At 37.4% G+C, this 72089-nt stretch overlaps 2 protein-coding genes across 2 annotated transcripts; both read left to right on the top strand.

The window, feature by feature from the left end:
• Positions 1 to 42145: 42145 nt before the first annotated feature.
• LOC137740633 (uncharacterized) lies at positions 42146 to 43057 on the top strand. The gene is made up of 3 exons (XM_068480469.1): positions 42146 to 42262; positions 42349 to 42726; positions 42977 to 43057. Exons 1-3 carry the CDS (start codon positions 42146 to 42148, stop codon positions 43055 to 43057), a joined length of 576 nt encoding a protein of 191 aa, XP_068336570.1.
• Positions 43058 to 62074: 19017 nt separating this feature from the next.
• On the top strand, positions 62075 to 66307 carry LOC137739111 (plastidic ATP/ADP-transporter-like). The gene is made up of 5 exons (XM_068478603.1): positions 62075 to 63307; positions 63862 to 64116; positions 64843 to 64986; positions 65073 to 65420; positions 65670 to 66307. The coding sequence occupies exons 1-5, from the start codon at positions 62555 to 62557 to the stop codon at positions 66021 to 66023; spliced, it is 1854 nt and encodes a 617-aa protein (XP_068334704.1). The 5' UTR covers positions 62075 to 62554; the 3' UTR covers positions 66024 to 66307.
• The last annotated feature ends 5782 nt before the right edge of the window (positions 66308 to 72089 follow it).

Below are 72089 nucleotides of genomic sequence, written 5' to 3'. Positions count from 1 at the left end.
CGTCGAGTGTGGTTTGGCTATTTTCCTCGACCATGTTGACTGCTGAAGACTTATGGTGGTCCTTCGTTATTCGGGCTCGTTCTTCATAGGCAATACGGGCGTTCCTCGTGTCTAGATATGCATCCAACCGTGCTATCCGTTTTTCCTCGTCGGCCGTGAGGCCGAAGAGGGATACAGCCGAAAAAACTTCGAAATGATAGCGCAAATGCTGAAGGTCATTAAGCGAAAAAGGTAATTCAGAGGTGTCGATATCTGTATAGGGATCGACTTCAAAACCAAGTACCCGAGCCTCCCGTATATGTTGGAACCTTGCCTTAATCGCTGGGTCAGAGGTTTTCTGAATGATTTGCTCAGCGTCGGGGCAAGTGAGAGCTAGGCTGAGGGCTTCCTGACACGCCTTGGGTAGTCCGTACAAGTCATTGGCGGAGTATTTCTTATGAAACTCTCGCATGTATTCCAAGGATTCACCGAGGAATGGGGGGTGTAAGTTGCGCCGAATTTTAATAAACGGCTCGCGCGGTGGTAACGGGGAAAGTTTTCTTTCGGCCTCTTGCGTGAAGTCTTCTAGCCGAGCTCTAGTTTCCCCAGGCCGGAGAAGGATCTTAATACGTTTCTCAGCCTCCTCAATGGTGGTTTCGAAACCAACATCCGCCACTTTCTTCCCTTCGGCTAACTCGGTCATGATAGTCGGGGTTGGCCGTTCGCTAATATCTTCCACGGCCTTTTTTGGTTGCCACTGGTTGGCCGGGCTGGCCTGCGCTTCTCGTCGCCGAGCCATGCAATCTATCCGTTGGCGGCGACGTTTTTGAGATTTAGATAACGCCGTATATAAGCCAGTCGGAGAATTGTAAATGTACCAGCGTTGATCCGATGTCCTTGGTGGTTTGAAAGTTTTGCGATCGGCTGGTGAGGCCGAACTATTAGCATTGCGCGAGTAATAATCCTCATTGTAGAAAGGTGCGTCGAAATCCAGACGCCGCCTGACCGAGGTTTGGTCTTTCGGCCGTATCTGTGGGCCGAGTCGATCAAACACTTGATGTCGTGGATTTAACCCTGTCGACGATGTTGTAGGGGCCGCGGGTGGTGTTGAAGATGTCTTCCTCCCAGGCTCAACTGGTGTTTTACAATGGTCACATAACACCTTTGATCCATGAGCCTCGTCGGAACTTGACCTTGTCATAGGCTCATCGGCGGGTGACCCCGATTGTTCCGCTGGTGGTGCATTCGAAAAGATATCGAGTTGTAGTCTTGTGCGACCATTCCGTTTATGGACATGTTGCACCGGTACGTATTCGGCCTTCCCTTTGTTTTTAGGAAGGTGAGCATCCACCATACCAATCGTCGTCGAAGGGAAAGGATTAACATCGACCGCCATCTTTTCCGGAAATTTCAATTTTCCTTTTTCGATCCAGCTTTGAATTGTGTCCCGGAACACAACACAATTATTGGTTGCATGCTTATTAGAATTATGATACTTGCAGTATATCTTTCCTTTTAATTCATCGGCCTTAGGGATAGTATGTCCTGGCTGAAGCTTGATGATCTTTGCTGCCAATAACTGATCGAAAATTGCATCAGCTTTGGTGATATCAAAAGTGTATACTTTTGATGACTTGCCCGTTTCCTCGGTGGTCAAACGGGTTTTGGCGTCTTTGGTATTTACTTGCGCCAAAGCCTTGCAAACATAAGGTTTGTCTATTATTATCTCGGCCGCGTCCACACTAACATACTGAGGGTCTTCACTTTCGGCCGATGCATAGCTCACCGTGGGGTTCTTATACAACGTCCCCCGGGATGGTGACTTCGATATCTTTTCTTCTCGGAGCAGATAATCATATTGTTCGACATGTTGAGCAAGTTCGTACATATCCCGAATATTTGCCCCCAGAAACTTCTTTTTGTACTCCACGTCTAATCCGTTAAGGGCGATCCTGACGAACTCCACTTCGGGGAGTGGTACTCGGCACCAATTCCTGGCCGACTTAAACCTTGTTAAGTACTCCATTGGAGACTCGTCGGATGCTTGAGCCATCCTGGCCAAGGATGATACGGATATCTCCATCCCTGGCCGATAGAATTGTTCATGGAATTTTTCGACCAACTCTTCCCAACTCTGCACAGAATTGGGTGGAAGATTAATGTACCAGGCGAAAGCTGAGCCTGTCAGTGAAAAATTAAACAAACGTAGTTTGTAGAAGTCGCTATTGACGTCTCCACACTGCGCTGTGAACCGAGCCACATGTTCTAATGAGGATAAAGACGACTCCCCGGCAAAGAGGCTGAAATCAGGGATCTTAAATCCTCGTGGGTATTCAAACCTTTCTACATAAGCCGGGTATGGATGAATGAATTTTGGAAACTTCGGCCCTTTCTTCAGGGCCGAATCAATCATTCTCTGGACTTCGGTCATGTTTACGGAAGCGGCTTCTTCTCCCTGGCTTGGTCCCTCGGATCTATTTCCTGGTCCACCTCTTCTTTCTAAGGTGATTGGTTGCGGTCGGGCGGGCCCTCTCTCGGCTGGTATTGGCACATTCGTCGAAAGCTGCCGAGGTGGGCCGACCTGGCCATCTTCGAAAGCTTTACTAACCAATAGTTCGAGCATTCTGGTCTGTGTATCGCTGTTACTACGTATTGCTTCTAGCAAATCATTCATCTTCTGACCGATCGACTGCTCGACCTGACGATATTGTTCCTCCAGTCGTCGCCGAAGGAATGTCCTAGTTGGTGGATCGGAACCTTCTCCACCATCGTCGTCACAATCTTCCACAATCCCTTCCATGAACATTCCAGCCGTTTGATTCGGGACTGCTGGGTTGTGAGGTTGCCCGCCGAGACAGATTTCATTCTCTCGGCGTATTACACTTGTGGCCTCGGGCGGCGCAACTGTGATCGGATTTTTTGTAGAGTGCAAATCCTGCCCAAGGCCTTGCACTGGCAAGTCAGTCGTTGACTTTCCCATGGTTGTTTTCTGCTTCGTGGACCGTGTCTCAATGGTCATGAACTCCGAAGGTTTAGCACAAAGGTCCCACTGGGCGTGCCAAAATGTTGACCCTAAAAATTACAAAACCTACGTGGCGCGCAGGCCGAGTAACTAATAAGCTAACTACGTCCTTCGGTTGAATGCGGGGCGTGCCAACTCGTCGGCCGAGCTCGACCGAGGAGTAAAATTTGTTGATGTTGCGTTGAGCGCGTCGGTGACTTCTTTATCTTGCGACTGCGGCCGAGGAAGGAACAAATCTCGGCCTTTGGATTCTCGAGCCTGAAGGCAAGGCTGCTAGTTCTACGAAGTTCAATATCAAATTCGGCTCTCAAGGTGCCGAATGTAGTAACCTGGTAACACCTCACTTCGCCGGGAAGGCTAATGAGATGACCTCTGCCAATAAGGATTTGAAAATCCTTCTCGACCGAGACTTGGATAGATAACCAGTCGGCCTCGACGCAGTACTGTTTATCCAAACTGAAGGTGCTTCGGGAACGGCTGATTCTACGGTAACAGTGCTGTTTATCCAAACTGAAGATGTTCGCCGGTTGCCTTCACAGTGCTGTTTATCCAAACTGAAGATGTGTCGGCGGAAAAAAGAAAATAAAAAATCTCAAGATGTTTGAGAGGTTTTGCGCAGGGCAGTTGGGTGTTGAATTGGAGGTCCTCTGAATGTTGCATGATCTCGTGTATTTATAGTACCCCATTCCTTGAAACCTCCTCTGATTTGGATTGGGAGTCCTTGTCCCATTTCGATTCTGGTTCGAACAAACCTACTCCCACTGGGATTCTGAATCTTCCTCCTTTTGAGGCTTTATTTCTTGCTGGTCGAGAATCCTGGTCGCACCAGGATTTCCTCAATCCTTCCTACTTATCTGGACCTCTTGAGATAGGATTCGGCTGACCCTGCCAGCTGGCCCGGGTTTTCTTATTCGGCCCATAGCATCTGTTATTACCTTGGGCCGATCACTTCTGACTGCTCGGCCTAACCAAAATATTTTGGGCCCAAACAATATTAAAGAAGAAAAAAAGTGCGAAATCATCTTTCTTTCTGAAGCGAACATTTCCCTAATCTTTTTGCCAAAGGGAAAATTATTAGATTCAAATGAACACCTTTTGTATTTGAAGCTAAAACTTTAAAAAGCTAATGTAACTCCACTACATTTCGAGGATAGGAACCCTAAACCATTACAAACACTGAACATTATGAAGCAATCCCTACACCCTAGCATCAATCACTTCCCTATTGGATAAGTGCATTTTGAAGCAAGTTGAATAACTGAATGGTCTAGCAATGGTGTCCAATCCCTACACATGATTTGATTTGATGAAATTTATGAATGTATTATTTGTTTTATTAACGGGTTAATGATGGTCATTTAGATTTAATATGCGGTCGTTTTCTCTTCTCGAAAAGTTGAATCATCCTAGTGGACACAATAGATGCATGGATGATCTATGTGTTCTTCGATTTCGACTTTGTCACCGCTGATGGCTCTTTGTGTTCTTTGTCTCAGATTTGTTATCATTAATCTATTATGGCAATTTTAACCAATGGTTTTGATGCGTTGTGTTATTTGTGGTGGCCATGTAAGTGATTTATTATGTCTGTTTGTCGTGCTTTATTCTATCCAAATCGAAAATTTGGTCACTAGAAAAATGCATCTAGTTTGACACCTTTTTTGTAATCTTTTATTTTTTTATTTTTATTTTTATTTTTTTACTTATAATAAAATATCGTTATCGCTTCGGATAAAAAAATGCATCGATGATAACATGGAAGGGTCTCATTGACATGATTAACTAAAATTGATATTAACACATTAATTAGTCATTAATCTTTTAAAACATTTTAAATAATTACTTAACGTTTTGAAAATGGTAATTCGTTAACTAATTTTGTCAAGTTAAAAGGGATAAATTTAGAGTTCTATAAATAATGTGGGACACAAGCCTCGCTTCAATACTTGTCCAGACCATCACTTAATGCTTGCGACATAATGATTATTCGTTTTTCAAAAATATTATGTAGTTATTTGAAATGCTTTAAAAGATTGAGACTAATATGGAATCACCCTTTGTGTAATTATTCATACTTCACCCTATTTTTTTTTCTTACAAACGGTAAAATAGTTTTCATTAAATTCATTTGAAATATGAAGATAAAGAAAATGTTTAAAATTAAGACGCAATAGATTGAAAATAAGAACTGTATCCACAAAGTCATAAACTTTCTTTTCCCTTGGGTTTTTTTCCCACCCAATTCGCCCACTGGCCATGGAACAAAGAATCTAAATGCAGGCAGCTTACTCCAAAGGAATCTGTGTCTGCATTGTTTGGTGGACCCTTGTATGGATTCTTCCGGTTGCAGGCTTGCAGCCACCAAGCCACCCACTCCCAAAAGAAATCTATAATACAAAGAAAAGTTACAAGTATTCTTTGCCCCATTTAAATTTTTTATTGGCAGTAAAAAATTTTTGGTACTGTTTATTTTAATGAAAAATCATATTTTTACACTAAAAAGTCAATCATGGTACTATTCACTTTACCCTTTATTTTGTCATTATCATTAAAACTCAAAGTTTTCAAGCCATTTTCGTTAGTTTTTCTTTTCTCATTTTCATCGAATTCTAGGAAGAAGGAAAGCCCAACTTTCTACAGTTTGGGAGTTGGAACAATCACAATACACTTAGAAGTGGTTCAGTTGTTGACGATGAATTTCAGGTCCGTATTTCATACAATACTTACTGGGTTCGATTTCTGCCGTTAGTGAATCGCATAATGGTGACCAAGGGACGCTGAAATGCCTCTGTGTGTCTTCCTGGCCCTGGGAATGGTGGACTATCGTGACAAAACTACCAACTAGTTCTTTTTTTAAGACGAACAATACTTCAAATTCATTATATTTTATAATTCTGAATACGTTTTTTTATTTATTCGATACGAAAATGAAAAGAAATTAGTATAAGTTGTTCCAGCATTGCATACGATAAATTTCCTCTTCTTACTTTTGTTTTCAATTTTTTGTCTTTTTTGTTTTTCTTAATCTAATCAAGCACTGTGAACAAACCTGTCCCTTATAATAATTTCCTTCTTACTTTTGTTTTCAATTTTTTGTCTTTTTGTTTTTTCTTAATCTAATCGAGCACTGCGAACAAACCTATCCCTTATATAATTAATTATTGTCGATTTGGTTTGATTCCTTTAGCCAAAAATTTGAAAAAGGAAGAACGGTTGTCGATTTCGTCAGCAGACATTTTGTGACAATGTATGTTTAGCTTTACTGTAAAGCGATAATTCGCCCTACTTACACCACATCCAATAGATCATTACATTCGTTTAGTATTATGCTCAACTGTTAATTGAGACATATATGATGCCGGAATAAATTAAATTTTTGGTAATAAACTACCTTCCATTTTATTTTTTTATTTTTTTATTTTTTTATTTTTTTATTTTTTCCAGTGACAGAGTATAGATTTGGAAGCATCTGTACACCCTTCTACTTTTTGTTACGATTGAGGGTGTGTTTGGAAGTTTAAAATGACTAAAAGATCTTTACATTTTTTTATGCCGGAATAAATCATTACATTCGTTAAGTATTATGCTCAACTGTTAATTGAGACATATATGATGCCGGAATAAATTAATTTTTGGTAATAAACTACCTTTTTTTTCTTTTTTTTTTCAGTGACAGAGTGTAGATTTGGAAGCATCGGTACACCCTTCTACTTTTTGTTACAATTGAGGGTGTGTTTGGAAGTACATTTAAAATGACTAAAAGCGTTTTTTATAAATGTTTTTGGAACCTCTAAGAAAAGTGCTTTTAGAATTAATCCTTAGTAAAAATGTAAATAAAAATGTTTTTTTCAACCCAAAACACTTTTTTTCTAAAACCACTTTTAGTCATTTTAAAGGTAATTTAAAAAAAAACCATGAATAAGCAATAAATGTCATACTACACATACAAGTAATAAGTTTAGTTTAAATGAGAGAAATTAAGTTTTTACTAAATCATCTGAAATGATTAGTTAAAGATATAAAGTTAGAATTGCTTCACGTCTAATACGAACTCAAAATGACATGACATGACACGATCTTTTCGTAAATCTCTATTAATTAATAAAACACTTATTGTTAACCAAAATCTTATGAAATTACCAGTTTAATCCTCTAATTAAAACATAACATGAATAAGGAATATGGGGCATAAATGTAATTTCACACAACCAAAATTTGCTTTTATTTTCAAAGCCTCATCTACATGTAATCATAACGTATCTCTAATTTAAAATTTAAAAAAAAAAAAAAAATTCTCACTCCCACATTCTCTATCACTCTCTTCCTCTCTCCTTCTATTTCAAAAACAAAAATAAAATTTTCTTACACACTTTGTGTGTGCTCATATGCTAGTAGCAAATAGAGATAAGTAGGTGTAAAATTGCACCTCCAAAGAAACAATCCCTCATCAAGAGAACAATTTTTATCTAGCTCTAAAGCTTGATGAAGGACATTTATGGTGTCCAATTTTTTTAGAGAAGTGTTATTGACATTCCAAAAATCTCATTCTACACTCCTCACAAGTGTATTTTTCATTCATAATATAGAAAGTTTGGAGTATAGAATGAGATTTTTGGAGTGCTAATAACAATTCTCTTTTTTTATAACACAATATTCTACTTTAGTGAAGAGAATATACTACCATAAGGGATGGGAGATTGGATTATATCACATATAGAGTCACATGAGAATTCTCACTTACAAGTAATAATGAATATCACTAAACCATAATAAGTTGATATGAATCGAGTTAACAAGTTCTATTTTTCCTGTCACTTTAAAATCTTTGCTTTGTTGTTGTCATTTTCTTGCCAAATCTTGGCCAGAAAGTAAAAGCAAGCTAGGGTTTCCAAAGAATTTGCTTGAAGTAACCGGAATTCAAGAGAGGACAAGTACATAAATGTATTGGTTTGAAAGTGTTGCCAAAGATTGTGTATGTCAGTTTATAAGGATAGCTTAGGTAGGGCTGTTGGAGGGTTCATTTGTGTTACTATTTGCCACTTGTGCCTTTGGTGTTGATACAACTACAAGTCCAAACCACCTGAAAAAAATATTCCAATTTAGAATGCTCCAAGGAAATTGGAGGTTCTAGATGATGGATATGTTCGCTTCATTGGTGGGAATTACACACCGATGAACAGCCCCCTAATAGACATTAAAATCTACTTCATTAGATTTCAACAATTTTCAGCTACCCTGCGAAAACTTGCATCGTGTAAAGATTTTGGGTAGACCCTAAATGTTTACTAGTTTTAACTGACCAACTACAAAATTCGTGGGTAAAACATCATTACCCGACGAAATGTGGTTTGTTAGGCAAAATTTTGTAGGGCAAGACGAATTTTTTGATAGTGACTATTCTTCTAATAGATTGCCATTTCTTATGAGTCTTATTTAATAGATTGTTGTAGGTTTGGGAGTTATAACATTTTAAACCTTTGGCCAACGTAAGGGTTCGTCTGGCAAAACTTTTTAAAATTTTATGTAAGGGTTCGCCTGACAAAACTTTGGAGTATTTCGTTAGGCCACCTATTTTTTGGGGGAAATTTTTATTGTGTTGTGACCCGACAAATCATTGTTAGTTGACTCGACGAATACATAGAATTCATCTGGAAAATTGAAAAAAAAAATGTCTCAAAATTTTAACATTAGATTCAAATGGTTAAAATATCATCGGATTTGATGATCAGGTCACTTTAGTATGTGATTTTAATCTCAATTTGGGGCCTTATAAAAAAATCATCAAAATCAGAGCTAAAACGACTGTTAAGTTGTGATTTTTCATTTTTAACTGTCGAATGATTTCGTCTCGTTACCTTATATACGAATGTTTTTCTTGGGTAATTTTTAGTGTATGAGATCTCAAAGTATATGCATGCATGTTTGATGGTTGGATCATGAAAACTAATTTGATAGAATGTGTGTCCCGTCAAAACAATAAATTCTAAAACCTTTAAAGTTTATTATGTACTTCCATTAAGTAGAACGTAAGCTTTTGTTGTATCCGCTAGGGTAATATATGTTAAATTAATGATCGGGTTCATTCATTGTATTCTTTTAGGGTCTAGGAGTGTATTTGTAAAAAATCATCAAAGTTGGAATTAAAACAACCGTTAAATTGTGATTTTTTGTTTCTAATCGTCGAATTATCATCTCGTCACTTGATCTCCGAATGTTTTTTTTTTCGCTGATTTTTTTCAAGTATATAAAAACAAGTTTGATGGTTGGATCATGGAAATTAATTTCATATAATGTGTGTCCCATCAAAATAATAGATTCCAAGACACTTGGAGTTTATTCTATACTTCCATAGAACGTAAGCTTTCGTTGTATTCACTAACGTAAATATTTTAAAAGGAAAACTAATGAAAAAGGTTTGAAAACTTTGAGTTTTAATGATAAGGACAAAATAAAGGGTAAAGTGAATAGTACCAGGATTGACTTTTTAGTGTAAAAATATGGTTTTTCGTTAAAGTGAACAGTACCGTGGGTTTTTCGTTAAAACTTCATATTTTAAATTCATCATAATCAAAGCTAAATTAAATAGTGAATTTTCATTTCTAACCGTCGAATGATTTCGTCCCGTTACCCAATCTCCAAATGTCTGTTTTTGGTTATTTTGACGTATGAGATGTCGAAGTACATACAAATAATTTTACGGTTGGATCGTAAATCTAGTTTCGTAGAATGCGAAAATAATCTATGAATGTTTTTACAGGTCATTGTGGGCCTTTGCCCAACGACATGAAAACTTGTTTCAATGAACATGGTAGTCAGGCATAGGACATCAAGCCGGCGAAGCTCCGTTTCGTTAGACAAGCCTTCACAATTATGTGCCATTTATTTCCTTTTGGCGCCAAATATTTGCATGATTTTCACCTTGCCCTACGAAAACTTTTTGTCGTGTAAAGATTTTGGGTAAACCCTAAATGTTGACCAGTTTTACCCGACCAACTAAAAATTCGTCTAGTAAAACACCTTTACCCGATGAAATGTGGTTTGTTGGGCAAAATTTTGTAGGGCAAGACCAAATTTTTGGTAGTGACCTTTATTCTAATAGATTGCCATGTGTTATGAGACTTAACTATGGTTAACAAATTTAATAGATTGTCATGGATCTGGGAGTTATAACATTTTAAACCTTTGCTCAACAGAAGGGTTCATCGGGCAAACCTTTTGGAATTTTGACACGTGTAAAAAACCTAAATTTTCGTCAGGCAAGCTCTAAGGGCTCGTCATGTAAAGGTTGCCTGAAATATTTAACTTTGATGCGAAAAGTGGGAAATAACCTTTGGTCGATGAAACTTTCGAGTCTTTCATTGGGCCACCTATTTTTTGGGGAGAAAATTTTAGGCTTTGCATGACTGAGGTTGTGTTGTGACCCAACAAATCGTTGTTAGTTCTTGGCGAATACAAAGAATACGTTGGGCAAATTGAAAAAAAAAAAAAATTTCTAAAATTTTAACATTAAGTTGAAATGGTTAAAAGATCATCGAATTTGATGATTAGGTCACTTTAGTATGTGATTTTAATCTCAATTTGGGGCCTTGTAAAAAATCATTGAAATCAGAGCTAAAACGACCGTTAAACTGTGATTTTTCGTTTTTAACCGTCGAATAATTTCGTCTCATTACCTTATATACAAAAGTTTTTCTTGGGTAATTTTTGATGTATGAGATCTCGAGGTATATACAGGCATGTTTGACGGGTGGATCGTGAAAACTAATTTGGTAGATTTAGAATGCGTGTCTCGTCAAAACAATAAATTCCAAAAACACATAGAGTTTATTTTGTACTTTTATTAAACAGAACGTAAGCTTTTGTTGTATCCATTAGAGTAAATATTTTAAATTGATGATCGGGTTCATTCATATTCATTGTATTCTTTTAGGGTCTAAGAGTGTGTTTGGAAAAAACCAACAAAATTAGATTTAAAATGACTATTAAATCGTGATTTTTCGTTTCTAACCATTGGATGATTTTCCCTTGTTACTTGATCTCCTAACTTTTGTTTTTGCTGATTTTTGACGTATGAGATCTCGAAGTATACAGTAGCAATTTTGATGGTTAAATTAAGTTGTCAATTAGTACTATGGTCTTGTGGTATTCCTCTGCATTTGTAAGTAAGAGGTCTTAGGTTCGACTCTCACCAAAGACGAATTCAAATCATATTATTGTTGGCCCATTATGAGGCTTAGCTAAACTTTTAAAAAAAAATGGTTATGAAAAAAAGTTGGAGCATTTTTAGTGTTTGGTAAACACTTTAAATCAACTTTTTTTTTTTTCTTTAAAGTTATGGATGAAAAAATGTTGAAAACTAGAAGCTGGAAATAGCAACTTCAACAAAAAAAGTTATTTTGGTAAAACATGGGTGAACAGTAAAACCTTCAGTCGCCCAAGAAGCTCCTGCAAAATCTTGTCCAGTATTGATCCTATGCCTGTGTGTTCGTCAAAATCCCAAGGTAATATTTCGTCCAATGACTCCATATTTATTTGGGTTAACCTGAAAATCTGGGCATTTTTGGGCACCCATAGTAGTCACTTGGGGTGGAATCTCTTCGAATTTTCCTTGACCCATTTGCAGAAACTCAGATTAGCATATGTTCACAAATGAGTTTCTTTGAATTGTTGCGAAAACTGTGTTAGATCATCACCAATCCCATTTTAGCCAATTGGGTATTTCTGCAATGCCCTAACCTTTAGAATGTACAGTACCAATGAAGCTTCTGCAAATGAGAATTCCGAAAATTCGGATAAAACTTTGAGTGGTAAGGGAGGAAATGTTGTTCGAATTTCTTATTCCATTCGAAAAGAAGCGGAAGCTGCATTGTTGGATTATTTGCATGCTACTAGAGGGTTGCAGTTCACGGATGCAGAGAATATGAGTAAAAACTCACCTCGTTACATAATTTTTTTTTTAAAAAAATTAATTAAAAAAAGCTTAAATTCATTCTTTAATAATCTGGTGCTATAATTTTAACCCATAAGAGTTAGAGCAGAAAAACTGTTTCTGAGTTAAAACCTAAATTTTCTGAGTTAAAATTTTTAGTTTTAAACCCAAATGTTGGAAATGGTCTTAAAAGACAATCAATTATACATTATAGATAATTACATTAATGTTTATGTCATTATTTTAATTTTCTCAGATATATCAAGAAGATACTCGCTATCCAAGTCTTTTGCGTGAATTCATATTGAAATTAAACAAAAACGACAGCAAAATTAGTAAAACATTTCGATCTGTGAAAGAATAAGGTGGATGCAGACTGTTGGAACTTGTGTTTTATGCGGGAGGAGTCCCATATCGCCCAAACCTTTAGTGAACATCACCTTTATAAGTGAGTGAACTCACTTATAGTTTGAAATGAATTGGGCCAAAGCCATGAACCTTGGGCCTTAGACTTGGAGGGTTTGGGTGTATATATTAAATGTCAAAGATGGGCCTTGGGCCTTGGGGCTCGGATGGACGAAAAACACAAGTTACGTTTTTTATTTTTTGGATTCAGTTTTTTCCGAAAGGATAAAACTAATTGAACAGTTACGTTCAGTTACATTTGGTTTTTTAAAAACTGATAAGCATGAACGGTTGTATTTGTTCAAATTATGCCATTATATATGGCAATAAAATCAGAAACTGTATCATCACTTTCATTTTCCTTCCTCCATATTTCACAGAGAAATGCTCAATCAATTCGCCAAGAATCCAAGTTCGTGTGCAAGAACTTGGATTAGATAGTTGTATCCTGCAAGATAGACGTCCATTTGAACTATTGCACTGGTGTAGGGGCGTATTTTTATCTTAGGAGATTGCTACTGCAAGCCTCTATTTTTCTAACCAAGTCAGTGTTTTGTGGTTTATTAATTCAGTTTTATTAATTGTTTATATTGTAAGATATATATATATATATATTGTATCCTTATGAAATTTCTATTCGAAATAAACTGTGTAATTGTTGTATAATATATACTTAACATTTGATTGGTTCTAACATAGACTTGCAGTCAAAGAACGGTAAAGAAAAATCTGGGGAATAAAAAAGAAGGAAAAAAAAAAACAGATTGGTCAAGGGATAAATCATATGGTGTATATTTTTCTTGTTCTTTTGTTGGTGAAAATCAAATGGATATCATATACTGTGCCACACTAACTTAATTTAACATGGGACGTCAAAAGTAGGTTTTTGTATACTTAAATGTATTTAATATAATCATCATTTTGATGGTGTCGGATGATAATTGCACTTGAATACATGTAAGTATCGTAATCAATCTTCTTAATTTATAGTTTCTTCAAAATTGTAAGAATTGCCACTTAGTACTACGGTCTAGTAGTATTCCTCATCACTTGTATAAGTGAGAGGTCTTAGGTTCGATTCTCGTCAAAGGTAAATTTGAACCATATTATTGCTAGCTCATTGTGAGGCTTAGCCTACTCTCCTGTCCTTTACTGTTGATAAATAAAAAATAAAAAATAAAAAACTTCTAAGAAATTGCCACTTAGGTCTAGTGAGATTCCTCTTCACTTGTAAGTAAGATGTCATAGGTTTGATTCTCGTCAAATGCGAATTTGAACCGCATTATTATGGCTTGCACATTGTGAGGTTTAGCCCGCTCCCTCACCCTTAGTATAGATAACATCATTTGTCAAAAAAAAAACATATGTAAAAAATTATCCATTCAGATGTTTTAAAAAAAAAAAAATGTAAAAAAAATAATCCAGAAAACACAAAAAAAAAAAAAAAATATATATATATATATATATATATATGTATCTTAGTTCGAAAGCAGTTAATTACTTCCCCACCCATAGTGCCTTAATGTAAATATATCATTGTAAAAAAACAATTAAAAGTTAAAAATAAATAGCATAACGGTCTAAAACAAAAGGAAAAACAATTATACAACAAATAAATATAAGATAAAGTTGCAAGTGGTCCTTTATCACAATGGTAGAAATGTGTTAGTATTTGCATGACGGCGTGGATTCAAACCTCATTGGTAACTAATCTAACATCTAATATATCATCATCTATCGTTGGCAAAAAAAAAAAAAAAAAAAAAAAAAGATAAAAGACAAAAACCACCACAACAAAATGAAATGTTTAGGGTTTTTGAATGGTTACAGTTCACGAAGCAACTGACTTCTTTGCTACCCTCTTTCGCCTAATTTCCCTATTTGGAAAACAAGGAGAAATTTAAATAAATATCAACAGGAAGAATAAGAGATTTGATTGAGACATTAAAATTTTCACGGAAGCAGATTAATAAATTCCTTGTAAGGCTTTATAATGAAGGATACTGAAGTACATTAATATATTTTACATGTTCATCGTACATCGTGCGACCAGTTTTCGTTAGGTAATGTTATTTTTGACCGCACGATATGCGATGAACGGATATGATATGAGGATACCAAGGATCCTTACAAAGTGGGTTTGGATGGGATCCAAATCGGATATTGAAAACAAGGATAATTACCTGCATCTTTTTATTTCATCCAATTCTTTGTTAAGCCATCTCAACCGTCGCAGATTTTCTTTACGAACTTTATACCCAATCATGGCCACCACAAGCAAACATATACCAGCACATGAATTGTTATTCAGGACTAACATGGCTGCTGGAAGTCTGCAACAGCCAAGTAAAAGGAATAAACAAAAACCCACGCACGAGTTGTTGGATATATGTTAACAATCTGTGATAAAATTATATATGCTAATAAATAATAAATACTAATAAATATTGAAAGAGTATGAACAATGAAATAATATTAAACAGAAAAATTGAAGATCGAGGCTTGCGTACCGCAATGTCCTTGAAACAAAAATTTTGTCCATACTCAGTGCTTGTAGTTCTACGGACGTCTGCTTCACCAGGATTCAACGATCTAAGTCAGGAATTCTAGCACTTGAAAAATTGACTTCTGGCGAATTTCTGTGTAATTCTCTCAGAAATGATGTTTATGATTGTAGAAGAAGAAAGTTGATTTTCTGCATTCTAAATGCCATGCAGATGGATGTATATATAATAGATTATGCTTGTTTGCAATAGGTATGAGAATGGGGTGTGACTGTTGGGAGACATCTCTTCAGAAGGGTGCTTTGCACTGCGTTTTTTTTTTTTGAACTCTTCAAACTTCATCTGAAAGGATGAGTCTGTTGGTAATAATAAAAAAATAAATAATTAATTAAATTTGAAATTAATTAAATCCGAAAATAATTAATTAAATAATTTAATTATTAGAGCCCAAGCCCCAAGATCCATCTTTTGATAATTAATTATATATTAATTATTACACCCCAAAACCCAACCCCAAGGGTGATCCCAATTTTAGTCTCCAAGACCTATCACTCCAATCACTTTTTATAAGAGACAAAGCCTTATGAAGTGAGGAATTCTTTTGAGAATGACTAATGTCGGACAATGAAATTTCTACTCAAATTTTCCAACAATACTCCACATTTGAGTTAAAATTTCATTCAAACTCCAACACGAGTTAGTTAGTTCGTGGGGTAATTATATTATATAGAGGGTTTAATATTAAACAGAAAAATTGAAGATCGAGGCTTGCGTACCGCAATATCCTTGAAACAAAAATTTTGTCTATACTCAGTGCTTGTAGTTCTACGGACGTCTGCTTCACCAGGATTCAACGATCTAAGTCAAGAATTCTAGCACTTGAAAAATTGACTTCTGGCGAATTTCTATGTAGTTCTCTCAGAAATGATGTTTATGATTGTAGAAAAAGAATGTTGATTTTCTGCATTCTAAATACCATGCAGATGGATGTATATATAATGGGATTATACTTGTTTGCAATAGGTATGAGAATGAGGTGTGACTGTTGGGAGACATCTCTTCAGAAGGGTGCTTTGCACTACGTTTTTTTTTTTGAACTCTTCAAACTTCATCTGAAAGGATGAGTCTGTTGGTAATAATAAAAAAAAAAAAATTAATTAAATTTGAAATTAATTAAATCCGAAAATAATTAATTAAATAATTTAATTATTAGAGCCCAAGCCCTAAGGCCCAAGATCCATCTTTTGATAATTAATTATATATTAATTATTACACCCCAAAGCCCAACCCCAAGGGTGAGCCCAATTTTAGTCTCCAAGATCTATCACTCCAATCACTTTTTATAAGGGACAAAACCTTATAAAGTGAGGAATCCTTTTGAGAATGACCAATGTGGGACAATGAAATTTCCACTCAAAATTTCCAACAATACTCCACATTTGAGTTGAAATTTCATTCAAACTCCAACACGAGTTAGTTAGTTCGTGGGGTAATGATATTATACAGAGGGTTTAACTTACATGGTTTTGAATTATAATAAGTTACAAATTTCTTTTCTTGCAAGTCATGTAAACGTGCCTCAAGTGAAAAAAGGAACGGAGTAGCACTATTAGTATTTACTTTTCTTGAAGCGAAAGAAAGGTTAACTATTTCTTGAAGAGTAAGCTACTCCAAACCCTAACTGTATGTTATATATAGTGTGCGCTGTGTGTGTATGTATATAAGTAGAGAGAGAGAGAGAGAGAGAGAGAGAATAAACCCTAACAAAAGTGTATTATTATCTTCCTTAATCTTATCCTAATTAATCCTAATGGCAATAGAACCTCTTGTGTATGTACTGCTTGGGGCGGCACTTTTAAGGTACATAGACTCCCATGTCGCTATGCATAGAGAGACAAAGTTAGTACAGAAAGAGATCGATGATAAGATAGAAGAGATTAGGTGTTTGGGTTAATATTTAAACTTTGGGCTTCAAAGGGAAGGAAGCCCAATTAAGCTCAATAAAGAAGGTTTGGTCGAAGCCTAGAGTCAAGCCCAGGTCATCCATCTCACGGTCCCCATTAAATGCAAAGACTAGGTGCTTACAAGAGAAGTGACAACCGATGAAAATCCACCTACTTCCGGCCCAAAAGTACTTTTGGATGGTAGAACATGTAAAAATGCTGATGATTCATTACTCTTCAGTTACTTTCAGGCAAGAACAGAAGCAGCACAATTGGGTTAATTCATCTATAAAAGGAGGAAGAAGGCCCAAAGACAAGGAGACTCAATCAAATAAACAAACATACAAACTCTGCTCTCAAGCCAGATTTGCATCTAAAAACTGTAATCAACCCAGATCTCAATCCTTTTTAGGATCATTCCCCACAAAAGCCATCTTTTGTCTATGTAAAAGCTTTGCTACTTTCCCCAAATATTGTAGTATCAATTCTCTTGTGTAAACTCGTTTACCCTTCATCCCTCTTTATTACTCAACCCTTTGTAACAACAAAGAAAATAGATTGCAAGACGCTTTAACCTTGCCCGACAAGGTGAAATCTTGCCCGATTCTCTTTGTTTTTGCCTTTTCATTAATAGATCTGGTGTTATAATGTATCCCTCAGTATATATGCAAGTCATTTTCGGTCTCCTGATGTTTCAAAGTTCTATTAACTCTCAGATCTGGTTCACTTAGTACTTTTACTATCATAAAAGTAAATGAAACTAATGTCTTAATCAGATCTGAATCCATACTCTTTAAAAGCATACAAGATAAACAAAAGTCCTTGATCTCAAGGCATAGAAAAGAACTTAATGTTGACTTAACCCATCCACGACAACCTTTTGATGATGAGAAGTTAGAATAACTTGGGGCGCAAGTAATCGATTGAACTACACTCATTCTACATCTGCCATGTAGAGATGGCAGTGACACACCTCAGCACTTAGCTAATTTTGATTGCAATCCTCCCGGCCTACATCTAAGGCCCGATAAAGGCATCTTTCAGAACTAACTCTGTCATCTTCTTGTAGCCTAACAAGCGAGCGAGAGCCCGACAATCAACCAAAGTGTCAACTCCTTGGAGAGCTGTGTGCTCGAGCCAGGGACCCTCCCCAACGAAATTCCTGCCCGAACATTAGGGATACATGGAGGTAAGTAATTGCATATTTTTAATTTTATTTTTTGCGACTATTTATTATATTTTCTATACCTTCATCTTGCTTTATTAATTTAATACCTAATACTCTCTTGCATGTCGACTATTGTATTTTGGCATACAATAGCTCTGAAGAATTTTACGAACTTCAACACGAAGACAAAGACGACTTCTTCAAGAAATATTACTACTGGAAGAACATTTGGAGGTGCGAATTCCAGAACTTCTTCTGACGTACTCCAATATTTGCTTTGCAGATAAAGTCGTGTTTTGGTCATGGTTGTACTATTATTTAATTGGGATTATTGAACTTTGAAAGAATTATTCTTGTTTAATCAACTTCTTTTTATATTTTTTTATTCTTTTTTTCATATATCATTTTATTTTGACAAACGTAAGATAATGTACATACTTAAAGGTGTTTATGATCCTGACTTAGATCGATGTCTTCTTATTAGGTGGTGACTGCATATCTAAACTACGAGTAAGGGACAATGTTTGAACCCAAAACGTAGAATTCAAGAAAACAATCATATCATTTCCTAATAGTAAATCAAATTTACTCATGCATATCGATCATAGATCACCTTAATATAATATCGACTCTTTGGGTCTTATTCGGCAGGATGAGAACTTCATTTCCTCCAGAAAAAAAGATAGTGTACTTTGTTTTTGCTCTAGGTATTTTTTTTTTTTTAAACGTTAGAAGAACACCATCACCTTTTATGGGCATTTAAGTAGTTTCTGCCATGGAGATACTAATCCACATTGCTAGTTTCTGTTAAGAAATCCCTTCGTCTATACTAATGTAATAGTAACTGTAATTCTCCATTTTTTTTTCACGAAAATAAGCTTCGTTCAATGCAAAAATAAATTCAAGTTTCACAATTTTTTATTACAACATATTACTACTTTGAGTTACACTAAGGGCATGTTTACCAAACGGGAATGGAATGGAAAGAAACGGAATCGTATTCCTCCCGAAGCATTCTCACGTTTACTAACATGTAGGGAATGAAAAAGTAAGTGGGACCCGCTTAAAATCCGAAATCGAATTCCTTAATCTTCCGGAATTCAATTACCTACATGGAGGTAGTAATTGAATTTCCGGAGGAAGCCTCCTTTTGGAATCAAATACTTCTACCCAAAATACCCTTGTACCTTCCACCAGTAGCGCACCCTCTCCTTCGTTTCTCCTCCGCTGACTCCTTACACCTTGACCACCACCATGACACCGAACTCACACATACCAGCAAGAACGCTTTTGTTTGTCCACAACCATCCACCACTGACCCATCTTGACCCACACAGTGTCAACCCATTGTAGCACTTTCCCAGCACAACCCACCTTATATATGACAATAAGATCTGGTAACAATTCTATCTTGTATTTTTTGTATGATTAGGTGAAGACAAGGGTCAAATTTGGTGGAATAGGGATTAGGCGTCAGGACTGCAGAGTGAATTAGGAAGTACGATGCAAGTTGGTATTGGCGGAGGAGGTGCTTCGGTGGAAGAGCTAGTGAGATGCAGACGAAACAGAGGGTTGGTATCGATAGACACAGTTTGTGTGTGGTGGTGGCGGCAGCAGAACGAGGGCTGATATCGACACAGAGAGAAACTAATGTGCCTTTTGTTCTGGCTGGCCTTGTTTTGGGGTGTTTCAATCCAAAATATATATATATATATATATTACCTGACACAAGGATATTTTAGTAATCACATTAATTTTCATTCCAATTCATGTGAATTAGTAAACAGTTTATATCATTCATATTTCGATTTAATAAAGTTTTAGTAAACAACTTTAATAAGAATCTGATTCTGATTCCACCTCATTCCAATTCCTCATTAATTCAATTCCCTACCTTTTGATTACAAATTAGTAAACGCATCCTAAAAGAATAGGAAGGGACATAGATATGTATATTGTTCAATTGAAAATAATATTAACTCCCGACTCCGAAAGACAATCGACCTGAAAATAACGACATTCCAGTTTTTGGATAAACTACCTTGCATCTCAAATTATTATTAATATTGTTTTGGTTTCAGCCCTTTATGTTCTAAACAAAGGCTTGGTGTGATTACATCACATTATGTTGAAGTCCTCTAATGATTAAAACTTTTCACATCATCTATATTTACACCTTTTAGATGTTACAAAATCTGAAGCATAAAAAAATTGTAAAAGTATCGATTGTTAGAAACTTAAAATAATCTCATTGACAAAAGATAAAAATTGCTGAAACATCACTTCTTGATAACAACGCATATATTTAAATGAAATGTTGAAGGCCACCTCAAAATATGACAGCTAGCTAGGTTTGAACAATATCTCGACAGATCCAAAACGATGTAGTCCGATCAGTTTAGAAGAGCGGATGCAACATGATTCTCGGTGGGAGACGCATCGTCTTGAAGAAGCTTCCGCCTTTACACACATGAAAAAATGGGAAAACAAAATTAGCAAATTTTGTAAGAATCCCACTGTAAGTTTGGTGGAAAGAAAATTTTCCAACTTTCAAGAAAAGATTAGATAAATGTTATGTTAAAAATACATTGAAATAGAAAAAGAAAAGAATAAATGCAAAGCTCTTTGAAATATTTATATCAAAACAATAGAATTTTTATAAGAAACAACAGAGATCTTTAGATATACAAATTAATAGAAGATAAACTAAATTAAAGAAAAAGAAGGTATGCACAGGATGAACTTATATACCTCCAACGCCTCGACTTGTCCAGACTGGAACTGATATCTACAAGTAAACTCTTTCTTTCTACATGCATAAGGCATGTAAAAACTGGAGCAATAATAAAGAAAACTGCTGCAGAATCAAACAAAATAATTGTTGCAAAAGGTCCGTCTACCTCAATACACATTTTCGTTTTGGTTATTATAATAATGCGGCGTTCCGCCTCCGCAGTAATAGAAGTTTAAGAAAACAAGTGCAGAGTAGGGTTTCCACCCCCCACAAACACACACACACACATATTAACAGGTAATGCTAGAGAGATCAAATTTAAAGACTAAATAATTTGCAAACTAAATGATGTGTCATCAATAAAAATAAGTACGTTTATCAACGTGTAAGTAATAAACTAATCAACTTCTATGTCTTTTAGTTTTCAAAATTTAGTCTCCATAGCATTACTCATATATATATATATATAGTTGACATGTACGTTGCTTGACTTGCAAGAAAGGAAAATTGATTTCTTAATTTATAAAAGAAAATAATATATATATATATATATATATATATATGTATGTATGTATATATGAAACCCTTTTTATTTTTATTTTTATTTTTTTATGAACAAACAATATTATCTACACCAAGAGGGAAGGAGGTGGGCTTAGCCTCAGTGGACTAGCAATAATGTGGGTTCAAATTCGTCTTTGGCAATTGAACTTAAGACTTCTCACTTACATGTGAAGAGAAATACTACTAGACCGTAATACTAAGTGACATATGAAACTTATTTTTTGTATCTAAAGATATTTGAAACTAACATAAAAAAAAAATTGTACAAAATACCCGTTCTCCTAGACCTCATAGTTCACTGTTCAATCTTAATTCAACTGTAAATGATCATTTAACTTTTTAATTGTACTGAATTAAGCTCGCAAAGTGGTGACCACAATTTTCTTCGACAAGAAAGTCAATGAGAACGAGACTCGTTTGAAATAAAACCCTCCTTGTGCGCATATAATGTACCACATAAATTTGATGCTTGCAGCCAAATTGTTATTCCCGAATGACAAGTTATTAAGCCTATACTAAGGTTAAGAGGAGTGATTAAAAAAAATACAATTAAACTTAAATGGTGTTTTTGCTTGTACGTCCGGCACTGAATCTCAATATTTTGTTAGAGAATTTCATTGCACACTAACCCTTTTTTAATCTTGTATGGGTCTTCAATATATCCAATACTTTAATCAAATCAAATTGACATGCTTATTTATCAAGAATTGATAATGGGAGGAAATAGAACTATTTCAACTTTTGACTTCTTTCTATATTTACTAGCACATAAGAAACTAAAAAAAAATAGGTGGGTTCATCTTAAAATTTGGAAATCGAATACCTTCAAAATCGAATACTTGAGTGGTTAACCAATTCCTAATTTCCCTGATTCTTGGTGATTGAGAAAAAAAACGTTCTCCTTCCTTATTCTTATTCTGGGTAATTAAACTTGTCATGATATTTCAAATCTAATATGATATTATGATGCAAGTGCCCTTTGGCACAGCGGTGAAGATAAGTGTTGTCCTTACATCACTGCGTAGGTTTGAACCCTAACATCTAATCTAACAAATCTATCGTTTGACAAAAAAAAAAAAATAATATAATATATTTATAGAATCATTATTGGCATTTCAAAAATTTAATTATCCAATCCTCATAAAAGTATTATTTTTCTTATGAATAAGAAAGTTCGGATATGCGTAGTTAGATTTTTGTTGCCAATAACAATTCTATATGTATATGTATATAATAAATGTTATTCAAATTTTTATAATGATTGTTATACTGTCATGTGGTGTTATAGTTGTGTATATATATTATGACATGTGTATTTATATAGGGAAATTGATAGAAATAGGCTATTTTCTTAATGTTTGGATCAAAATAGGACAGACCGGCCATGCACACTCCATGCACACCATGCACAAAAGTGAAATGACAAAAATACCCACATATAAATTGTAAAACTCGCAGCTCATTGTGTCATTTATCTAATTTCGAAGTTGGGGATGTTAAGAGAAAGAGTTATGAGCTGTGGGTTTTTGGCTTGAGCTCATATATGTGAGCTTTGATTTTGAAAAGAGGGAAGTCAAGAGAGAGGTTAGAAGAGTGAGCTGGATTTTGGGTTGAGATCATACCTCTTATTTTGAACATAGGGATGTCGAGAGAGAGGTGAGAAAAGTGAAGTCGGGGCTTTCGAGTTTGAGCTCAGATTTGTAAGTTATGTGTGTTATTCTTTTATAACCAAACACAAGCAATTCTTCCATCCTTAAAGATAGGACGTTTTTACCATATTTTTTGTTTTGGCAGGAAAGTTTCATTTTTTTCCAGCAACTGAAGCTTAGGCATGCGTAGTAAGGTAGGGTGTTTAGTCCCAAGTTTCTATATCAATGATGTATGGAATAAATGAGTTGTTTGTAAGTTAAACTAAGGTTTGTGTTTCATGTTGGGGCCTATGGGTTGTGGAAAAAACTTTACTTTTTGACGTGCTAGGATACTAGGTATGTTCCAATTTCCGTTTTAAGTGTCCAATTGCATAAATTTGTGAAAATTTTCCGTTATGTGCATATGGTGTGCATGGTAAGCATGGTATGCATGGTGTAAATGGCTATAACTTAATATGAGAGGCGGGAATGTTCACTAGTTATAATGCATGTATGTTGTGCCCCAGTCTCCGGGAAAAAAAAAAAAAATTAAGAAAAAGCTTAGAGAACGTTAAGGGTCATGCGTGTCCATAAAATAAGCAACAACGAGTTTCATGTTTTCCACGTACACGGTTAAGCGGTGGTTGATATATATAACAAGACTTGCAAACTGTCACTATGACCTTATATATGTGATCGTTGTTGATTATGTTTTAATTGTATCCACTATACCAATAGCTTGCTTTAAAGTGTCTTATAAATGCGAAAAGCAGTTTGTTGTTCGATCTCCATTTCTGTGCATAACATGTACATGTACTGTACATATTATGTGCAAGTCATGTGCATATAGTGTATATAGTGCATATTTACATATTTGATACTCTTTGCATTAAGGTAGTTTAGGACAAAGAAGGCACTGAAGGTAACAAGGATACATAGTCCTCATGTTTATTATCATACAATAGTTATCAAATACATTGCACAACTATATTACATTGCTTAACATCTAAGCCTTCAAATTTATTCTACTATTGCTATTAAGCATAACCCTCACCGAACAATCACTGATACCAAATTTTATTAAATGATTCAATTCCTTCACTGTCAAAAAATCCCATTGTGGTTGATGCGTTCATTTCCCTTCGTTACCTGACGAAAATCCTCAAACCCCTTGTTGCGTTCCTCATCCATTTCGGCATTTCCCTCTTGGGAACGCTCGTATGACTCAATATGGCCGCGATGCTTCTTCGACAATTCAAAATTTAGGAATGGGGATCATTTCTTGAGATGTGTCAACCTTTATTTTCTGCTTACTTGCACGGCAGAGCACTTCGTTGGTTTTACAATTGAGGTCCACAAGCTATTTTTCTGCCTTCATTAGCTTGTGTTTCCAATACTCAGTGACGCTCGTCTCATAATCAAGCCTCCCACGGACCTAATATATATTTTCCAGTAGCGTCTCCTAATCGACAGAGCTAAATGGCCTTAGGTGACCCTAAAAGTGGAGTAGGTTCCATGATGTACCACTCGTGGAACTTGGAGTTAAAACCCCAGTTTCATGTTTGAACTTGGACATGTTAGTGTTGTGAATTATTTTGACTATCTGAGAAGGCAAATAAGTGTGAGAAGCCTATTTATACAAGTGTAGCATTGATGTGGATGAAAACTTGTTGGGTAAAAAAGGGATTATGTTGAAGGTGTTTGTGTGGTGAGGATTTGATGCATGTGACCTACAAAATTTGGAGGAATTCCCACCACTCCTTTTTTGTCCCTCCTGCCACTTCATTTCCAACATATAGGTTAGTGTGTTGTCAAATCTCACACCCCCTACTTTATTTCCAACATATAGCTCATCAACTCCTGCTACTTCATTTCCAACATATAATTTAGGTTTGGGCAATTGATTAGTGGCAAAGCCACATGGATGCCATGGTTGGTCTAGTAACACACCCCGGTCGAGACCATGACGTGCTGGCCATCACGTGGAAGTGACGTAGCCATGTGCACAATGCGGAAGCTAATAAAATAATAGTGGAAATAGTAATACGAGTAAATAAAAACTGATTTTACAATAAGTAATAATAAGTACGACGCCTAGTTCAGAGCATAATCCTAAAGCAGTCCAAATAAAAATGATGCGACAACAGAACACCCGAAGGTGGCCCTACGCTGGTGAGGGTCTGTCAGAAATGCCGGGAAGCCCTCTGGGAAACCACCGAACCTGCTACTCAACTAGAACCTGGAGGGGCGCAAAACAAAAGCGTGAGTGGGCAAAAACAAAGCTTTTCGAAAACCATTTAATAAATACGTTCTAACTCCTCACCGTAAAACCTGTATACTTCCCAGAAAATAGATATATGTATATATACCAATCATGCTCAAGAATATGCCATGCCAAACCTCATAATGAAATGCAAGTGCTCAGGTATAAATCATATCGATAACATAAAATCTGGCAGCCGGAGTCACCTAACGTGACCTGTACGGCTGCATCTAGAGCTTAAATCTCAATCTCACTAGCTGGACCTGCACACGAGTCGGAACCACCTAAAGTGGTTTGTACGACAGGCCTGGGTGTAATACATATATACGCTCTAGTGCTACGATCACGTGAAGGCTGGGCGAATAATCGCGGGTCACCTACGAGTCGGAACCACCTAAAGTGGTCTGTACGACAGGACTGTGCACCTAACTTGGATCCAAGCTGAGCGTGTGGTGCGGGAGGTGAACATCACGTGAAGGACTGTGCCCTACTCTGGGCGGGAGCACTAACACCGGAGGTGCAGGTTATGAGCTCTATAAACATCTCGAATCACTACTGAATGTAAACATGAATAACACTTACCTGGCACTTACCTGTGCGTCCACAACACCAATACGTACACATATAAATGAAACTAACCATGCATAACCAACGGTAATATAAAATGAATGGCATATAAACTAATAAATATTTCAATCAATTTCTGGGAAAATATATGTATATAGGTATATATGGAAAACCAAAAGCCCACTCACTGATATGTGGAAGGGTCGTAGCCCCCCTGCCTCGAGTGACCACGCTCGTCCTCGGGATAGGTATCACCTATATGGGAAACAACTACAAAAACGTCAATTTTAAAGTACATAACCAACCTTTAGAAATAACTTCTCATACAATGCTCAAATGGGGTATGAATATACCAACGTGATCTACTCAACCTCAGGAACAACCCCATATTTTTAAAATAATTTTTCAACGTCACACGCGCCCCCACGCGCCGGCCACGCGCAGGCACGTGCCTGGCACGCTGACGGCGTCAGTTGACGCCGTTAGGAATATTCCGTCAATTTTAACAGATTCCGTTAACGGCGTCAGGAATATTCCGTCAGACTTCACGGAATATTCCGTCGTCTTCTCCGGCGAGCCTCCGGCGCCGTCGTCGACGCCGGAAAATTGGGAAATTTTCAAACTTCGATATCTTCTTCGTTTTTCATCCAAATTTCACAAAATTGGTACCAAAATGAAGCTTAGAACTAGAGGAACACAATCATACTACTTTCAAGGACCAAAAACCACGAAATCTCACCTGCAAAAACACCCCAATTCCGGCCAACCTCGAAACTCGTGATCCCGACATCCAAAACCTTCAAACGAACCACCCCGAACCTCACCAAGCTTCCTACAAGCTTGAAATTCCCTAAAACGTGAGAAATCACGTGTGCATGAACAGTACTCGAAATCGGACATCGTGCATTCGACGTGAAAATGAAGGTGTTCTTACCTGAAAATGGTATGGTTGGACTCCTACAAGCCTCACGAGCTCGAATATGTGCTTGGATTCTTCGATCTGTGAAGGTTTAATGGGATTTGGGTGTGGTCCGTACGTTTCAAAGGGAATGAGAAGGGAAAGGGAACACGGGATAGTGCAGGGAAACAAGAGGAAATGTTAGGGGTGTGTGGGAAGGTGTGTGTGGCTCCAAACATGCCAACCAAACGCACAACAACCATTAAACGTAAAGAAATCGAACTAGGGGCAATTTCGTTATTTCACGCGTACATTTTTAAAATTTCCCGGGACAGGCTGTCACAACCTACCCACCTTACAAGAATTTCATCCCGAAATTCAAAACAACCAAATAATAACCCTTAGTGATCAAAGAACAACCGAGGATACAAATCCCTCATCCGATCTTCTGTCTCCCACGTAGCTTCCTCGACTGAATGATTCCTCCACAAAACTTTCACTAAGTTCACCGTCTTGTTCCTCAGAACCTTCTTTTTCCAATCTAGTATCGTCACTGGCTCCTCATCATAAGTCAAATCTGGATTAATTTCCAAGGGTTGAGGAGGTATCACATGAGACGGATCAGCAACATAATGTCGAAGCATAGACACGTGGAAAACGTTATGCACTCTAGCCAACTCCGGAGGCAACTCCAACCTGTAAGCTACCTCACCAACTCGCTCTGTGACCATGTATGGTCCAATGTACGTGTGACTCAGTTTACCCTTCTTTCCGAACCGCACAACTCCTCTCCACGGTGAAAGCTTCAGAAATACCCAATCTCCAACCTTATACACTCTGTCCGTAGCATGCCGATCTGCTAAACTCTTCTGCCTATTCTGGGCTGCCTTCAGATTAGACTTATTCACCTGAACATTCTGAGTAGTCTCCTCAACAATCTCTGGACCCACTAAAATTCTTTCTCTGACCTCTGACCAACACAACGGCGTACGACAAGATCTACCATACAATGCCTCAAATGACGCCATGCCGATACTCGAATGAAAACTGTTGTTGTAAGCAAATTCCATTAAATCCAACCGCTTGTGCCAAGCATCACTAAACTGTAGCACTGAAGCTCGCAACATATCCTCTAAAGTCTGAATAGTTCTCTCTGACTGTCCGTCCGTCTGAGGATGATACGCCGTACTATAAAGTAGTCTTGTACCCAAAGCTTCCTGAAAAGCCATCCAAAACTTGGATGTAAATCGTGGATCACGATCTGAGACAATACTCACAGGAACACCATGGTATTTCACAATCTTCGAGATAAACAATTCCGCTAAACGGCCCAAAGAATACTTCTCCCTCATTGGAATAAAATATGCTGACTTAATAAGCCGATCAACGATCACCCAAATGCCATCAAAACCATTATGTGTACGCGGAAGCTTGTACATGAAATCCATAGTGATATTTTCCCATTTCCACTCTGGAACGGGAAGCGGCTGCAACAACCCAACCGGCTTCTTCCTTTCCGCCTTAACTTGCTGACAAACAGCATACCTACTTACATACTCAGCTATCTCCCTCTTCATAATGGCCGAATGATATGATACATTTTAGTAGCTCCTGGATGCATAGCGTAAGTCGAGATATGTGCTTCATCGAGAATTTCCTTCTTCAAATCCAAATTATTAGGCACGAACATTCTACCCTCCTGCATTAACATGCCATCCGATTCACGAACTCTGAGGTCTCTCCTCCTTCCTCGGTCTCGAGCTTGGATTAGTTCTTGAGTCTCCCTATCAGATACCTGAGCTTCAAGCACACGATCAACCAAAATTGGCCTAACTTGAAAATTAGCAAGTAAAGCCACATCTCGGTCTTCTACTTCCAACCTCACTCCCGTAGAACGTAAATCTGCCAGAAGAGGAATACGACTTGCATACAACGCATTAATGCGGCCCTGAGACTTCCTGCTAAGTGCATCAGCAACTACATTTGCACGACCAGGATGATAATCAATCGTGCAATCAAAATCACTGAGCAACTCCAGCCACCTCCGTTGACGAAGATTAAGATCTTTTTGCGTAAAAAGATATTGAAGACTCTTGTGATTTGTAAAGATCCTACATTTCTCTCCGTAAAGATAATGTCTCTATATCTTTAACGCAAAAATGATAGCTGCCAACTCCAAATCATGCATAGGGTAATTCAACTCATGAGGTTTCAACTGCCGTGAAGCATAAGCAATCATCCTACCATGCTGCATCAACACACATCCCAGACCATTCAAGGAAGCATCACTATAAACCTCGAAATCACCACTATCGTCCGGGAGTGCCAAAACAGGTGCATGAGTGAGGCAATACTTCAACTGCTGGAAACTCTGCTCACACTTGTCATCCCACTCAAATTTAACGTCTTTCCTCGTTAATCTCATCAGTGGTAAAGCAATCACAGAAAAATCCTTAACAAATCGCCGATAATACCCTGCTAAACCAAGGAAACTCCTCACCTCTGTAACGGTTCGCGGTTGCTCCTAATTCTCCACTGCTGCAACCTTCTGAGGGTCCACCAAAATACCTTGAGCTGAAATGATGTGCCCCAAAAACGCAACTTGGTCAAGCCAAAACTGGCACTTGCTAAACTTAGCATACAGTTGGTGTTCCCTCAACCTTTTCAACACCAAAGTAAGATGTCGAACATGCTCCGCCTTCGATTTAGAATACACCAGAATGTCGTCGATGAAAACAATAACAAACCTATCCAAATAGGGCTGGAACACCCGATTCATCAAATCCATAAATGCAGCTGGTGCATTCGTCAACCCAAATGGCATAACCAGAAACTCGTAATGACCATAACGAGTCCTGAATGCCGTCTTAGGAACGTCATCCCTACTAATCTTCAGCTGATAATACCCAGACCTCAAGTCAATCTTGGAGAATACACAAGCACCTTGAAGCTGATCAAACAAATCATCTATACGCGGCAACGGATAACGGTTTTTAATCGTCACTCGATTCAATTGCTTGTAATCAATACATAGCCTCAAAGTACCGTCTTTCTTCCTTACAAACAATACTGGAGCACCCCAAGGTGAAGTACTAGGCTGAATGAAACCCTTATCCACTAATTCCTGCAACTGAACTTTCAATTCCCTTAACTCAGCGGGAGCCATACAATAAGGAGTCAAGGAAATAGGATTAGTACCTGGAAGCAACTCAATAGTGAACTCCATGTCTCGGTCCGGTGGTAAACCAGGTAAATCCTCGGGGAAAACATCAGGAAAGTGCCTGACTACTCTCACATCCTCAACTCTACTAGGAGCGGCTTTATCCAACACCACATGAGCTAAGTACCCTTGGCAACCTTTAGACAACAACCTTTTCGCTCGCAAAGCCGAAATAACACCATGTCTCACCCCACTCTGTTCGCCCACAAAAGTAACCACAGGTAGTCCAGGACGATGAAACGTAACTATTTTCCCGTAACAATCAATATTGGTACGATTGAAATGCAACCAATATGTGCCCAAAATCACATCAAAGTCAACAATATCTAACGGGATAAGATCAGCTGGCATAACCACATCCTCTACAATCACTGGACATCCTGGGTACACACAATCTACTACACATCTCTCTCCTCTAGGCATAGCGAACTCTAAATCATACCCTAGAGGTGTGGGGCGAGGTTGCGTCACTTGAGCAAATGTATGAGAAATCACAGAATGTGTAGCACCACAATCAATTAATACTCTAGCAAAATAACCAAGGATATTTAACGTACCCATGATCAAATCCGGATTGTTCTGAGCATCCTGCAGAGAAATATTATGAATACGCCCCTGGGTCTGCGATCGTCCACCTCGACCTCTACTCGCCTGGCCACCACGACTCTGAGTGCCTCGCCCCTGACTGGGCTGACCAGACTGCCTCGAAGACCCCGCACTACTCGTAGCAATCTCTCCCTGCTGGAACTGTCCTCCCTGATACCACTGAGAACCACCTACTGACGCTGGAGGATACGACATATAGCCGCTAGAATACGGAGGATAACCACCCTGGGAATACGGGTCCTGGGGATACTGATACTGTCCCGGGGCATAAGGAACAGCATCACCCTGATGGTGGTAGGCACCACCTCGACCTGCCTGTCCATAACTACCCGAACCTTGAATCTGCTGAATTGGCACAGGTGGCGGCAAGAAGACCTGCTGCGGTTTTTGCTGCTGACTCTGGGGACAAATTGCAGCCCGATGTCCCATCTGCCCACAAGTGAAGCAACCACTGCTACCACGCCTACATTCACCAAAATGCCGATTATTACACCTACGGCAAACTAGGGCCCTGCCTCGACCACCATCACCCTGTCTCTGCCCTCTGGCACCACCAGCAAACCTACCTCCTCGTCCCTGACCAGTGGCACTAAAACCACTGCTAGAAGAGCTAGAACTAGTGCCACCCCTCTTGAAGTTTTGCGTCCTACGAGGTCCGAGCGGCGCCTGACCTTTACCCTTATCATCTTTCTTCTGATTGCCATCCTTCTCTTCCTCCTCACTCTCGCTCGGCATGTTCTCTGAATCCTCAATCCTCAACAATATCTCATAGAAATCCTAGTAGGTATCACAGTGGGTAGTGGTCGCCATTGAACGCCACTTCTTCTTAGTACCTAGGCGGAAACGACGAAGCATCTCCGCCGGATTACTTGCAACATCTGGATGGTAGCGGGATAGATCAGTGAACCTCCGATAGTATTCATTCGCCGTCATCTTCCCCTGTTTCAGCTCAGTGAACTCCTGCTTCTTACGATCAATGTACTCAGGAGGCACAAACCTTCTCCTGAACAACTCCTGGAAAACATCCCAATCAGTCCTCTCAGCTGGAGTCAAACGATGAGATTCCTACTCCCACCAAGCTGCAGACTCCTTACCCAGAAACCATGATGTCGTCTCAACCCACCTCTCAACAGGAAGGTTCCCCTAATTGTGCAACACACGAAAAGTCTTCTCAATATGCTCCAACCATCTTTCTGCACCTTCATGACCCTCACTACCTTCAAACTTATCCAATTTCAAATTGTACATAGTCTCCAGAGGAGTCCTCTGGGGAGGGCGCATCACCGACTGAATGGTTGTAGCAATAACTTCCCCCAGTTGAGCAACATCGGGGAAGCTAGGCTCAGTAGAGCGACGTGGTTCCCGATGAGGCGGCATAATTCTGTTAGAAGACACCAAAACCATTAAAATACTCACAAAAACACAGGACTGCCAAACTTACGCTCTGATACCAAACTGACACACCCCGGTCGAGACCAGGACGTACTGGCCGTCACGTGGAAGTGACGTAGCCATGTGCATAGTGCGGAAGCTAATAAAATAATAGTGGAAATAGTAATACGAGTAAATAAAAACTGATTTTACAATAAGTAATAATAAGTACGATGCCTAGTTCAGAGCATAATCCTAAAGCAGTCCAAATAAAAATGATACGACAACAGAACACCCGAAGGTGGCCCTACGCTGGTGAGGGTCTGTCAGAAATGCCGGGAAGCCCTCTAGGAAACCACCGAACCTGCTACTCAACTAGAACCTAGAGGGGCGCAAAACAAAAGCGTGAGTGGGCAAAAACAAAGCTTTCCGAAAACCATTTAATAAATACGTTCTAACCCCTCGCCGTAAAACCTGTATACTTCCCAGAAAATAAATATACGTATATATACCAATCATGCTCAAGAATATGCCATGCCAAAACCTCATAATGAAATGCAAGTGCTCAGGTATAAATCATATCGATAACATAAAATCTGGCAGCCGGAGTCACCTAACGTGACCTGTACGGCTGCATCTAGAGCTCAAATCTCAATCTTACTAGCTGGACCTGCACACGAGTCGGAACCACCTAAAGTGGTTTGTACGACATGCCTGGGTGTAATACATATATACGCTCTAGTGCTACGATCACGTGAAGGCTGGGCGAATAATCGCGGGTCACCTACGAGTCGGAACCACCTAAAGTGGTCTGTACGACAGGACTGTGCACCTAACTTGGATCCAAGCTGAGCGTGTGGTGCGGGAGGTGAACATCATGTGAAGGATTATGCCCTACTCTGGGCGGGAGCACTAACACCGGGGGTGCAGGTTATGAGCTCTATAAATATCTCGAATCACTACTGAATGTAAACATGAATAACACTTACCTGGCACTTACCTGTGCGTCCACATCACCAATACGTACACAAATAAATGCAACTAACCATGCATAACCAACGACAATATAAAATGCATGGCATATAAACTAATAAATATTTCAATCAATTTCTGGGAAAATATATGTATATAGGTATATACGGAAAACCAAAAGTCCACTCACTGATATGTGGAAGGGTCGTAGCCCCCCTGCCTCGAGTGACCACGCTCGTCCTCGGGATAGGTATCACCTATATGCAAAACAACTACAAAAACGTCAATTTTAAAGTACATAACCAACCTTTAGAAATAACTTCTCATACAATGCTCAAATGGGGTATATGAATATACCAACGTGATCTACTCAACCTCAGGAACAACCCCATATTTTTAAAATAATTTTTCACCGTCGCACGTGCCCCTACGCGCCGGCCAAGGCACGGCCACACGCGTCGGCCACGCGCAGGCACGCGCCTGGCACGCTGACGACGTCAGTTGACACCGTTAGGAATATTCCGTCAGTTTTAACAGATTCCGTTAACAGCGTCAGGAATATTTCGTCATACTTGACGGAATATTCCGTCGTCTTCTCCGGCGAGCCTCCGGCGCCGTCGCCGGCGCCAAAAAATCGGGAAATTTTCAAACTTCGATATCTTCTTCGTTTTTCATCCAAATTTCACAAAATTGGTACCAAAATGAAGCTTAGAACTAGAGGAACACAATCATACTACTTTCAAGGACCAAAAACCACGAAATCTCACATGCAAAAACACCCCAATTCCGGCCAACCTCGAAACTCGTGATCTCGACGTCCATAACCTTCAAACGAACCACCCCGAGTCTCCTAGGGACCTCACCAAGCTTCCTACAAGCTTGAAATTCCCTAAAACGTGAGAAATCACGTGTGCATGAACAGTACTCGAAATCGGACATCGTGGATTCGACGTGAAAACGAAGGTGTTCTTACCTGAAAATGGTATGGTTGGACTCCTACAAGCCTCACGAGCTCGAATATGTGCTTGGATTCTTCGATCTGTGAAGGTTTAATGGGATTTGGGTGTGGTCCGTACGTTTCAAAGGGAATGAGAAGGGAAAGGGAACACGGGACAGTGCAGGGAATGAGAAGGGAAAGGGAACACGGGACAGTGCAGGGAAACAGGAGGAAAGGTGTGTGTGGCTCCAAACATGCCAACCAAACTCACGACAACCATTAAACGTAAAGAAATCGAACTAGGGGCAATTTCGTCATTTCACGCGTACGTTTTTAAAATTTCCCGGGAAGGGCTGTCACATCTAGGCCCATCCTAGAATTTTTCTACTATATATCAATTGTGTGTAAGTTTAAACAATAATCAACTTCAGGTCAGTTGGTGAGTATAGTTTGATAGTTTTAGCAAGACATGGGTTTGAAACTTGAAGGTTTTTACATTTTTTTTTTCTTTCTAAACCCTGCCTTATGTTTTATCATATAAAATTCAATTCCTTTTTTGTTGTATACAATTTAAAGGAAGATCTAATTATGTTGAAAAAAAATGTCATAATAATATAGTTTTGAGTCATGACCTTAATTTTTATTCGAATTTAATGTAGTAATTTTTTTTATTTATTAAAGCTCGTAAACAAGTTTTGTTCTTATGATATAATCGACCCAATACTAATTTTTTATATATACTTTAAAACTCCATCTCTCACGTATGATTAAAATTTACCATGCTAATGTTTCTTAAAAATCCCATAAGCAGCTCTCTGGCGAAAGAGTTTTTTAACATATCATATGCATATAGTGTGCATACCATGTGCATATAGTGTACATATCATGTATTTGTACATAGACTTTTATATATAACTAACAATTGGCCATTATTCTAGAATTAGAGACCTTATAATTCATGTATTTGTGTTGAAATATGATTATGATAATATGGTTTTCACAATATGTGTATTCATATGTGAAGGTATACCTTATCATTGGTGTCCAAATATACAAATGATTGTAGTGAAATAGATTAATAAATAAATAAATAAATAAATAAATAATACAACTGTTTAATTAATTAATTCTAAAGGATATGACTGTTGGATATAGCTGAACAGTTATATTCAACGGGAAAAGTTGTAACTGGATAGTTGTATTCAAAGGTATTTCATCTCTATATATATTCACCAAATCCCTTTATTGTCAAAACCATTCAATTCCACTTTATAATTGTTCTCACTCTCTATCATATCTCTTCCCCTTCTTGTCCAAGATATAAACCATATATTTAAGTTGTTTTCTTAAGGGTTTGTATTTTATTTCAAAACCACAAGTTCGAAAAGATGAAGAAAGCTAGAACCACCTCATCACCCATACAATCTCTTCCGAACAAACTTCTTGTCCAAAAAATAACGAAGATTGCTTCCTCGTCTTTTAATGACCTATTTTTAGCAAAGATGATGTGCAAGAAGTTCAACCAAATCAGCGAAGATGACCGCCTATTCAAACACATCAACATTAGGAAATTTGAAGACTTCAACCTGCTTAGTTTATGGAGCAATAATGAAGATGTCTCCAAATTCTTGAAATGCTGCACAAACTGCAGCAATTCCAACACCCTGTACATGTTAGGGATGACATAGTTCTTCCAAGATAATAAGAAAGAAGTCGGAAATGAGGCTCTAAAGATGGCGATCTTTGGGTCATGAAGTAGCGACATAAGTCTACTCTATCATCTTGTTGTCATACTGAGGGATTTGAAGCATGAAGACCTCAAGCTTTTGTATTCTCTCAACTGTCACAAATCGGGACGGTTGAGCGTAATTGAATGTAGAGAGATGGTTTAGCGGTGTTTGTCAGGTCTTTGGGTGGATAGGGAAGTAATAGTTGAAATGATAAAATTTCACGATAACAATGCTACCATTAAGGCATGCAACGACTATGAAAAGTCCACAGGGTCTTTTCACAGTGCAATTGCATTGGGATTTCTTTTGCCATGAAAAATTCAGTAACTGTAATTTCTGCATATGACATCAAAAAGTAAATATATTTTGTGAAAAATTTTGTGGTAAAGATAAGTAAACTAAATTTGTTTATTTTCGTTTAATTTTCTTGTAATAGTAGTGTTCAAATTCCAACACAGCCTTTTTTCCTTTACTTTTCTCATGTACCTTTTTCTTCCTAATTATATGCCCTTTCTATTTTTTATTTGTGCAATAAAAGCCATCATGGATCCTAAAAGTAGTCACAATTGCAAAAAGTCATCAATTTATGGTAGTAATGGACGACACCTAAGTTGTCATCATTACCATGCAAGTGTGCAAATCAAATTATTAATAGCCTATATCTACCTTGTTTTATCACTGAATCATATATCTATATTGCCTTAACATTAAGTCTTATGGAGTCATTTTGGTGGCAAGTGTTTAAGACAATTCCTAGGCCCATACATAACACATAGCCCCACTCATGTCCTTTTTGCCGTCATTTTTCTCATTCATGCTTTAGCTTACCTATTAAAAGTACACATTTGATGGTACTCACTCCACAGATGCATGATCAAACACCGACCGTATGCTTTCAGTTATGCTTAAAATAACATAACAAAATATCAAAACTTTAGTTACTCTAATTTAAAAGCTCTGTATTACGAAAAGAGGTATGATTGTTGTTGTTATTTGTTAACCTAAAGAAAAAATAAACTCGAACAATCCGGCATAAAAAAACAGAGGTATTTTGAAATACCTCATTTTGTTGAAAGATTATGCATGCATGTTTCCTTGGTGGATCATCATCGTCACGTCCACCATCTTCATGGACACCAACCTTCGAACCCAGATCCCAGAGGAACCATGTTTGCACACATATCCACTAGGTTAGGAAGAAGGCCGGTGCAACTCTGTGTAAAAGAAAAATATTTAACATGTCCTACTTTCAACCATTTAGATTCAAGATCAAGTCATCAATATTTTCTTTTGTGTTCTACAAATTACTGTTCAACAAAAGACACATTACTTGGAGTCGCTCAGCGAGAATGTTCATTTACCCTACCGTGGCAACAGTGGAGTTATGGTGGAGTAAAAACATCACTCACGATCGCGGCGGTCATGAATCGGCGCTCACGGTGCCCCAAAATCGACTCTGGCAGTGATCGTGATGGAAGAAAGAGAGAGTGGGAGAGTTGATTTTTCTGTGATTGCAGGTTGTTGAAAGCCGACCCTTCTTTGTTTAGTGTTTAAAAACTCTAAAAACATATTTATTGTGTTTTTATCAAATTGGGCTTTGATTTTAAGTTGTTTTAATTTTAATTTTTAGAACCTACCAAATAAGAATTTTAGTTTTGGAACTCAAAACTTGTTTTTGAGTTATAAAAATATATGTGGATCGACTAATAAACAGGCCATTAGCTTTTCAGATAAGAGAATTTGAGATTCTTATTTTCTTTGGAAGATGCATGTAATTTGAGTAGTTAAAAGTATTTATCCATGCATACGAGATTCTATGTAATGCTACACTTATCATATATTTATATCACCTCTCAGTAAAAGTAGGGTCCACAAATATACGTTAGTCTTATCTCTATTAGAAAAATAGTACAAATAATGACACAAATATGTGATAAGAGTAACATTTTTGTTAATTTCCTCTCCCAGTTTTCGGTCTTTAACTAAAGACGAAATTCAGTGACTTAAAAGAATTTTTCGCCCATACCATGGAGAGAATAAACTGGAGGGGCAGAAAACAATATGGCATAAAAACAGAGGTACTTTGAAGTACCTCATTTTGTTGAAAGGTTATGTATATATATGCATGCATGTTTGCTTTCAGTTTCACCTTCCTAACCATTACCAACCTTCGAACCCGGAACCTAGCGGAATAATGCTTGGCACCTATCCACAAGGTTAGGAAGAAGATCGGTACGTTGACATGTAAAAGAAATATATTTAGCACAGTTCCATCATTTGGGTTCAAAATTTTTACAAAATAAGACACAATGCTTGGAGTAGTTCAACAAGAATAGTAATTTCATTTCATTTCCAATATTCCATTTGCTTTTTACTTATTCGATCTAGCTTTTCGAATAAGAGATTTTGAAATCCTTCATTTTTAGCAAAGGGTTTGTGTGGTAACAAGAATCTTCCGTCTTCAGTTTTGACAAATTTGTACCTACAAAAAAAAATTAATATCTTTGATCAAAGACTAAAGCCTCACGAACCCCCGAGCTGGTGGGGGTGGAGGTGTGGGGAGGGGTGGGGGGAGGTTGGCCAATAGTTCTTCGATGCCAAAGTCATAATCTCTGAAGAGAGTGAGTGTTTAGGGCTTATATGCGTAGCAAAAAGCTTATCGAAATTTGGTGGAGATTGAGGTATTTATAGGAGGAGGTGGCCAGTCATGGTGATTGGATTTTGCCCTACACGTGGTGGCATCCTATTGGCCAAGGTTTGTGATTTGTAGGATGCGCGAGGAAATAATATTTCCAAGATACTAATTAGGAGATAATATCTCAGGATAATGGTGGGAGTATTCTAATTGATTATGAGAAGCATTCCTTACTTGATGGAGTTGATTTTCAATTGAGATTGTATTAAAGATAGGATTTAGTAATTAATCCTATTTTTAATGCCTTTGCCTTTTCCATGCCACAAGCTGGGGAGCTTGGAGCAATCGTAGTTCGCTGCTTGAACTTCCAAGGATGTTGAGCTGCGTATGAGAATATTTGTGTGACATGCCCATTTAATGAGGGAACTCTTGTCTTTCTTGCGAAAAAGTCTATGAGGCCTCCATGATTTTTGGGATTATTTTTTGCTCCACAACTTGTAATTCGAGTAAATAAAAATATTTATCCATGCACACGAGATTTTGAGTTCGATTCCCTTTTACCCAAGTTTTGATTTTATCAAAAGTTATTTTTGCTTAAAGCCTAAAAAATAAACATTGCATTCTCTTCACTTGTAAACTAAAGGTCTTAAGTTCGAATATTGTAAATGGTGAGTTTGAATCGTATCACACATGCATAAAGACTGAAGACTAAAACGGTACATATTCCAGCTTACTCCGAAAGGCGTCGACTTTGGGTAACAATCCATCTTCAAGGGAAATAGGTTGCCTCTTAGATGGATAGTTAGGGGTAAGACCATGATTTTCCAGGCCAGAGTAAGGCTGATTTGAATACAGTTACCTCATAAGTTCAGTCATGGACTCACCAGCTTCAAGCGAAGCTGTATCAGACGAAGCAGCGGTGCCACATCACCTTGTTTTAGACCATTAGGCGGAATAACCATGCTTGTTCCGTAAGACACGCGATTTGATCCGGATATGGACATAATCATATCCTATAAGTGTTGAAGTTCCTACAATCTAGGAATTGGTGTGCACTGCAAGTAATCACAACTCCTAAGAGGGTGCGATATCTACTTCTAGATATCTTCTAGGATTCTCTCGGCTTAGAACAAGGATACTATCCTAAAAAAGTCTCCCTCCCACGGTATAAATGCACCTATCTAGGATTCATGTCTAGTAATGCAATCTAAACACTTGAATTATCTTGCCCACTACTTGAGTCTAAAGTCGTTCACTAACTTGACTGTCGGATAGCCTTTGGGCGGCACACTCCTGGCCTTAGGCTTGCTCACGGTTATTAACTGTTTGGCAGGCTGCTTGAGTTTGTGCACAACCATCACTCACGATGGTGCAAAAATTTTGTTCCAACAAAAGAGAAACGATGGTGATGGCAATGGAGAGGAGAGCATAAGTAATACAAGCAGAAGGAACCATGATCAAGAGGATGAACTAAAGGATATTGCAGGTTCACCCTACAAATAAAGAAGAAAGCCCTCTTTTGCGAACCCAATGAATGGAAAACTTAGCGGAAAAAATCAAGATACAAAGAAAAGATGAAGAGATTTTAAGGTGTGCAAGAAAGACGACGCTGGTCTGATTAGTCTAAGAGGAGTAGTGGCACCTGAAGCCCAAAATGTTGTCCTCAAAGATTACGAGGAAATGATTCGGGGAGGGGGTGCAATACAAGTCTCGTGACAATGTAAAATTCGGGGAGATTGATTTGAATGTAACAATTGGAGATTGATTTGAATGTAACATTGCAATTGATGGAGGAATCGAAGAGCAACGAGCAGAACAGTCATAGTAACAATTTCCATAAGAAAGAATTAAAAAATCAAGAGAATTTCTACTGTAAGATAATTTTCCGTTGACAATGTAAAAGTCGAGCTTGAAATCCAAAAGATGCGCTTCAAGTACATGTCAAATACGTTGCAATATACAATGGCTTTGTAGATTTGGCCACTTGAACTTTGTTTTTAAATTTCAGAAACTAACAAATTAATCCAGTTTGTGTCAAAAGTATAGTCAATTTATTATTTTTATTCCTTCCCTTCCTCTTATCACTGTTCTTAGTTTCTTTTTCCTTCCTCTATATATATATATATATATATATATATATATATATATTTATTTATTTATTTATTTATTTTATTTTTTTTCTTTTCTTTTCTTTTTTTCATATCTCAAGCACAAATAGTGACAACTAACAACAATATAGTTACCAAACCAACCTTACTTAATTGTTAATACATTATGTCGTGTTATGCTTCCACATGTCGTATGAAGTTATTTTATCCCCTATATGCATCAATGTTGGGACTCAACCATACGTATGTGTTGATAGTATCAATTCCACATCATGAAATGAGAGACCTTGTTTGTGCTTATAAGTAATTGAGCTACTCCATATGTTGCCAATTGGTTTTATGGTGGAACCTCAACTTTTTCATGGTATCAGAGTAGGTTGTTCTGTGTGTAAAGCTCAATGGTCATACGTGCTTCATGTCACTCGATTTGTTTTATCCATATACTAGGCTTGAACATTCATCACCTGGAGGGGGCTTTTTGAGATGATCAATCCCACATTGGCACAATGAGAGACCTTGCTTGTGCTTTTAAGTAGTTGAGCTACTCTCCATATTGCCAATTGATTTTATGATGAAACCTTAACTTGTCACTACTGTTGGACATTAGACTCTAATCCAATGGTAATAGATCAATATAATTATAAGGATTGATGTGGAATGTAAGTGTGATTAAGGTTTAGTTATAAGCTATAACTTGGACTCCAAGTAAAGGTATATAACCTGGTTATGATTGGAGAATAAGGGCTCTTGATACTATCCTATTTGGATTGAGATTTGGTAGATTATGCCCTTGTACAGTAAGGAATCCTAGCGTATGATTATGGGAATGTATGCTAGGGTTGTAGTAGTATAAATACCAAGGGAAGGTCCCTGCATACACCACTGATACACATACTTGGAGAACTCCCCATAGGTTTGAGTAATTCAGTGGTGGTGAGTGTGCAGAAGACTAACCTTTAAAGTCTAGGGTGTTCGAGGAAAGCTTGCTGCAATTGCAGTCCTTGCCGTGCTAGGAAGATGACTTCTCAAGGTTAGTTTAATGGTGTTTTAATGGTACATAAATATATCAGGTTTAATAGTTTGTATCAGAGCCAACGTTTATGTAATTAAAATCCATAAAGAACTGACATACTTGAAATCATGCATGCAACATGAATGTACTGATGTTTCTTTAAATTTCGATTCTGGTTTCTTTTCCGCTGCTATGATTAATACTTGCATGTATGAAGTCTTGAGATATTTTCCTTGCATATCTATAATAATATCGACTAAATATAAGACTAAGTAATATGCATAAAGAACTGCAAACAAGAGCCATGAATGTTGTGCTTACATCCACAAAAACCCTAAACTGTCTACCATACATGATTGATGTAAAGAACTGTCTTTGGCCTGTTAAAACTAAGAGATTGTTTGTTTTAGAAGTCTTGATTGTTAAACATGTTTAATAATCGAAGGTTTTAAGGTTCATAACATGCTGAAGGTTATATCATGATCAATGTTTTTAAGATGTAATTGAATGATTGAAACACAACAAATTCGTTCCAATCATTCAAGAACTGCTAAAAATTCAAGGTTTAAATTGATCAGTTTGTATTAGTAGCCATAATAATGAGGTTATATCCCCAAATCAAGGTGTGACTAATCGACATTAGTTAGGTTACTGATAGCTCAGTGAGAACATATAAGATGCATGAGCTGTGAAAGTTAATTGCCAAACAAAGGTGGATGGCTTTCATGTTGTACCATTACTTATGCAACTTATATGTTTTGCACTGATACTGTTTAAACTTGAAAAACCAAACAAAGGTTGAGTTGTTTCAGTTATACAGAATTTAGAGTCTTGAATGCTTATTTTCATTTGAAAATCTTTCAGTAATTAGCTCCCTGAATTTAATTCAAACACTCAATGGAACCAACTATAAGAAGTGGAGGCAAGATATTGAAATAACTCTGGGGCTCATGGATTTCGATCTAGCTTTAAGAGATAATGAACCAGCCAAGCCTACTGAAGATACAACTACAGAAAAGAAAAATGAGTATGAGAAGTGGATTAAGGTTAATAGAATGGCGTTGTTGGTAATCAAAAGATCAACGTCTGATCTAGTTCGAGGAACATTGAATCAGATAATGCTAAGGCATAACTTGACTCCATTGAAGCAAAGTTCAAGGAATCTGAGAAGGCAGAAATTGGAACACTCATGAACACTCTTATAACCACTAAATACCTTGGTGGTGGTGTGAGAGAGCACATTCTCTTAATGGTTGATGCAGCTGCAAAGCTCAATGCACTTAACATCAAAATAGATGACGTGCATCTTGCTCTCAATTCCTTACCTCCCGAGTACTCTCAGTTGAAGAGTACTTATATAGCTCAGAAAGAAAAATGGGACCTGAACGAGTGTATTGCTATCTGTGTGCATGAAGAGCAAAATATTCGACAAGATAAGGGAAAGAAACAAGTCAATGTAGTGGAAAGTGTCAATCCTCCCAATGGGAAAAATAACCTTCCACAGAAAAACAACAAAAGGTCTGCAGGAAGGGTTAATAAGGGCAATAACCATTTGAGAATTCATAAGGGTGTTGGAATGAAATGTTTCTTCTGCAAGAAGATAGGACATCAGAAAAATGAGTGCTAGGTATAAACACTGGAAGGAAAACAAAGAGAGTAAGAAAAACAAAGGTACGGTGTATAAAATTTTAGTTTGTTTTGAATCGAACTTGGTTGAGATATCTTATGATACTTGGTGGCTTGATACTGGTGCTACAATTCATGTGACAAACTCATTACAGGGGTACATTAGTAATAAGGTGCTAAACAAGGATGAGGTGTCAGTGTTTGTGGGCAATGAAGCTAGAGTTGTTGTGGAGTAGTTAGGCTTGAATTATTTTTTTGGTTTTTTGCTAGATTTAGTTGATGTTGTTTATATACCTTCCATGAGAAGGAACGTAGTCTCAGTTAGTAGGCTTGTTAAATCAAAGTTTAAGTTTGATATTAATGAGGATGGTTTTTCAATATTCCAACTTAATTGGTGATGGAGTATTGGTTGGTGACATGTTCAAGCCTACTGCAATATACCAACAAGTATGGTTAACACAATAGGGCACAAACGAGCACTGACAAACGACACTTTATCCAAGTTATGGCACAAAAGATTAGGGCATATTTCAAAAGAAAGAATGCAAAGATTAACTAGGAACATATTCTTCCATCACTAAACTATGGTGATTTCGAAATTTGTACTAACTGCATTAAGGGAAAATTGATAAACAAGAAGAAGAAGGGTTCAACTAGAAGTACAAAGTTGCTAGAACTGATCCACACAGACATCTGTGGACATTTTCCAACACAAACACACGATGGATACAAGTATTTCATTACATTCATAAATGAATTTTCTAGGTTTGGGAATTTATACTTGTTGGCTGAGAAGTCTAGTGCCTTTGCTACTTTCAAAACTTATAAAGTAGAAGTGGAGAATCAATTAGACTGTAAAATCAAGGTAGTAAGGTCTGATAGGGGTGGAGAATATTATGGAAAGTTCAGTGAATCTGGAAGACAGCCTGGTCATTTTGCATTGTTTCTGCAAGAACATGGAATTGTTGCTCAATACACTAATCCATACACCCCTGAGCAAAATGGAGTTAGTGAAAGAAGAAATACAACCTTGATCGAGATGGTGAGAAGTATGATGAGTAATTCAAAACTACCTACCTTTCTTTGGGGAGAAGCAATCAAAACTGCAAACTACTTATTAAATAGGGTTCCTAGCAAGTTTGTCCCCAAGACACCATTCGAGTTGTGGACTAATAGAAAATCAGTGCTAAATCATTTGAGAATTTGGGGATGCACTACAGAAGCAAGAACATACAATCTCATGGAGAAGAAGCTGTACCCTAGAACAATCACATGTTTTTTTGTAGGGTATCCAGAAAGAACCAAGGATTACAGGTTTTATCGTCCTAATCATACTTCAAGATTCATTAAAACTGGGAGAGCCACATTCATTGAAGAAGCTAATGATGATGAATGAGAGGAGAATCTTGACTGGAATGAAGAGACCATATCAACACAAGAAGAAAACCTAGGTGATGCTGTGACAGATGAAGTTGTTGTACCAATTCCAGTGCAAAGTGACCAAGTTGTAGAACCAACACAAGTTGTTCAACAAGAAGAGATGATTGCAGTAGAACTTGTGCAGTTGATCAATGCATTAACCATTCAAGAAGAGCACATTGAGCTTATGCACATGGAAACCAGAATATCCACTCATACTAGAAAGCCTACAATTTCATATGATTTCCTTGTGTATTTGCAAGAGGCTGAGTTCAGTAGCCAAGAAGAAGATCCATTAAACTTCAGGAAGGCAATTGAGAGTCTCAATAATGAACATTGGCAAAAAGCTATGCAATCAGAATTAGACTCCATGAATAAAAACAAAGTATGGGAGTTGGTTGAGTTACCACAAGGATGCAAACCAATAGGTTGTAAGTGGATTTATAAGACTAAAAGAGACTCTAAGGGTGATATTGAGAGATACAAAGCTAGACTTGTAGCTAAGGGATATACTCAGCAAGAAGAAGTTGATTACAATGAAACCTTCTCCCCAGTCTCTACAAAAGACTCTTTTAGAGTAATCATGGCACTAGTGGCTCACTTCGATCTAATCCTGCATCAAATGGATGTTAAGACTACATTCTTGAATGGAAACCTTGAGGAAGAGATCTACATGAAGTAACCAGAGGGTTTCATTCAAGAAAGGAGAGAGAATTTGGTCTGTAAACTTAACCAATCCATTTATGGATTGAAATTGGCCTTGAGACAATGGTATTTGAAGTTTGATGAGGTTGTTTCATCACTTGGTTTCGAAGAGAGCCCTAGTGATGAGTGTGTGTACATGAAAAGGAATGAAAACTATTTTATTTTCTCATCCTTTACGTGGATGACATATTGTTAGCATGCAATAATGCATCACTGCTAAGAGACACCAAGAGAATTCTGTCTAAACGTTTTGAGATGAAGGATGTAGGAGAGGCAACATTTGTTCTTGGTATTCAAATCATAAAGGATCGAACTAGAGGACTACTTGGTTTATCACATAAAGCATACATTGAAAAGGTCCTCAAAAGGTTCAACATGGAAGACTCGAATGGCTGTGATGTTCCCATGACAAAGGGAGAAAAGCTCAGTAAGGATCAGTGCCCTAAAACTGATTTTAAGAAGAAAGAAATGGCTAGTAAGTCTTATGCTTCTCTCATTAGGAGTCTCATGTATGCACATGTATGTACTAGACCTGATATTGCATATGCTATTAGCATATTGGGAATGTTTCAGTCTAATCATAGCAATGCACACTAGATAGCTGCCACGAAAGTTTTGAGATGCTTGCAGAGAACAAAAGAATATCAACTAGTATACAAGAGGGATTCAAAACTCGAACTAGTAGGCTATAGTGACTCAGACTTTGCAGGCTGCATTGATTCACTAAAGTCAACTTCAAGTTATATATTCACATTGGCAAATGGGGGAGTGTCATGGAAGAGTGTGAAACATGATACTGTGGCCACTTCCACCATGCAAGCTGAGTTTGTAGCTTGTTATGAAGCTATATCACAAGCTATATGGCTGAGAAATTTCATCAGCAGTCTCGAGATCATGAATTCAATTACAAAGCCTATTCAAATTTGGTGTGATAATAAAGCTGTTGTTTTTTATTCCAAGAATAATAAAAGGTATTCTGGAACTAAGCACTTGAACACAAAATATCCATTGACAAGGAAGAAAGTGAATTCTGGAGAGATCAAGGTTGATTACATTGACACTCATGCAATGCTTGCTGATCCACTCACTAAGGTATTACCAAATGCAGTTTTTTCATAAGCATGCAGTCAGTATGAGAGTAACTGTAACCCTAGATTTGTTGAACTAGTGGGAGTAGTGAGTGTATAACATAGTTATGCATATTGGTTATTATTGTGATAGTTAGTTGTAATTTTGGTTTTGTGTTTAGCCAGTCGCTGCACTTGGTTGAATTGAATGTTTAATAAAGGGATGCTACTTCAATGATTCATACATTGTTTCAATATAGTTCTAATTCTTATTTTCTGTTGGAAATAAAGGTTGTTGAAAGTTCATAAGCAATTGATATGTATTACAGTGAGACAATGTACCAGAAAAAGGTTATTAGCTGCAATTAGTAGTGCTGAGAGATTGATTGGCATATGTACTGAATTTTGTCACAAAAAATATATGTGAGCTATTCTTATAGCTTGAAAGCTTCATAGGAAGCATGAAGCAGTCATAAATAAGACTGATTAAGTGGACCTGGAAGTGATGGAGTTGATGCTTTTGACTCATGGTTATGTGGCTCACTTCTGTACCAAGTTTGTGATTGATTATTTCATCTAAGTAAGGATCTTATTCAGTGATTATAAGAGCTCATGAACACTCATGTAAGTTCATAGTCTCAGATAGTTTTGAAAGAGTAATCTTTACTTGACAAAAGTATGCAAGAAGCTTATTAGCTTAAGTGAATCTATTAGCCAATAAAAAATCATGCTTAAATATTCATTAAAGTTCTTTCTTGAATTAACTAATTGACCTAGTGGGAGAATGTTGGATGTTAGACTCTAATCCAACGGCTAATAGGTCAATATAGTTAATAAGGATTGATGTGGAATGTAAGTGTGATTAGGGTTTAGTTATATGCTATAACTTGGACTCCAAGTAAAGGTATATAACCTGGTTATGATTGGAGAACAAGGATTCTTGATACTATCCTATTTGGATTGAGATTTGGTAGATTATATCCTTGTACAAAAAGGAATCCTAGCGTATGATTATGGGAATGTATGCTAGGGTTGTAGTAGTAAAAATACCAAGGGAAGGTCCCTGCATACACCACCGATACACATGATTGGAGAACTCCCCATAGATTCGAGTAATTCAGTGGTGGTGAGTGTGCAGAAGACTAACCTTTAAAGTCTAGGGTGATTGAGGAAAGCTTGCTGCAATTGCAGTCCTTGCCGTGCTAGGTAGATCACTTCTCAAGATTAGTTCAATGGTGTTTTAATGGTACATTAACATATCAGGTTTAACAACTACGTGTATGACTGTCAAAATGAAAGATTTAAAACGTTCTTAGTGAGTATATATAATGCTTTTGGCATTAATTTATCACTCCTTTTGAACCAGGAGAGCAAATTGGTTCAAATTATGGTTTACAATGATTGTTTAGGTGTTTAAAAGTGGCTTACGATATATATGTCTTTTGGGGGTAGGTATTCTTGTATTGTTGTTGCAAACGTGCAACAACCGAATAACTTGATTGTCTTCATGTGTAACCATTATATATTTTGGCGTGAGAAAAATAGATGGAATCTTTGGGTTCTGTTTTCATTGTTTTCTGATTACACTCTTACTTGATTTCCTATTTTCCTATCAGATTCCTCATCTAAAATTCAATTTTTACGATTAAGAAGTGAATCAGACCACAATGCCACTTTGTCAAATGACATATTCAACTTGCAAATATAAGTTCTATTCAAGTCTATACCAAATTCATATAAACATTTCCAAGTAAATTCATACATAATTAATTTAAAAATAAACAAAATATTTAGCATATTAGGCTTAAACACTTACTCTGCCAAAAAAATACTTTGAATACTGATTTCAAGTAATCCAATAGCTGATGCTTAACTCAGAAAAAGACTTAGACTTTTGCAATTAGATTCTAACATAATTTAAACCCTACAAATTTCATTAATTAGGTTAATCCACAAATTAGATTTTCACATTGTAACATCCCACATTGCCCAGGGGAGTGGATCCTGTAATCTTTAATATGTATATTCCCATCTCTACCTAGCACGAGGCCTTTTGGGAGCTCATTGGCTTCGGGTTCCATCAGAACTCCGAAGTTAAGCGAGTAGCGCGTGAGAACACTCCCATGATGGGTGACCCACTGGAAAGTTCTTGTGTGAGTTCCTGGAAATAAAACCGTGAGGGCATGGTTGGGGCCCAAAGTGGACAATATTGTGCTACGGTGGAGTCGAGCCCAGGATGTGGTGGGGGCCCGGGTCGGGATGTGACAATTTGGTATCAGAGCCTAACCCTGGCCGTGGTGTGTCGACGAGGACGTCGGGCCCCTAAGGGGGGTGGATTATAACATCCCACATCACCCAGGGGAATGGATACTGTAAGCCTTATATGTATATTCCCATCTCTATTTAGCACGAGGCTTTTTGGGAACTCACTAGCTTCGGGTTCCATCGGAACTCCGAAGTTAAGCGAGTTCACGTGAGAGCAACCCAGGATGGGTGACCCACTGGGAAGTTGTCATATAAGTTCTCAAAAACAAAACCGTGAGGGTATGATCGGGGCCTAAAGCGGACAATATTGTGCTACGGTAGAGTCGAGCCCGGGATGTGGTGGGGGCCCAGCTTGGGATCCACCATATCCTGAGCCCACTCCACCACTGTTGCACGATATTGTCTGCTTTGGGCCTCGACCACGCCCTCACGGTTTTGTTTATGGGAACTCACACGAGAACTTCCCGATGGGTCACCCATTATGGGAGTGCTCTTGCGCGCTACTCGCTTAACTTCGGAGTTCCCATGGAATCCGAAGCCAGTGAGCTCCCAAAAAGCCTCGTGTTAGGTAGAGATAGGAATATATATATATATATATATATATATATATATATATATATATATATATATATAAGGCTTACATAATCCACATCCTTGGGCGATGTGGGATCTTGCACACGTAATCTCAAAAGAGTTTCTTTTAATCATAATTTGAAGAAACAGAACAACCAATGCATGCCAAGGTTCTAAAAGACGCTAGGCGCTAGTCGGGCGGCGAGCTGGGGCCTAGCGCCTAGGCGGCTAGGTAGAGCCTAAGCGGGGGCTTAGGTGAACTAGGTGGATTTAGTTAAATTTATTACATATCATATAAAGTTAATTAAATTTACTCTATAATATATAAATAAACTTTGAATAAAATGTTATTTAAAAAAAATATATCTATATGTAAAATTTTAAACAATTTATGTTAGATTTATATATTTTTAAGCCCATAAGTTTTGTTGGGCCTTTTATTCTCATTAACAAAATGAAAGGCTGGGCTTTAATCCTTGTTTTTGTTGGTTTGCACATGCTCAATAAAAACCCTAACTAAAGTCTAAAGCATGCTAAAGGTGCTAAAAGTCTTAACCATTGCCGCCGTCAGACATTCCCATTTCTGCTTTGTAGATCTAGTTCCGTCCCTTTTCTTCCTCTGCAGATTTTTCCAACCAATCCCACAGCTCTTCCCCCTCGTTTTTTCTTCCTCTTTAGATTTCTCCGACCATTGTCGACATATTTGTTCACAATTGCAGATCGATTTTGTTTGGACATCGAGAGGGAGATGGCGAGACTCGGGGAGACAAATCAGGTCTCACGACATATGTTCTTTCTCAGGCTGACAAACCACCTAGCATATGCCCAGGTTACCCAGATGGCTGTCTTATGCCGACTAATAACCTTGCTGATTTTAGAAACGATTTCGTGTTAATCGCGGCGGAGCACCGCCGCCCAGCGCCTAGGCGTCGCCTAGACCATTTTTTAGAAAATTGATACATACACAATCACAAAGCTTAATCAGAACATATGAACTTAAACAGAATAGAAGTTTCACACTATTATCTCACCCAAAATAACTTCCCATAATCTAGAAAGGGTTTCTATAAATCCTGATTTTAAGGCAACCCAAAAGTTGAATTATTTGCTTACCAAAATATGCAAACTTTTGCTTTAGAATTGGAAATGCCATCACTTGAAAGCTTAGGCAAAACCCATGAATCCAACCATAAGAAAGATGCAAACTTTTGCATTGGCAAACCATCCATAATCCAAAAATATAGCTTAAGCAAAAACCATGAATCCAACTCAAAAAGACCCAAATCTAAACAAATCAAGACAAATAAAACATCAAACATGGTTCATCGTCTCTATTTGCATTTGTTAAAGCTCAAAATTTATGAGGCTAACACAAGGTTGAACGGATCAAGTATTGATCTTTGATCGATTTGTTAATGCTCAAAACTGGTGAGGCTAACAAAAGGTTGAACTAATCAAGTTTAGACCCTAGATGGATTTGGGCTTTGCAACTACTAAAAATGGACACAAGGCTTAAGTGCTTCACCCCTTAAAATTGTACTACATCCATTGAGTTTCTTTTGATTGACAAAGGATCGTGTTATAAATAGCGGTTAGCTAGAACATTATATGTCTTTCTCTTTGAAATCGTCAGAGCCTCGTTAAGTGGTTTCTAGCCTCTTTATATATAGGCTTTATTGTGAATTCCTTGTTTTTTCCTCTGAACCTGCCATTTCCCTTGCATTTAATGCGTTGAATGCACATACTTGACTTACAAGCTGCCTACATCTTCTTTGGCTGACACGTGGCAACGAGGTAGCTTCAGGATAGATCCACTTGTGTCTCTTCTTGGGACGAGACAACTAAGCGCCTTGCTTGACTTAATTGTTGGTTGACATCCGTACCTTAAGACCTCACTTGTCAGCTTTTATGTCCCTTCATAGGCCTTTTGTCTCCTGTTTAACTATCATGTGGCCCATAGTAGACATCTAGGTAGGCCTGTCTCTTTGGTTCCTAGGCCTTGAAAATGTAAATTATTAACTTGTTAGAGCAGTATTGAGCAACACTATTTCTGTTTCTCTCCTAATCCACATGACTCGGGCGGACCGCACATGCATAGATTCAACAAATCAAACACACATCTATCCCACATTACAACAAATTCAAACATGTCAAAAAAATTCATGTCATTCAAGGGTTTAGGGTTTAGGGTTTAGCCAACATACATTTGTACATCCATACTCCTTTCCATTTTGCACGAAGGTTGAAAATTGATGTCCTTGTGATTTGTTCGGTCAGCTAAATCATATGTTGTATATATAAGATACAATGAATTTTTTGCTACAAAATATGGTCCATATTAGTAAAAAATGCCTCATGTTCCTTATTTATTAAAAGCCAAGAAATTAATGTTGATTATTTTTTAAAACAATAAACTTGTTCAAATATTATTGGACAAAATTAAAAAGTGAATACTTACTAGTGAGCACTCAAATGTATTATTCGTCATATTAATAGAAAAAATGGTCAATAAAAAGCCAAAACACTATTAATGTCTAATGTACACCAATGAATGACACATTCCACAAATTTATAATCCCTTACATGTAACTTTCATGTGCCATGAGGCTTAAGGCCCTCAACTCTGAGAAGTTTTCTAGTGCGCCAGAAACACTGTCTGGAACACCAAGTGTCATAATACAATTGGTTGAAATTGTTTTCTTCAAGTTTCCAGTCAATTATATTAGTACACTTTGTGGTACCGGGCCCTGTTCTCGGCACACTGAAAAATCTCTCCTCAACTCCAAGTAACAAAAAAGGAGTGAGCACGGTTTGGTTCGGTTTTAAGGTGAAACCGAAATCAAATTTTATTTTGGTTCGATTGGGTTCGGTGCTATTCAATTTCAAATGATTTTGGTTTTGATTTGTGCCTCACTTATAAGCCCGTTAGAAAATTGGCATTATTACAACTATCAACATTCAAACAAATTCAAAAGTTCAAAACTTAGTCATTTGCAAACTAAATGCTTTATGCCATTAATACAACCCAATTGAAAAAGAAATTTATGACGATCGCCATACTAAAATTCAACTTGAAACAAAGTTCAACATCAAAAAACCTTATCATAGTATTTTAGACAAACCAATTGAAAGAGTTAAGTTTACAATACTAAGATTAAAGTCCTAACAAAGTTCAACGTCAAAATGCCTTATTATATCGATAAACCGTTTCTCACTCCCTTTCCTTTTGGATACTTACTCTTCGAAGGTTTAGGAGGCCTTTGAGCATGAGAATGTGATACTTGGGAAGACCTTAGACCTTGTGAAAGTAAAGCTGATGGAGAAGTCATTGAATCTTGTGAACTAGAAGCTTGATATTGCCTTGGAGCTTCTTGTTTTGGTTGTAGATTAAGAGTAAGAGCAATGATGCATGAATTCAAATCAGACAACTTTACACAATACAAAAACATAAACGATATAAAGCAACAAAACACACTGAAAAAATAAAACAAACAAAGTTGTTAAATACTAGTTTTATTGTTTGGCTTCACTTGTCAAACCTTGTATTTGGTACCACACATGCTCATAGTTTAGAACTAGGATGCAATGCAAATATGGAATTACTATTGGGGATTGAACTTGTCAAAGCACCAGCCATCTTCACTACAAGAGGTTTGAATCATACATTTGCATACGCATGTCAGGCTTATTTTTCCAGAATTCCTTTTGTCTAATGTAGTTGTACAGTCAGAAGTTTCGCCTATTTTCTAGCTGTCTAGGCATGCAAAATAAGATAGCCCACATGGGCCATTTGACACATTTTCCTGTGCATGGATATCTCACCCTTAAACTGAGAAGGTCTTTTTGGCTCGTGACATGTGTCTCTTTGTTCTCTTTGTTTGAAACATCCATCTCTTTGATTATAAGAGTTTTTAAGGTCACATTTGTTTCTTGGTTAAGTTTTTCAGATTTTCAGAAAAAACAGTGTATTTAGCCTAGAGCTAGCTCCAAAGTTTCTAAACTGAAACCCTAGCCACAAAACCATCTCATGCACAAATACCCAATCACTGCATATTTGGGTTGCATTGCTTTAATGGTTTTGCATTAAGCTTTTGGTCTAAACCTAAGTTTTCATATCATTCATAGACCAATCTCTTAGATTCATGTTAGGTTTTTCTTCATCTGTTTGACTGGAAAACCTGACTGGTCAGTTAAATCTAAATCTCATGTGCATATCATAAAATCATATCACATCATTGATCGTGTTGATCTCGATGTCACAAGGTGATGAGCTCAGGAGAAGCTACCACTTCATGAAGACCGAAGGAGTTTGTCTTGTGTAATACAAGCTTGCACAAAGGTAAAGCTGCTCCTTAGATATGGTTCTAGGAATTGAGCTTTGTGTGGATCTTTGTATGAGCCTTTGTTTACACTAGTGAATTGGACTCAGTGGAGAGTCCCCGGTTTTTTAACCCAGAGGTGAATTTTTCCGGCCAAAAACTTCATTGGGTTCAATAATTTACAAAACCTTATATATAACCTTGTTGGAACTAAACATTATAGGGTTTGCTAGTATTGACACTTTATTAATCAAGTGAACTTAACTCAAGTACTAAGACTAAAACTTAACTGAAGTTCACATTGTTAAGTTTTAACCTTTTAAGTTTGATTTATATGCTTGTGGGATTCTAACAATCTGTACTCAGTTGACTAGGTATTCCATCTGGTACCAATTTCAATTGGTTTCAGAGCCTTACTCTAGACATACATAGCATAATCTCTGGGATTCTACTGGTATTGAGTGGTCTCACATCATGGATCATGATCGTGTTGTTGAATCGTGTAACTCTCCTCCATTATTTGATGGCTTGAATTATGTAGCATGGAGTAAGAAGTTTCAAATATTCCTTGAGGCTTATGATTTTCTTATTGTTGATTATCTTACTCTTGAGTGGAGGGCTCCCTTTAGAGCTATTGATGGGGAGTTGGTGATCAAACCTAAAAGTGAATGGACTGCTGGTGAAGTGACATCTGCCATGGCAAACAGGAAGGCAATAAATGCCATTGTATCTGCCATATCGCCAACTCAGTTTGCTCATATTCATTACTGTACAATTTCCAAGCAAGCTTGGGATAAACTTCGAATCCATCACGAAGGTGACAAACAAGTGAGGGATTTGAAGCTTTAAATGACCCTATCAAAGTTTGAAGATCTAAGAATGCTTGAGTTCGAAACCTTTTTTGCCTTCTATGAAAAGGTAGAAATGTTGACGAATGAAGCCTTGGGATTAGGGAAACCAATATGTGAAACAACAATTGTCCAAATGATCTTGAGATCTTTGCCCAAAAGATTCTAAGCAAAAAAGGTTGTCATCCAAGAGTTTCAAGATTTAAATAAGATTAAACTCGGGAAGTTAGTTGGGAAACTTATTACTTATGACATGGAGCTTGGCATGGATGATGATGTCACTAAAAAAGGAAAAGATGTCGCTCTTCAAAGTGTTGATAACAGCAACATTGCAAGTGACTCTTGTGATTTGCTCTCAGATGATAATCTTGCCTTATTTGTCAAGCAATTCAGACAATGCCTAAAAAAATAAAGGAATAGAGGTCAAGTGGTCTGAAAGGTCATCAAACAATCGTGGAAAACTATTCTCTGGTGAGAAATATAGTGATTATTCATAAAAGAAATACAAAAGTATATCCAAAGTGTTTGGCCCTTGTTTTGCATGTGGTGGAAGTGGGCACCATGTAGCTGAATTTGCCAACACCAGACTTCTTAGTAAAAAACGTGAAAAAGCTATGATGGGTACTTGGAGTGACAGTGATGAGCAAGATTCTGTGTCATTAGACAAATCATTAGATGATGAAGATGAGAATGTTGCGCTTGTTGCATTTGTTGATGAAACATCCTTTAGAGGAAAAGACAAAGTATTAGATGATACTGTTACGTCATCATCTCAGGAGCTGTCCAACTCGTATGAATCTCCATTTGATGAGATGTGTGTTGCAACATTGGACAATGGTGTCAAAAAGATATTTGTGTTACAAGAAGAGGTTAAGTCTCTCCGTCTAGTCAAAACAAAACTGAGTGACAAGGTCATATAGTTAGAGACTAAACTTCACACGTTAAATGAAAAAGGTTCATTCTGTGGTGATCATGATGAAAGGGATGACCTAATCGCCTCTCTTGAAGATCATGTTTATAGTTTAATGATATCGCACGAAAGTCTGCTTCAACAAATGCATTTGCTGCTGGAAAACAATGAACTGTATCAGGAAGCTAATTTGAAGCTAACTTCTAAATTGAATGAGGCTACTAGCAAGTTAAATTGTCTGTTTATGGGTGTTGACTCATCATAAAGAGTATAAGTTGCAGGAAATCAGTTTGAAGGTGATGATATGGTTGCTTGTGATGAAAGTAGCTTAAGTTCCACGAGTGTGAACTTGCATGCTTCTAAGGAATTATCAATTATATCTCATTTGGCTGACTCTACTTCAGGGTCTACATTCGTTCCCAAATGTCATCATTATAGTGATCTAGGCGATATTAGATCTATGTGTAGAAAATTGCATTTGGAAAGGAAAAATGATCTAAAGGAATAAGTGGATCGTTTAACCATAGAAGTCAGCAGAATGTCCAATATTGTTAATTCTTCGAGCTCAAGAAATGTCAAGCTAAGTTCAAATGGCTTTTAACGTGGATTTGGGAAGTGTTTGGTTGCTCAAAGTTCAACATCATTCTCTAGCCCATGCATCTAGCACCTTGACAGTGGTTGCTCTCATCATATGACAGGTGACAAAGATTTTTTATTTTTTATTATTTTTTATATCTTTTGTACCATTCAAAAGTGGTATGGTTGAGTTTTGTGGAGGAGACAAGGGTGAGATTGTTGGATGAGTAGTGAACATTCCTGGACTTCCTATGCTTGATGATGTTTGCTATGTGGCTGGTTTGTCAACTAATCTCCTTAGTATTGGTCAACTCGGTGACGAAGTTGCTAATGAAATTTACTTTTCCAAGTCAAGTTGCAGAATTGTTGATAAACGTGGGAAAAACATGTTGGTGGTTCCAAGATCAAAGGAAAATTGCTATACAATTGTTGCCTTTAAGTGTGATGATTGCTCAAGTTAGAACATAGATACTTTTTAGCAAAAGGTCCAATGTGGAAAATTACAAGACTTCGTCTCTGAATGCTTTTTGTGTGAACCTAGCATCTTAGGAAGACATTATCTAGAAACAACTAGTTGTGAACTTCATATCTCTTGGAAAATAAAAGACACATAAATCTTCGAGGGTTTGTTGAGTTATGTGCTTTTGACTGAACAGTTTGAGTAGCTTTGCTTCTATTTTGTTATTCTTCTACATATTTACTTTTCCTGTTCTTGTGTCTGTCTTGTCAATCAACTCGTCAGTTAAGTCTGTTTGTCACCTTGTGCATTTCTTAACTGTTTCACATTTTGGTATTTTGTAGATTAACCTTGATTAATTATTTCTCTGTGATGTCAAAGGTTCTCGCTATTATGGCTAATAGCTTTTGAAAAATCTTTGTCTTATTTGACAAAAGCTCTTGTTGATTTATGGGTTAGGCATATTTTGGTCTAGATTGAGGTGTAGTGATAATTCTTCTCTATATATTGGGCTAAGTGTCTTTTCTAGTGTGAAACACCACCTAGTTAGTCATTCATTGTGCTCAAACCATCTCAAAAGTAAAATCATATTTCAGAGCTTCAATCTCTACATTCATAAGCAAAGTTTTCAAAAATTCAAAAAGGGGAGAAGAGAAAATTCTAAAATTCTCAAAAGTGTTATCTCATGCAATGTCATGAACATTCAATTCATTTTTCCCCTATCTCAAGGACTCAAAATGTGCCTAGGATTGTCCAAATGCAATTCTCACCAATCCTATCAATGGTTATGTGCTCCATATCACCTTGTTCTCAAAAGTGTTATCTCATGCAATGTCATGAACATTCAATTCATTTTCCCCCTATCTCAAGGACTCAAAATGTGTCTTGGATTGTCCAAATGCAATTCTCACCAATCCTATCAATGGTTAGGTGCTCCATATCACCTTTGCCAACTTAAAAGTTTTATTAGGCTAGGGTCTTTATTGTGAGTAGTTTTGTGTTTAGACATTGGCTCAATTTATGTTGCAATGATTGTGACTTATTCTCAATGGTACTAGGTTTGTCACTATAGTTGTTTTTCTTTTGTGTGTGTGCCATCTTCTCTCTTAGTTACAACTTGTTGCACCAATGTAGTTTAATAGTGGTTTTGTTCAAAATTCTTACTAGTCAAGTGTCTTACTTAGAAAGGTAAGGTTCATTAAGGGCATTCCTGTCTTTGCAGGTCTGTTTTGACCTTATGCACCTCATCCATTGGTTTTCATTGCACAACTTAGTTGTCTTAGGTTTTAACCTCATCTACCACATCTAGGTTTTTACCATACCTTTTACTGTGCCATTTGCTTTGAGTTATTTTTCCCTTCTGTCTCAAACTCTTAATCCATTTCACCGGAAAATTTCTCTATCAATGGTTGGAAACACTACTTCTACCCATGTTTAGCCCTCTTGTTGCTCTACTCAATCTCAGATTGCAAGGAATTCCTCAGGATGTACATCTAATGACCAAGTTCCCATCTTTTCGTCCACTCAGGCCACAAATTTCTTCTCTACGATGGCTGCACAAAAGTTTAATGTTGACCCGTCTATTATTTGTATGGTCCTTGATCTTGACCCGTCCTTTGCTCCGTGTCATCAAAGTTTAATGTTGCAACCAGTAAGTATGACCTGAGTGCCTACCATCATGAGGCTTATGATGATCCGTCTATTCCTCTTATTAAAGGTCAAGTCTCAAAGTCTCGCCTCAAACCCTTCCATAGGAATTTGGTCCGACTTTATCCGTAGAAATGTTCTAGGTACATCAAATAATGGTAACCCTACCCTTGAGTCAGCCAGAGTATTATTTGCCATGTTAACTCACTATGATGTGCCTTTTGGCTTTCTGATTTTCAAGTCCATTTTTTCGAAGTCCAAGCGTCCTGGAACCCACCAAAAAGGGTCTACCATTCATCCTTGTTTGATCAGTCAGTTATGTAAGCTTGCTGGTGTTCAAAAACATCCTGATGATCTTTGTTTTAGAACCACTAAGGACCTTGACAGAAATATGATGAATCTTAGTAATGTCATGTGTGCCATAGCTCAAGGTGATCCTAGACCAGTCCCACCATCAACTGTCTCCCAGGATAGGAAAATAGCATATCTTGAGTCTGAAATCAACTCTCTTAGAAAACAATTTGTTGATTTTAAGTCACTAGTTGATTAATCAACGTCTTTACCATTTGTCAGTAACTCATTCTCCTCACCATCTCTGAGTAAAACCTTTCTGAATCCTCTTTAATTTGTCCCCGAGCCTTTTTTGTGACGTCTAAAGCTTGTTCTTCATCGCCATATGGATCTTTCATCTGTATCCTATCACACCATTGCTTCCTTCGGCCATTCTACTACCGTTCCTGCAAAGATGGCTGCTATCTACGCTGCTAAAGGAAAATGAGTGTCCATCAATGTTCACCAGCATTTCTCTTCACTCCTACTTTGAAAGGCAAGCACATCAGGATCATATATTCCTCTGATAAAGATGTAGATGAAGAAGGTCTTGGTCACGACCCATGCCCTGAAGGTGTTCCTGTTGAAGATGTCATTGTTGCTGGATCTCCTATCGGCTCAGATGACTCATCACAATTAGAGGAGTTCTAGGTTTATGGGGGAGCACCTATAAGGGTTTAGTATGCAAGTGTTATGGGGGAGTTTCTTATCTGTTGATCTTCAACAACGTTACTAAAGTTGATTTTTTTTTTTTTTTTTTTTTGGCTGCTTGGGCTTTTAATGTAATTAACCTTGCTACATTTGTTTTGTTGTTGTTCATTCATGCTACTTAGAACTTCTAAGCTTAATTTGCTAAATATCTGACTTGTTTGGTACCGATAATTGTACCTATTTTTAAGTTCGTTTGGTGTTCCAAATTTGCATTGTCTCTTTATTGTTATTCCTTACTAGTTTTTGTGCTTATCTGTTTATCATTTTCTTCCTTTGTCTTACCATGACAAATGGGGGAGAAAATATCAACCAATTTAAAAATTGTAAACATGCATTTTGAAATTGTGTTTTGGAATATACACATGTTGGTATCACTTGAGCTTACTATATTATTTTAATCTCATAATCCATGATGAACCTCACTTGTCTATTGTCGAGAAATGTGTGTTGTTGCAGGAGTTGTTACTTGCTCCTCTCTTGTCTTAGCTTGCTTTCTTGAGTATGGGTGATGTGTGAATTAGTTATAGGTTTGAGATTATTTTGTCAAGAAAAGCCAAAGGGGGAGATTGTTAAATACTAGTTTTATTGTTTGACTTCCCTTGTCAAATCTTGTATTTGGTACCACACATGCTCATAGTTTAGAATTAGGGTGCAATGCTAATCTGGAATTACTATTGGGGATTGAACTTGTCAAAGCATCAACCATCTTCACTACAAAAGATTTGAATCATACATTTGCATATGCATGTCAGGCTTATTTTTCCAGAATTCCTTTTGTCGAGTGTAATTGTCTAGTCAGATGTTTCGTCTGTTTTCTAGCTGTCTAGGCATGCAAAATAAGACAGCTCACATGGGCTATTTGACACCTTTTCCTGTGCGTGGATCTCTTACCCTTGATCTGGGAAGGTCTCTTTGGCTCATGACACGTGTCTCCTTGTTCCCCTTGTCTAAAACATCCATCTCTTCCATTATAAGAGTTTTCAAGGTCTCATTTGTTTCTTGGTTAGGTTTTTTAGATTTTCAGAAAAAAAGAGTGCATTTAGCCTAGAGCTACCTCTTAAGCTTCTCAACCATAACCCTAGCAACAAAACCATCTCATGCACAAACACCCAATCAATGCATATTAGGGTTGTATTGTTTTAATGGTTTTGCATTAAGCTTTTGGTCAAAACCTAAGTTTCCATATCCTTCATAGACTAATCTCTTGGATTCATGTTAGGTTCTTCTTTAATTGTTTGACTGGAGAACCTGACTAGTCAGTTGATGCGAGATTTATACGCACACAAATTAAACCCTCTTTTTGACAATTGTAGTAATGATGTAAGTAGGGATCGTTCTGGACCGGGGATTAGGAGGGATTGTTAATCAATTGAATTTGACTCAAAAACGTAAAAACACAATATAAAACACTATACTAGACTCAAAGAATGCAAAACTAAACAACGTAAAATAAAGTTTAAAACATGAAACTAAACTCAAAGAATGCAAAACTGAACCAACGTACAATACTAAAACAAATCAAATGACTAAGACTTAACAAAAGATGGGGGGGGGGAATTGAGTGTTTGACGAGATTAACTAAAATGCACAAATTGTAATTAAAGACAGAATGTAAATATGAATGTGATGAAAATATGGATGATGGAATAGCCAAGGGGTTCTTCTCCACACATGTTACACTTGCATACAAGATTGATTCTCAGTTGGTCTTTCGATAAATTATGAAACTCAACACCCCGGGTTAATTAGGTCCGCTTAAATTAACCGTCAAGTTTTCCTTAAGTTAATGAATTGGATGGGTTTGCGCAACGCAATTCACAACAGTCTCCAAAAGTCCTTTATGTGAACAGCACAATAAAGATACAATCAAAGATCATTAAGCATTATGAAAACTATAAGTATTGACGAGACATTCGTTACTATGATGAGCATGAAACTCGTGCCAAGAATTCATTTAACGCGATTGTTTATAAGCAACCTCCACTACTTGTGAATATAAGTTCGTAACGATTAGGTGAAACTCACTTATATTCTAGCGTCACATTCATGCATGAAAATTAAGTGCGCATTCTTAATAAACATACATAAATAAGTTATCAATCAAACGGTTAAACGAATTGAATCCACAACTTATGAAATTCCAACGAAAGTTAATCAATTCATATTGCAAATATAAACATAGTTTCGAATCACCCCCTAGCTAAAGGGGGTTTAGTTCCTCATAACTTTGAAATCAAAGAAACACCTAAACATTCCAACAACTCAAACTTGAATTGTATGAACGTTTAGGCACTCTTCTCTTCCATTCCTCATACGTACAAAACAAAGAGAATTAAAATGAAACATTGAAATCAAAGAATCACCTAAACATTCCAACAACTCAAACTTGAATTGTATGAACGTTTAGGCATTCTTCTCTTCCTCGTTGTTGTAGCACAAGGTCTAAGGTGAGCTTTGGGGATTATGTGAAGTGTTTTGGAGGGATGGGAAGTGATTGGATAGTGGCTGCAATGGAGGAGAAAAACTGCACATAAATGGAAGGATATGCACGGCTATGGATGTGTGTTTGTGTTGTGTGTTGTGTTGTGAATGGAATGAATGAATTGTGGCTGCAATGTATGCTTATTTATAGGTAAATAAGAGGGAACATGACAGCTAGGAGTAGGTGGAAATGTGGCTGCAAGTTTGGTGAATGATAACATATTCTTCCAACATATCTATATTATTTTATAGATTTGAAGAGACTCATTTCTATAAACATATCTTGTAACTTAATATTCCTTAAAAAGTAAGTGGCCAGAAAGAAAAATAGTATTTGTTTGTTTGTTTGTTTTTTTGTTTTTATTGTTTTATTGTTTTTTGTTTTTTTTTGTGCGTGTAACGTTATATATATTTTTCTTCTTAAAATGTTTATTCTTGTTTTTCCTTTTAAGACTCTTAAGTATTCCATCAAAATATTATATAATATATAATTTATACTAAAAATCATAAGTCTCGTGAGGTTAGGCTTCGTCTCACACTTTAAGGTTTTCACCTATGCAAGGCTATCCGTATAACGTCTTGCCTACGTCTTCTCCTTTTAACACATTGTTGTGTATTGAATTAAATTTGTTTGTATTATACACCTAGTTCGATTTTGATTCGATTCAAGATATTAAGAACACTGAAACTAAATCGTTTTTTAACTTGCGATTTGATTTTAAACCGAAATCGTTTCAAAATCGCAAAAATCAAATTGTTCAGATCAATCCGATTTGGTTTTTGTCGGTTTCGATTTTCAATTCCAAGTGTCCCTCCCATCAAAAAGTGAAAAATATCTTAAGGGCATGGACTCATCTTTATGTTGTCCCCATTAAGGGCGTTTTGGTGATCTTAATAAAAAAAAAAAAAAATCGTACTGTCATAATATAGGTGTACTTTGGTCAGTGCAATTTGCCCCAAGAATCAGTCTTTTGCAATCTTTCCGGGATTGCTTTCCGTCGACCCCCGACTGTGTCGCTTACCCATTCATTTTTCCGAATTAGCCTCCAGTCGCACTCTAATCTGACTCACATCACTCCATCTCTGTTTAATTTAAATTTCTGATAAGAAAAATTAATCTTCTTCTTCACTGATGGAGAATTATCTTTCTGGGTTATGATTCACAGATTGCAGAACCTATTTTTTAATTTAATCTTCCAAACTTGGAAAAAAATCTCCACTTGAAAATTTTATTGGTTTGGCTTGTATTTTCCTGATGATAAAATATTAAAGATATTTGTTTCTGCCCTTTACACTTCTCTGAAAATCAATCTTTTTTCTTGAGGCAGCCACCTTATCTCTCCCTTATCTGTGTCTCTCTTCATGTTCTTCTCTTGAGAAAACCTACCTCTGAATTTTCTTGAAGGAACCTAAGAGAGGGGAGACATGGAGGCTGTCTTACAAACCAAAGGGCTTCTTTCTCTTCCCTCAAACCCCAGAACCAGGGTTTTTCAATCTTCTTTGGGATTAAAGCAGAGATTTTTCTCCACCAAACCCAAAACCCCAGGTGGGTTTTCTCTATCCTCCAATGGGTTCCCGAAATTTCCAAGCTTTGTCCCAAAAAATCATGGGGTTGCCCCAGTAGAGAGGAACTTGTTCATCTGCAGGGCTGAGGCTGCAGCTGCTGGGCAGCCAGCATTTGGGGAATCTGAGCAGCCCAAGTTCCTTGGGATTGAGACTGTGACCCTCAAGAAAATCATCCCGCTTGGGTTGATGTTCTTTTGTATTTTGTTCAATTACACAATCCTCAGGGACACAAAAGATGTGTTGGTTGTGACAGCCAAAGGGAGCAGTGCAGAGATTATACCATTTTTGAAGACCTGGGTGAATCTGCCTATGGCTGTTGGGTTTATGCTACTCTACACAAAACTCTCTAATGTTTTGTCCAAGAAGGCTCTCTTCTACACTGTTATTCTACCTTTTATCGCCTTTTTTGGGGCGTTCGGGTTCGTCCTGTATCCTCTCAGTGGCTATATCCACCCTGAAGCCCTTGCTGATAGTCTTCTCAACGTTCTCGGCCCGAGATTCCTTGGTCCTCTTGCAATTTTGAGGATTTGGAGCTTTTGTTTGTTCTATGTCATGGCTGAATTGTGGGGGAGCGTCGTGATTTCTGTGCTTTTCTGGGGGTTTGCCAATCAGGTCCTTTCGTAGACAAATCTTATCATACCAAAAATATAGATGGATTAATGATTTATCTGGCATAAACTATTTCTAGATTGGTTGTTCATACTTTCCAGTCTCGGTTTTGTATATATTTGTTCAGGACTGGGAAATTATGTGAACACAATATATGGTATATATGTCTCTGTGATGTGTCAGTTTTTCAGAAGTATAACTGAAATGTATTTTGCGATTGGAATTGGAAGCTTGGTATTTTAATCATACACGTATAATATGCTAGATTCCTTTTTGGATATCTCTATCTGCTATTTGCCTCAGCAGATTGGACAAGAACTTACTTTTCTGCACAAGGGTCTTGCTTTCTAGTTTCTAAGCATGATTCGTATCAGAATTTATTTTTTCATATTACGGTTTTAATTTTGCAACAACCCCATTTGAGTTGTATAACAAGATATGGATTCTTATAGAATACTAGGAATGATCTCAAAGTTTTCCCTGGTCGAAGTTTGAGGTCTGCATCACTGTCATTGACTGGGAACTGTAAATAATTAAGGTTACATGCATTTGTGCAGATCACTACCGTTGAGGAAGCAAAGAGGTTCTACCCTCTTTTTGGATTGGGAGCGAACATTGCACTAATTTTCTCAGGCAGAACAGTGAAGTATTTCTCTAATCTGAGGCAAAATTTGGGTCCTGGAGTTGATGGCTGGGCCATGTCCTTAAGGGGTATGATGAGCATTGTGGTGTTGTTGGGGTTAACTATCTGTGGCCTGTACTGGTGGGTAAACACTTATGTTCCTCTTCCCACCCGTAGCAAGAAGAAGAAGGTAATATTTTTGTCACATCTCAATTGTGTTGTTGGGGCTGCATGTATCTGTTATTTTTGGTCCCAAATATTCAGTCTGTTCTGTTTATCAGCATTACTATTTTTCGGCATTACCATATGTTAATATGTTTCTGGGAAGTTAAAAACGTAACATATTGTTTACTATCTTATACATACTCTGGTCACTTGTCAATTACCATATGTTAATATGTTTCTGGGAAGTTAAAAACGTAACATATTGTTTATTATCTTATACATACTCTGGTCACTTGTCAGTTGTCATTGTTAATGCGTCCAGGAATTTATGCCAATATTTTCATAGTGGTCATGTTTTCTGTTTTTTTTTTTTTTTTTTTTTTTTTTCTAATTTCTTAATTTTGGTTAACAGGTGCTTGAATGATTCCGGGTTATTAAAGCGATATATTTTCTTTGAAATGTTTAAGAAATCATGTTTGTTTATCATTTTGTTGGTAATAACTCTTATGCTAATGGCATGGATGGAAGTTTCATATTGCTGAGTGATGCCTCATTTGTTATGAAGTGGCACCATTGTTCCTATTTTTAATTTTTCTAAACTATACGGAATGAATTCCAAAAAAGAAAATATGAATGTATACTGAAGGATACCTGTGGTTTCCAATTGATTGCATAATTTTGCTGCAAATCCTCAATTCAAACCCTATATTTGGACTTGATGCATCTTTAATAACTCTCAATTACCTTGCAGGAGAAGCCAAAGATGGGGACAATGGAGAGCTTGAAATTTTTGGTGTCTTCACCGTACATCAGAGATCTTGCCACTTTGGTGGTTGCATATGGTATTAGTATTAACCTTGTGGAGGTTACATGGAAATCAAAGCTCAAAGCTCAGGTAGACCTTAGCCCGATTTTCTTAATCTTTGGCTATATTTTTTTTCTCACTAATTTGCCTCTCTTGTTTCTCTGCAAATTGTGCAGTTTCCAAGCCCAAATGAGTACTCTTCTTTTATGGGCGACTTCTCAACTGCCACCGGAATAGCAACTTTCACAATGATGTTGCTAAGCCAAGTTATATTCGAAAAATATGGATGGGGAGTTGCTGCCAAGATCACACCTACAGTGCTACTTCTGACTGGAGTTGGTTTCTTCTCTCTGATATTGTTTGGTGGCCCACTTTCACCCGCTATTGCGAGCCTTGGGATGACTCCTCTTCTTGCAGCAGTATATGTGGGTGCTCTGCAAAACATTTTCAGCAAGAGTGCCAAGTACAGCTTGTTTGACCCATGCAAAGAAATGGCTTATATTCCCTTGGATGAGGACACCAAGGTTTGGACTCTTACTCACAACCCGCGGTTTTAGAAATTGGGCTGGCAAATAGTTTCAACTGTGGCTGTTTTTATTTGTTTATGTTGTCTATCAGTTAAGACATTTGGGGGATTGAATTGGGGGAGCTTATTTGAATCTAGGGAGGTTTCGGTCGTATTTTGAATCCTGTTCAAGAAAAAGTTTGACTTTTCTAATTTGAGTTTTTTTGAGCCCTTTTGTTTTACGTTCCTTGTTAAATTATTTCTGTAGGTTAAAGGAAAGGCGGCCATTGATGTTGTCTGCAACCCATTGGGGAAGTCTGGTGGTGCTCTGATTCAGCAGTTTATGATTTTAACCTTTGGATCACTCGCCAACTCAACACCTTACCTTGGAGGAATACTTCTGGTGATTGTTCTTGCATGGCTGGCAGCAGCCAGGTCTCTAGACACCCAGTTCACTGCATTGCGAAGGGAGGAAGAGCTCGAGAAGGAGATGGAAAGAGCGGCAGTTAAGATCCCAGTTGTGGCCCAAGAGGGAGGTCGGAATGGTCCTCTTGCCAGCGACTCAGTGCTGAATCCAACAGCCGGAGACTCAACCGGTGGAAAACCTCCGCGCAGAATATGATGTGTCCTGTTTGAGGAAGAACCAGAGGGTTGATGAGATTGAGAAGCAGCAATATTTGGTGAAGTTATTGGTTGGTAGGATCTTAGTTTGCTTCAAAAATAAACAGCTTATGACTTCTTATGAGTCCAGTTTATTCATAGGTATTGAAATTGCATTATCTGTTTAGTTGAAGTTGCTAATAGTTTAATTGGATTGAATTAATAAACTTGGTTGATTCATTATTTAGAAATGTTATTCTTATTGGAAATATTGTATGCATAAAGCTAAGCATTCCAGATTTTACATGCATGTTGTGTTTTCATCTCATAAATTCAGGACTGGTTACAATACTTCGTACTATCACACCATACGACGATCACATACAAATACCTGTAAGCATTGTAGTTAAATCACATAAATTCGTTGTACACCTGTGAGGTGCAAACACTTTATTTTTAAAGTGGGCCTATGAATAGATATTTTTTTATTATTCAAAGACATAGTTTGCTACCCCACTTGTAAGGGTGGGGCGTCCCTACTCACCTGAAAGACTGAAGGCATGCTTAAAGTGACTTCACAAAAGTGAATAGATTTCAAATATCGTGCCTCACTTGACCAAGGCTCCATCATCCATCAATCACTTTAATGCCTTACTTAATTACAAGCCTACACTATCAGGATAATTTTAGATATTTTTAAGTCGTGGTGAGCCAAAAAATTTCAGTATACTTAGAAATTCAAATCAAACTCGCACAGTAAGTTGAAAAGATTTAGTTCAGTCGGAGTGGGTTCAATTGTTAACTGATGTATAAATGCTGTTATGGAGGGATTTTATGATAAAATGGGATTCGCTTGTGTCAGAGAGCCGGAAACCAGTCCTTCAGATGAAGTTGAAGCTTCGAAAGCTTCGAAAGCGGAGATCTTCTGTGGACATAGCGAAGGACTTGCAGTTGCATTTGGGCTCATTAATACAGCGCCTGGGATGCCTGTAAGGGTGACTAGGAACCTTTACATGTGCCAAAGCTGTCACAGTACTATCAAATTTATCTCCAAGTTGTGCGTCGGGAGATTTCTGTCAGGAATACTGAAAAGTTTCACCATTTTAAGGATGGCTCCTGCACTTGTGGGGATGAAGGTTACTGGGGAAACTCCGATAAATGAGCTGCCGGAGGAATATTTAATCTTAGAGAAGTGTGGGGCTGTAGATAATTTGGGCACAAAGAAGATGTACCGCAGAGATCTCAGGAGGCGAAGTTGCTGCTTTCTGTGAGGGCACTTCAAGTTGAAACTTTTACTGCCCTCTTGGAGCAACTTCAGAAGCCCGAAATACACAAGCAGCCTACGAAAGTGTGGTTATTTATGCAATACAGTGGTTTAAAACGTTGTCCACTTCCAATGGATAAGGACGTGCATTGAACTTACTGGCACGAGATTGTAGAGCTCTGTTTATTGATGCACTAATGATTCTGAATGTGGGATTTGTTTATTGGATTTGTTTTCTGCAGATACTAGGGCTTCAGTTCAAATTTCACGTACGGCCTAAAAGGGGCTTCAACTTACAGTATCACACATGACAAACATTGGTATGAGATCACATATCTATTCCATTTAATGTAGATCATGGTAAACATCTATGGCGCGTTTACATAACCGTAATGAAAGGAGGAGGAATTGAATTGAGGAGGAGTTGGAATGAGGAGAAGTCAGAATTGGATTCCTATTGAAAATGTTTACTTAAATATTCTGGAATCGGAATAGAATTCCATAAAGCTGTATAGTAATTCAGCAGAATCGGAATATAAACCAGTATGTTTACTAAAATGCCCTTGTCCCAAATCAAATATGTATTAATGCTAGCCAAGATAGTGTAAGCCACTGTGGTTTACGTATATTGTTTATAACCTGCTCTTTGTGCTCGATGTTACTTGAACTATGCTTAGGCATGCTCATTTTGTTCTTAAGATTGTGTATGTCATGAACAGTTTGAAATTCCACATGGTGGAATGATACAGTTTTATAAATGTGTTAGACAACATAAAAACTATTCAGCTTGTGTTTTAGAGAGTGAACTGATGAAAATTTTCCATATCTTTGGTGGTATCAGGGCAGTCTCAGCCACCATGCCACATTTCAGTGTTTCTTGAAGTTACTGATTCACGGAATACTTCCAATGACTGGAGTTGTTTTGTGAGCCATTGTTTGTCGGTTGTTAACCAGAGGATGGAGGAGAAGTCTGTCACAAATGAGTCTCAGAACAGCTACTCCAAAGCTGCGAAGGACTAGGACTGGCGTGAATTTTGTTTAATAGTAGATAAATGAAGGAAAAACATTAGGAACAAATAAAGAGTAGGAAATAACTTCATTTAAGTTAATATTTTACATCAAAGTACATCTATCTAACCATCATAACCAACCTAAACAAACTAGTCATACCTTGCCTAGGCATCATATTATCAACAAAATATTCATAACCTGCCTACACATCAGATTGTCAACAAAATATTCCTAACATGCCTAAACATCATAATATCAACAAAATGTAGTTCTTCACCATCATGGTGTCATCTAATCAGTCATTAGATTTACAAAACATTTACAATTTTCCTTGATATGTCATTATGGCAGCAAGCATGTCATAGCATTAGCAAAAAACTAGCATTCACATTCTTTGGAACATCACTTAGACGTCATTATGCACCCAAGTCTGCAACAAAGTAGTCACATATGCACTCTTCCTTTCATCAGACATGTTGAAAAAGACCATCAGAAGGTCATGTTCTTTGGCCAAGAAGTTGGTGACTTGAAATAATTCTATAGGAACCAAAAACTCCATTTTGCTCAACTCACCGTCAAGTTTTTGTTGCATTTCTATTAGATTTATATCGGTTGACAATGCATGAACTAGACCATCAAGCTTAGGTCCTGATGCGATATTTTTACGCACACAAATTAAACCCTCTTTTTGTCGATTTGTAGTATAAGTATAAGTAGGGATCGTTCTGGACCGGGGATTAGGAGGGATTGCAAATCTCTTGGAAACTGACTCAAAAACTTAAAATAACAATATGAAATACTAACTTAGACTCAAAGAATGCAAAACTAAAAATAAGAAAGATTAAGACTAAAACTTAAACGAAATATGGGGGGATTGATTTTGGACGAATTTAAACTAAAATGGATAGATTGTAAAGAAAACAAATTGTAAATATGAAATTGACGGAAATGAATGGATGGTATGGCTAGCTAAGGGGTTCATCTCCATACATGTTACACTTGCATAATAAAATGGTTTCCAATTGCATTTCAATAAACCATGAATTCTCAACACCCCGGGTTAATTAGGTCCGCTTAAATTAACCGTCAAGTTTTCCTTAAGTTAATGAATTGGATGATTGCATACGACAACCCAAAGCATTCCTCACAAGTTCCCTACATGAATTGCATAATAGAGAAACAAGCAAGAATCATTAAGCATCATGAAAACTATAAGTGTTGACGAGGCATTCGTTACTATGATTGCATGAAACTTATGCCAAGAATTCGTTTAACACGATTGTTTATAAGCAACCTCCACTACTTGTGAATATAAGTTCATAACGATTAGGTGAAACTCACTTATATTCTAGCGTCATATTCATGCATGAAAATTAAGCGCGCATTCTTAATAAACATACATAAATAAGTTATCAATCAAACGGTTAAACAAATTGAATCCACAACTTATGAAACGCAATTAGAAGTAATCAAATCAAAATGCAAGCATAAACATATATTTCGAATCCCCCCCTAGCTAAAGGGGGGTTTAGTTCCTCATACAAAACAAAGAGAATTGAAATTAAACATTGAAATCAAAGAAACGCCTAAACATTCCAACAACTCAAACTTGAATTGTATGAACGTTTAGGCCCTCTTCTCTTCCTCTTTATTGTAGCATAAGGTCTAGGGATAATTGGTTTGGGGGATGGAAGTGTGGAATGGAAAAGGAATTATGGAAATAGGTGAGGAGTGGTGGAAATGGAAAGATGGTTTTGGATTCTAAGGGGACTCGCGGCAAAGAGAAGGAATGGAAATGTTTGTGGTGTGTTGTGTATGAAATGAGATGATGCTTGAATGAATGAATGCAAGGGTATTTATAGGGGGAATGGGAGAATATGTGGGTGATTGTTTAAGAGTGAATGTGGTTGTTATGATTGAGAGTGCATGTGGATGAAATAATGATGGAAAAAGAGCTAGGTTGTTGGTGTGTGAATGCATGTGTGTGTGAATGGTGGTGCAATGATGAAAGAGTAAGTGCATGTGTGTGTGAAAGAGTAAGTGCATGTGTGTGTGAATGGTGGTGTAATGATGAAAGAATAAGTGCATGTGTGTGTGAATGGTGGTGCAATGATGAAAGAGTAAGTGCATGTGTGTGTGAATGGTGTTTCTTGATGGTTTTGGGGTTGTGATGCATGTGAATGCATGTGGCTAAGGGTTGTTGATGATTGGGCTAGAGGTTTTGCATGGCTCAAAGGATTGTTTGATTGGGCTAGGCCCTTTGTTTTATGTCCAAAGTGCATACAAGGCTTTCAAATTCGTCCAACACTTTGGCTCCAAGCATATGCTATCCATTCCAAGCCCAATTTTGCTCCAAAATGCTCCAAAATGCATCTTTTTGCTTCCTTAGCCATATGAACCTAAAAACACACGAAAATGGCTTAAACTACTAAAACAATTATGAATTAACAACATAGATGCACGAAAACAAGCTAAGTAAGTCGCCTAAATATGCTCCTATCAAATTCCCCCACACTTAGCTTTTGCTAGTCCTCGAGCAAAACAAAATAATAACAAATAAACAAAACGACACTAAACAAGTAAAACACAACCTAAACCTTCCAACAACCGTCTTAGGGATTTCCAATGCACATGACAAGTTAAAAATCATTATTCTCACAGATTTTAGCCATCTTTACACTTAAGTACATTCTTAATCATAGTCACCACATACTAGTTCACAATTAAGCAATTAAAACACATTTCAAATGTAGTAGCATGCTTTAGAGAATTTACTCAATTCCTTACTAGAATGCACTCTATTTTCACACAGATTTTCTGACTACACACCCTACACTAATTATATGTAAGAGATTGATGTAAACATGAAAGACTAGTATCTCACATATGTTATAACAAAGAAAGCATTTTCTGGATTTACGATAATGACATGAATATGATCTCATGAATGGAATGCTACTACTTAGAATGAGAACCAGTGATTCCATAAGCTCATATCAAATCCAAACTCCACATTATTGAACACATAACGATCAAGATAGAAGTCAAAGGGGTGTAACGGGGCTAGGGTACTGGTTAACAATGAAAGGTGAAGGATAAACAAACATTCTTAAAGAAATAGTGAGCAAAGTATTGAATTAGGCACTTAGAATTCCCTTTAGAGTGCGGAAAACAACTTTTAGACTAATAGGGGAAATTCAAACAACTCTTTTTTTTCTTTTTTTCTTTTTTTTTTCAATTTTTTTTTTCTTCTTTTTTTTTTTTTTTTTTTTTAGCCGTGCCTATGGCACAACAATTCTCATCAATAATCCTTCCCCCACACTTATTTTCTGCAACATATTAATCAAAAAGGAATTCATTTTCCGTCATGCTTACTATGCTTTAAGAACAAAGGCATGGATGGTCCTATTCTAGGCTAGGTAAGGATAACATGGGTTAACAAAGAACATAGGCTAAACAAGGCTCAAAGGGGTTAAAACTTACAACAAATACGAAATATGGGAAGTAAGGCTATTTGGCTATGGTGGCAACTACACAACTTTATCTTGATATATGTTATGCAATTCAATGTCATGCTTTGAATGAAATGGATATAAGTTCTAGCATTTAGTTCTATCATGATACAATTGCATTCTAAATAGCAACCAAGCAAGGAATAATGAGATCATGCAACAACTTTAGAAAACAAAGAATCACAGAAAATAACTCTCCAAATAAGGTAATGGCTCGAGTCTCACAGGGTTGTAGCGTTTGTTTGAGTTCCTTCCTTCAAGCATGTCACAAAAACGAATTTTTTTCTTTTATGATTGCATG

Source organism: Pyrus communis, chromosome 7, assembly GCF_963583255.1.
Source record: "Pyrus communis chromosome 7, drPyrComm1.1, whole genome shotgun sequence".
Taxonomy (NCBI): Eukaryota; Viridiplantae; Streptophyta; class Magnoliopsida; order Rosales; family Rosaceae; genus Pyrus; species Pyrus communis.
This window is presented reverse-complemented; position numbering and strand designations above follow the sequence as displayed.

Coding starts and splice junctions, on each gene's coding strand:
- LOC137740633 (XM_068480469.1), top strand. CDS start 42,146: ATGGATTTCGATCTAGCTTTAAGAGATAATGAACCAGCCAAGCCTACT. Junction 42,263..42,348: donor TTAATAGAATGGCGTTGTTG/GTAATCAAAAGA, acceptor ATTGAAGCAAAG/TTCAAGGAATCTGAGAAGGC. Junction 42,727..42,976: donor ACAAAAGGTCTGCAGGAAGG/GTTAATAAGGGC, acceptor AACTCATTACAG/GGGTACATTAGTAATAAGGT.
- LOC137739111 (XM_068478603.1), top strand. CDS start 62,555: ATGGAGGCTGTCTTACAAACCAAAGGGCTTCTTTCTCTTCCCTCAAAC. Junction 63,308..63,861: donor TCTGGGGGTTTGCCAATCAG/GTCCTTTCGTAG, acceptor GCATTTGTGCAG/ATCACTACCGTTGAGGAAGC. Junction 64,987..65,072: donor AATCAAAGCTCAAAGCTCAG/GTAGACCTTAGC, acceptor CAAATTGTGCAG/TTTCCAAGCCCAAATGAGTA.